Source organism: Tympanuchus pallidicinctus, unplaced genomic scaffold (assembly GCF_026119805.1).
Source record: "Tympanuchus pallidicinctus isolate F22 unplaced genomic scaffold, pur_lepc_1.0 scaffold34, whole genome shotgun sequence".
Taxonomy (NCBI): Eukaryota; Metazoa; Chordata; class Aves; order Galliformes; family Phasianidae; genus Tympanuchus; species Tympanuchus pallidicinctus.
The window spans coordinates 2,389,435-2,461,011 of NW_026294752.1; the positions used below are offsets into that span (position 1 = coordinate 2,389,435).

A 71,577-nucleotide genomic window follows, 5' to 3' on the forward strand; every position below is an offset into this window, starting at 1 on the left:
GCCACCCCTGCAGGCACCACTGCTGACATCTTCAGGTTTCAGGGCCAAAATCCTTCAAGAATTCCCTCCAAAGGAGAAGATAAAGTGATGTCTCTTCTTTTACTATTTAGTAGGTATTTCCTGAGAAATGCATGCCAGGTGGCTTTTTGCTTTCCCAGTGTGTGAAATAACTCAACCATCAGCACTCACAAATACATCACAAAGTAATTTTTACTAGCACATCTGCACTAGCACCTGCTGAAAGACATCCTCTTAAAAAAAAAAAAAAAAAAAAAAAAAACAAAGAGGGGGAAAAAAAGGGAACAGTTCCTCATACAGTTCCTCATTCACCTTGGTAAGATGCTATCACATCTATGACTATCTGACACCTCCTCACCAGCTAACTATAGGGGCAAACCACAAGAACTACACAAAATAAGCGCAGGTTTCTTCACAGGCTTAGAGGGAAGATTTGGGACCTGGCTTACCCTGTCCTGAGCTAAGAAAGCAGTATCCAGCTGGTAAAAAGTGCCTGAACCAAGGAGATGTGGACAGGCTCGGGCCATCAGTGCCACCTGCTGGATACATGTGCAATAATTTTAGACAGGAAGGTGTCTAATTCGACTACCCCTGTCCCTCTTTTTGTGTTTGTGCCTGTCTCCCATCCCATTTAAATCCCTATTTATACAAGACATATCTGGGATTCTGGGGAGCAGTGCGTCAGCAGCAAGGTCAGACTGTGTGCAGGATGGGCAGACTGCTGCCACCTGACTCTGCCTCTACGGGAAAGAATGTCTGACCAACAAAGCAAAATACTCCCTGCTCTTTGCATTTCCTTTTCTCTGAACATCTGTGTAAAACAGCATGAGGAAAGTAAAGAGAGGTTCTGACATTCAGCTTAAGGGGTGTCCGTGGGGTTGAGGAGAGCAGGAGCACAAAAGGGGCTCTCACTAACAGCAGTGGAACCATCCCAGGCACTCACAACTATCCTTTCCAGTAAGTACCAGCCTGCAGAGAGGAGTCTGACCCATCTTTCTGCCAGATTAGATTTAACAGCCACGTACGAATGCACGCATCTTGCAGTCTTGCCATGTGTCAACAGCCGTTGCACACTCAAAGAAAATTGTTCCCTTCAAAATCCAAACCACAAACTATTGAGTGTGGTTATACCACAGGCATTCCTGTGAGCAAGGCTAAGGTTAGGGAGGCCATCTCAATTCTGAAATAATCCAAAATTACATCTCGCGAGCAGCAGCTGCTGCTCTAACCATGCCTTACAGCTGCAGAGAGGGAACTGATGACTGTTTTCTCAGTGGCAAATTTGGAGAAGATGTCTCCAAGGCATGGTTTAAGACCACAGTTAGGAGGAGCAGATCAGGTGAGAGTTCTGACATTGAAAAGTCTGAATTGGAAGAAAGCAAGGAATCAAAAGGAAGATATATGGGGATGATATGGAAGGCAGGAAGCAATGGAAAGTTATGCTGTGGTGAAGCTCCTTGCTGAAGACTCATCCTTTTGCCCTGAACTAAAACAGAGTGTAAGGAACATGGATTAGGTGGAGCTTGAAGCTGGCAAATGTTTGCAGCAGCGACAAATGTGCAGCATCTAAAGCAAAGGATCTCAACCCAGTGGCAGCTTTTTTTTAGGGATTATTATAATGTGGGGTTGTGGCATTATGGGCAAAGTGTCTGACAAAGCGAGCAGGTAATGAAATATGGTCTTAATGATGTGCTGTATGGAAGCTGTTGCTCCTCTATACTGCAAATGGTACTTGTTTCCATTTCAGAGATTAAGGTACAGCAGTGATGTGGAGCCAGGGTTATGGTCCCAAAAGGGTACAGCAGTGGTGGAGCAACATATTTATTTCAGCAGCTGGAGGAAACAGGAGCAACTTGAAATATTTTTTAATTCCATTTATTATGAATATTCAAAGCCTTCCTTTAATATGCACATCATGTAATGATAAATACCAACTGTGCAGTGATTAAAGACACACTGTAGCTCTGAAATCTCTGTGTTAAGATAACATAAGTTGATTTTAGCTGGCGACCAGCTAGGCTGCCAGTTCTTACAGTGGGACTCTGGTTCTGTTCCTCCATGTCAGCTTAGTTGCTGAGCAGCTAGCCCAAATTTAAGTACTAGTATGCTTTTTTACAAAATAGCTTCACCAGATTTATTTTAATGTAGATTTATTGAAAATAGCAACAGGCTACTTTGCAGACCTGTGTCCCCTGAGCAACTGATGAACACAGCAGTTCACTCTCATCGAAATCTAATTCCTAAATCCTAAGCCAGGGCTTAGCTCCCACACCTTTCTGGGAAGAAAACTGATAGCTCCTACCTGGTGTCAACTTCAGCAGGATCTGGCACTCCGAGCCCTAAAGAAAGGGATTAACAGACCAGTGCTCTGCTCTCTGGCACTGGTTCTTAGTACTTGACAATACAGGAGATGTTAAAAGGGGATGTCAGTGGCATCTGTTTGCTCTCTTACGCTACAACACTAGTGTATCTACACATAAACATTTTATAAGTTCATTTCTGTATCGATTTTAAAAGCATCTTTAGCATGCAACCAGCTGTTTAATGTATTTTGACCCCAAAACGGGGCATTTGCATTAGTATTCCCACTAGAACATTTGTTCTTTCATGTCCATGCATTAAGGCCCTGTTTATAATCTGTCCATGTCCCTAATCTCCCTGGAGAGCTTTTCCTGAATATTCAATGCCAGTCTACAGTCTGTGACAAAAAGAGGAGGGAACAGAGGCAGAAAGCAGTGTTTATGCATAAAGTTTAACAGCCTTTTCACAAAAAAAAAAAAAAAAAAAAGCATATACACACAGAAAAGTACCACAGAGCCTGGTATGTCTGCTGCAAAGATCTGACAGCGTGTGCAGTTTTTCAAGTTAACTAGTTTACAATAAGGGCATGGGGTGTCTGAGCTCCAGATGCACACATTCGGGCAGCCAGTCATAAATAAAGTAGAAGAGTATGCTCTGACTCCAATATGGGTATCATAGAAATGTGCTGAAAGCCCAGCAGCTGGGTTTTGCTGTCTCATCTTTTACCTGTGTAACAAAGTAAATGCATGCAGCTGCTTACTGGCTCCTTCAGTTCAAAACCTGTGTTTGCTCCCATTTGCTCCTGTGAAGATGTGTCTAAGCAGTGAGAAAATCCTGCCTCCAAGGGAAGGTGATGGCAACACTCCCACTGGCTCCAACAGGCTCTGGATGTTGCTCAAAGTAAATGTGACTGTCCAAACCTCGACTAACAGTACAATAAATACTATAATCAAATTTGTATTCTTTCATCTGCAGATCTGCCACTGATGCTGCCTCTGGCGCTGTTATTGCTCTGCAGTTCTCATGGAAGAGGAAATCAGCAGCATAGTGGCTACCATTCACTCTGCAGCCTTTCACCATGCACACAAATAGCTCTCTTCTGTGAAGGGGCAGGAAATCCTCATCTGAATTTGGAATAAACATCAAGGAATACCATCAACATCACCTTTGTTTTGCTCAATCTATGTGCTGTTCTAATAAACTTCTTAAGAAGCAGAAAACTGGAATCTTGAATTTAAAAGAGATCATAGCAGAAAATTCTGACTTTCAAATTAGTTTGCCAGTTGAGAAATTAATTTTCCCTCACAGAAGCTTCACCATCATCATCCAGACTATCTTTCATAAATATGAGGATTCCTTTTGAAGCCAGGTTGATGTTTGTGCAGATTACAAGGAAATTTTACAGTCCATTTTATCTCTGATGCCTGTAGTCAATATTTGCTGTTAACTGACTACACACACACATACATAGAGAAACAGACATGCATATACAGACATGCTAAGAACGTATTTCTGACTTGTTCTGATAAGGAATTAAATTGGTGAAGGCAGATTCCTGGTCCCAGCAGACCCTAGAAACCCAAAGCTGTGTATTTGGCTGACTTCAGGAAAAGCCAAACCAAGACACACATCTCTAGATTAGTGCTTCTGGCAAATCAATTCCTCTGTGTCTTTCTTAATGTTTGACAAAGTACACCTGCTCACAGTAGTTTAGTTTAGTTTGAAACACAACCATTTGGGTTGCCATGTACAGCTTGGGTACTGTGCATGCCCACTATTTACCATGCAAACTCAATACCTCATTGCAAAATGATCTGTCCTTTCAGGCCTCAGGTCCAGATCCAGGAAATATTTTTTTTCTCTCAAGGCTGGATTTTAAACAGGATTTTCCAGCACTAAGATAAGGGGAGGAGACAGGGAGAGGAACATACAGCTGAGACCCCCTTCCTTGTAACACATCCCCAGCTTCCAGTTGCAGCACTGCTTTGTAATACAGCACAGAGGAAGAGGGAAGGAGGAAGAAAGGAATAAATGAACTTGAGCACTGATGGCTCAGACTGTCTAAAGAGTAAGCTTAAAGAAAGTTTGTTTTGTCATTGGCGGGGCTCTGTTTGTTTACCCCTTTTAGATGGGGTCATCCTGATTCTTTTTTTCCATTTAATATTACATAACCAAGCAGCCACGAGGAAGCTGTCTCATCTATCATAAAAGCGCTGTGCCAGAGTCATAGGAGGCTACTGTTCAAGACAAAGCCAAGAAGTCTGCTTTTAAGAATGTGCTGGGCTGTAATTCTGAATAACGCATTTGTTAGCAAACTCCTGTTTTCATAAGCTGCAAATCAAGACGCAGCTCCCTTCAGTTCTCGACTGGCTTTATGAATCATGAGCCTTGTAGTGCACAGCCATGATACATTGTTTTAGAAATAAAGTTGTTTGTCCAATAGTAGAACAGCCCAGCTCAGCCTTCTCTTTCTGCAGCTGCTGGTTAATCTCAAACTGGAAAGAAATAACCCTGGAATGACACACGCATTTAATGTCCTCTCAGTATCCATCAGACTCATATAAAAGCATCATGGTGAGTTTCTGTGTCTGACAGCCACTTAATTAAGCAACATTTTCCTCTCCATATCTGTCTGCTTTGCAAAATGAGGCAGCTAAGCAGAACAGGCCCAGGACAGTCAATCAAGTAACATTTGTAAATGGGGGAAGTGGATAGAGGCTTCCCAGATATCCCTTATTTCAAAGCAGGAAGAAAAAAAAAGCAACAATGGCTAGCTCTGTAACAAACCACGGGTCAATCGATTTCAGTGGGCTAAAACTGGCCTCCAGCTAGCTACACGCCTGTCCTACAGGTATTAAACAGGAAACTTCTAAAGCTTAAAAATAGTTACAGTTATGTGACTTACTCTTGTAAAAGGTTTTTTATCATACACATGAAGACCAGAAGCTTTCCTCCTTTGAAATGTTGTCTCCGTTTGACACTTCCTCTATAGCACAGCAAGTCTGTTTTTCTCTCCTGCACAGGCTGTGGGTTGAGTTTTGTTTTGCTGTTTCGTTCTTTCACAAATCAAGCTGTCAGCAGCTTGGGAAGTACCTCTGTAAATGAGACACATAAGAACTCTGTTCTGAGACTCTATTGCTGCCCCCACTAAAAAACCCTTGGAAACAAGAGCACTTGAGAATATCTTAGCACACAGCGAAAAGCTGCTTGCCTTCTGCAGTTTATTTAGCTGAAAAGAAAAAAAAACATAATCAAGTTAAAAGCGCCAGAGATTTGAGATGGTCCAAGTATGCACGGTCTCTGCTGATCTTCCTCCTACTGCTGCCCCGACCTCTAAACAACACTTTGTGTGAAAATCTGCTTTGGCGAGGACATCTCTTTTGGCCAGGGAGATAAATCTAGTTTTCTTGGTCTGATATGAAAGCCAAACTATAATCTGTGCCTCTTCTTCTCTTCTCTTCACAACCACACTGGAAGCTCAGAGCCCTGCCCAGCACTGAGAGCCAAGTGAAACAAAGCCAGCAGCTGCATGAGCTGCTCCAGCCAGCTGGTACCTGCCTGGGGTATCCAGCCTCAAGTTCTGTCTCTCCAACCCCAGATGCCACGCTTGGCCACCAGCTCCCAAGTGGTGCAGACTCCCCAGTATCACTGATCCTGGAGCTGAGTCCCAGCACCACATGCACTGTGCTCAGCAGCCTGGCCACGCAGTGACCTGTGCAACTGCAGAAGCTGCACTTCTTGGCAGCTCTGAGTCATATATTGCACGAGGAGCAGCTCCTGAACACACACTGGTCTTTCCACTCTGTCCCATGGAAAGGACATGAAAGCCTTTGGTGTGCAGAACAAGGACCAAAGCGAGCTGTAATTAACTCCCATGACTACAAAGGTTAACAGCTTCTGCAGTTGCAAAAAGAATCAAATGCAGCTGCTACAGCAGAACAAGCATTGCCTGGGAGCAAACACTGCCAGAGTGCTTGTTATAGAGTGAAAGGCTACATTTGCAGGCTAGAGCTGTCTGCTGAACAAACAGATCACCCTGCAGTTGGGCCGAGGTACACTGCGTGACCCTTCGATCTACTGACCTACAGACCTACCAGAGTGGGTTTTTTTTTCAGAAACTGAAAAAACAAAAACCCCAGAGAATTTTTCTTACATAATCTGTTCTGACTTTTTCAGTACCATTCTTTCCACAAGGTAATAGGAATGAGTCTTGTATGGAAAAGGAACCTAAAAAGGCCTTACTCACTTCAGCATGAGATGCTTACGTTCAGGATGATTATGTGGTTTGCAAAGCAAAAATGAATGAAAACATTAAAAGTTTTATGGTAAATTAACATGTGACTGTTAGCCCTTACTCATATCTCAGTCGGGACATTCAAGCTGTAGTGCACATTGTGCCCCTACAGCTTCTGACACCCTAAGAGCACCGCAGCCTTTCAGCCCCAGCATCTGGCCTGCTGCCGGCAGCGTCCTCTGTCTCCTGCCACACTCCATGTGCCACTGACTTAAAATACCAGCGGGGACAGTGAACATATGCTGCCCATGTTTTGTAAGAAACAGAGGAAAAGAGCTGGGATTTGGAAAATGTTTTTTTTTTTAAGGCAGCCAACATTCACTCTGAAAATTAGAAGTAAAATGAATTTTGATAATCACCAGAAAAAAAAAAAAATTATATCTGACCTGGAAACACACATGAAATGATGAGTAAAAATTTCTTTTCTACATGAACTGCTTTACACTGATTATAAACTTAAGGGATTTACCAGGGATTAAAGATTCATTTGTCAGCTGCTGTGTCCTTTAATAAGCTTCTTAACATCTATACTGGCAGAAGCAGCGTGTCCCCAATTTAGCAGATGGGGTTGTCTCTGTCCAGGCTTCACTGCAGCTCCAGGAAACTGGAAAAAGCATTAAATGCAGTGATTCTTTTGCCTTCTTCCAGGAAATAATCTACTAAATAGATCTGCTTCAAATTTAGCTTTTGTGGAGTGGACAATAAAAGTATTAACTAGATTTCCAGCAGCTGCACAAAGTCTGTGGCTCTTCATGCTCTACCGAGGAGAAATTTGAAAAATAAAAGCCCCTGTTGCTGGGGTTGGGCTGTCGCATGGTCTCATACCTCCTGCCTTAGATCAAGTGCACAGAAAGCTGCTTCTTGAAGACTTAGTCAGCCCTGTAAGCATGCCCTTGTTTTTTAAAGTATCTGACAGCAACAGTATCTGCCACAGCTGGCACAGCAGCTTCCTAGCCCTGTCGAGTCATCTTAAGCTCTGTTTTGCACCCTCACCTGTAACGTGCAAAAATTCTTTCACCTTTCCAGGTAAGTATTTTTCTCCTCTTTAAATGGTACAGTTCTTAGGACAGAGACCTGTCCATATACTTAGCCACAATAAAGCATAAAGCACCCTTTGCTTTAATTCTTCGCAATCTTTGGGTAACAGCCACTAAGAGGCTGAACACTTTTTGCTTAATAGCATTTATAGTTCAAACAAATGCAAGACAAACCAGGCAGATTCTGACACTGGACCCTCAGCTTCACCTGGTTTCCATCTCCCATCTTTCTATGTTCTGGGCAATTCCAGGCAAGTTCCTTGCTGGTCTTACATGTTTTGTACAATCTTACACTGCAGAACCATGCAAATAAGGAACCGTAATAACAATACTAACCGTTTAGTTTTGACAGGATATAGCTATTTTTACTGGATTACATTTCTGGCATAGCGCTTAAAACACCAAATGATTTGACACCTGTAATTTTATACTTGGAATAACACTAGGTATTCATACTTCTTTTGTAAAATAAGATAAAAGCAATCACTGCATGTATTCTCATTCCAGTGCTGCTGTCTGGCAACAATTTGCCTTGGGGGAAAAAAAAAAAAAGAAAAAAAAAAAAGAAAAAAAATACTGTTACATTACAGAATATGAGGAAAAATAAAAGCTATGGAAAAGAAATTATTAAGTATTTGACTTATTCCCCTGCTAGCACTAGACTGCTTTCTGCAGCATGTTTCAGTGTTACGTCCAGTCTTGTTTTACAAGTTTCATGTTACTTTCATTTATTCCTTTACTACAGCACTGAGTCCAATGCAGTTTGATACTGCTGACTTTCTTCTCCTTTCAACCGTAAGTCTCAGAAGTAGACCAACTGTTCACATTGCCTGCTCTAAAACTACTGAAAAAAATCTGGACTTCTTCCACTGACTTCAACAGGCTTTGGATCAGGCTCACAAAATGGAGAATACATTTCATGTAAGACTAAATAGGTTACAGAGAGCAAAGCAGAAAGAGGATTAGCTGTGTGCAATCCAAAGGCGCATTACCTTGCATGCTTCAGAAGGAATGGCCAGATTCATTTCTGGTGCCCTGCCCCAAAGTCAGCACACCATGCCAGCAGCAAATTTGATCTAGACGCTACCCACTAGCCTCATTAAAACAGGGATTTGCCCAAACTGGATGTGCATAAATGTGTTTTGTATGAATACAAAAACAAAACAAAACAAAACAAAACAAAAAACCAAATGATTTCTGCTTTCCAATTGAAGTTTAGGGTTTTTTTTTGAGAGACTCCTGTGGAATAAGGATCAGGACAATGTATTCTGTCTCTTTCTTCTGTTAGGAAAAGATGGACTCTCTTCCCTCTTCAGAACCTGAAATGCATCATATTTGGTTTAAAAGACATATCCTTAAGCCTTCACCAGACTGGCAGCCCTAACTTCTAATTCAAGCATATTTACGGAACGCTGATACTTCAACTTGTTCAACACTCTCTGTGTGTGCTTTGATTGTTTGATTTCTGAAAGCTGGAAGGTTTCATCAAGTATTACTTTACCAGAAGAGTATCCATTCTGACCAATACACCCAAAGATGGCATGTGTAGTTGTTCTTCCCACTCTTTCGAGGTTCATAGCAAATCATATCAATGGTGTTTTCAGCTGAGAATACTTTATTCAATCAGACTTTTCTGCTCTCCCTCTTCCCTGTGGACAGGGGACTTCGTGGCACTGCTTTGTTGCACATGTACAGTTATAACCTATGATGTTAAAAGTACACAATCAGTGAATGAACACTGGGGGTGGGTGTCAAGCAGGTGAGGATGTTCTTCTGACTCTGACTCTGACTCTGTGCTCCACCACTGGTGGCAGACAAATGGCTAAACTGCTTTGTTAACGCACTCAAGTCTTCTATCATATCTCAGACATTTTATTTTTAGTACGTTTTATTTTCTGCCCAAATCTAGCTAAATGTTATGTAGTTGGGAAAAAAAAAAAAAAAAAAAAGATTTTTTTTCTCTAGTTATTCATTTTCCAGAGGGTTAGAAAGAAGATATCATGGACTAGACATTCTCCGTAACAGTCATCATAAGCTTCTGAAAATTTTGTTTAATTTCAAAACAGTTTTCACAAGACATGATTTCCTGCAAAAGTATGACATAGAATGTTCCTGATAACCCTTCCAAAAAGTATTGGAAGATTTTTAAACAGTGTTGTATTGAAAACTGAATCCACTTCCTCACATTTCCACAGATTGAATGACAAAGCTATAAACATTAAGGGTAAGAGAAAAAGGGGCAAAGTAGCGCCTCTGTTCTGCAAACGAAGGAAGTCAAACGACCATTTCTCAGACAGTTAAGCTGAACTAATAAGCCACTGTTGCCAAAATCTGAGGACAAGTCTCTCAGTCTTTTTCCCAGACTCCCGGCTATATTTGCAGCCGATTGGGTGCTCCTCTGGTCCTTTACCTTGTATTTGTGATTTAGATTTGTGACCTCAATATTCCAGAGAAAAATGTCCACCTTTCTGCTGTTAGGTCCAGAGGAGGCACTAAGATGATCAGAGGGCTACAGCAACTCTCCTATGAGGAAAGGTTGAGGGAACTGGGCTTGTTCAGCTTGGAGAAGAAAAGGCTGCGGGGAGACCTCATGGTGGCCTTCAGTGCTTGGAGGGAGCGGATAAACAGGAAGGGGAACGGCTGTTTGTGAGGGTGGATGGTGATGGGACAAGGGGAATGGTTTTAAACTGAGACAGGGGAGGTTTAGGTTGGATATGAGGAGGAAGTTTTTCATCAGAGGGTGGTGAGGCACTGGAACAGGTTGCCCAAGGAGGCTGTGGATGCCCCATCCCTGCAGGCATTCAAGGCCAGGCTGGATGTGGCTCTGGGCAGCCACTGTGCTCCTTTTCCACCCAGGCCATTCTATGATTCTATTTTTCTTCCAGGCTAGTAGATCAAAGGGGATAATGGAGGATGTCTGCACACACCAGAACCCATTCAATGTCAGCATCTGGATGACTGAGAACAAGAGGGCTGGAAGGGGAAGGAACTGAGGACTGCCACTTCTCCTCTGGCATTGGCACACAATGAAATTGTCTCACGGTGTCTCATAAATGTACTGTCTTAGCTCAAGTACTTGCAAGAAGGAAAATGGAAATCAAATGCAGAACTGGAATACCTCTGTGTCCTCTTTGGTGTTTCTTTGGAAGGTGTAGATATATGGAGGTGAGCTTGAGGGATAGGAATCTCATATGTCTGCAGCGGATTTAATGGGTGAAAGAAGAATGTGCATATGCAGCAACTGCAGCACACCCTGGAGCAAGTGGATGTATAACCTATTTGCAGACAACTGGGTAGTTCTCTCAACAGTGTATGGGGTTGACTGCACACACACAGTAGCTGCAAACTTTGTTTACAGCAAGCGTGCTACTTCTGAAGAGTGCTGTACTTAATGATGCATGGCAAGAGAGCACAGCACACAGCTGCTCCTGCTAGGCTGCTTCATGTTCTGCAGCTGCAGAGCATGCTTGGTCCTGACGTAGAGTTTCCAGACATGCAGCAACAACTTCAGAAAAGCCTGCTTCCTATAGCTATCTGAATTCCAGAAAGCCCAGAAAGCTTTATGAAGTTTTAAAAATCTTCCTAAATGGGATTTCCAGACTGAAAGAGTAAATGTGTCTGGGAAAATGACACCTGCAACTTCCAGAAAATCCTTCTCTACCTGTAGAAACTTGGGACAACAGAAATTTAGGCAAGTCTGTTCTTAAGAAATGAAGGCAGAGCTGTAGCTCCAGTCTCAAACTCTTCACCTGTCTTCTCTACTGACCTGATTTACTGTAACTCCTTATGCTATGAAGTTGCAATGACATGCTTTCTCATAACGGAAATGGGAAAGATGTCATGCATCATAATTTTTCCTGCTGCTGCAGACATTCCAAAACAAATTCTACATTAGTAATTTACTTCAGGTGAAGTAAATTTCACACATCAGTGAAGAAAATAACTGTAAAAGAATAAGAAGCTATGTACTAATGAGAGAATCCACCCTTTCCTTTGTATGGCATTGGCTTCTAAAATTAATTACCTACGTACCTCACCAAGACACAATACTTAGTATTTGCTAAGTGCTTTGAAATTCTGATGGAAGACATCATACTAGTGTGCATCATGACTAACAGAGTAAAAGGGATGCCAGTGGTGTTGCTGAAGCAGAATGCTGGAGGGATATCTACTCAGTTTCTCATTTAAAATAGGGAGCAAAGATGAAGAAGGTTTAAGAATGTGTTTTAAGATTCAGTTTATCTTAATGGAAGAGAAAGAGCTGAGGAAGGGTGCTACAACAGCTTTCAGAGAAACTTAACTATGCAGCGTGCATTAATTCTTAGAAAGTAAGATAAGCACCTACAGTAAAACCCTGGCTCCAGTCTAGCACAGAGAAAATGTTTCATCAATTCCAGTAAAGTGAGGATTGTATTTTAGAATTAGCTTTTCTCATAATTTCCCACAGATTTATCCAGCATTCCATACACAAATTTTCAACTTGCATGGTTGCTTGTTTACAGTTTAGGTTCAGAAAACAGCCTCATTAAGCTTACCATGTAAAAGCAACCTCAGACCATCTTTTTACTATGCCCCACATTTAGAATAAATCTTTCCATTCTGTTAATGAATTGGAACCTGAGCTACCTATATGAGATGGTGGCAGAACTTTAATTAAATGGAAGCAGAGTAGAGATCCTGTAGATCTTGTAAAGAAGGGAGGAAGAAAAGATCCTGTGTTTAACAGTGCTTGTAATACATATACAGCCCAAGATTCCAGTTCATTTATTCTGAAGTCTGCTGAATTTTTGTTTGTCCCTGACAATGGAGAAAACAAAGTAACTTAAGCTCAGACAACATATTCTTTTTCATGCAAGATGGGTAACGTTTGTATTTCAAAATTAGTCTTCTGTGCCTAGCAAGATACAAACTGGAAGAAGTGTGCTCCTCTCCACCCCAGGGTAAGGCAGAGAGAGCTAAGGAGCACAATTTCCAACAGGAAGCCTTGCACCTGGGGAGGTTGGAAGGAGAACGCAGCAGGTGATAGGCAGTAAGAATTTTAAAAAGGTATCTGAGAGCTTTCTGCATCAAGAGGAGTCATTTTAATGCTTGGGTGGAAAAATATATGTCGCAGCCTAAATGGGTGACTGGGAAAGAGCTCATGTTAGCTTGGGAGTGCATGTAAACGGCCTCTAGCTTACGTATGCAGCTGGAAGAAACTTGCATGTGAGAAACTGCCCTGTTGCTGTATCTAAGTCTCCTTGCTTTCTGTGAATGACCTTGCTTATGCATGATGTTTTATTGTCTCCTGCTGATGTATATATGGCCATGGTGTCAAGGGGGGAAGTATCTGCTGGGGGAAGCTGCAGAGCAGACACACTTCTGGCTGGCCACCACTGTACTGAGAACTTGGAGGAGACTGACCGGCCAGCTGCCTCCTGTAACGTGAGGACCTCTAATGAATGAACTAATGAATGTTAACCTGACTCTGTGTATTTTCTTCAGGACTGGCAAACCTTACACAGAAGTGCTGGTGCTTTTGCATTGCAAGTATACAGATACTTCAGGCAGGAGGCTAAATGTGCTACGATACAAAATCTGTTTGCGTTTAAGGGACTGAAGCCTGTCACTCGGCGTATATGGGGCCCTTGGTAAGCTTTTACTTACCACTTTTATATATTGTGTGTTATGGCTTCTGTTGAATATCTCTTAGTGTATTCCTATATTCCTATACCTACACTGCACAGGGGATCTGGAGGTCCTAAGGTATTACTTACTGCAAATCGTCTCTTAAGGTAAACTTTCCAGATATGCCATGTGCAGAAATATAATAATACAAGCCAGCACTTCTAAAGCTGTACTGTGTCTATGCAGTTGCCTAGATCAAATGTAAAGATAAGAAAACACTAATATTATGCATATAAATTTGTAACTGCAGTGCTAATAACTTGTGTGCCGTTCTCTACTTTCTATTCAACAGAGGGTATTCTCAAGCTTCTTGCAGCATCTCATGCTGTAGCTGTGTGTGCTGATAGTTGCTTTCCAGTCCTAGTGGAATAAGCAACATCGTTCTTCCACCTACTAGTCAGAATGGTTTGGCACATGACCTAAATCATGTTGCAGCACCCAGATTCCCAAGGGGAAATGATGGTAAAGGGCCAACGCAGAAATTCAAGTCTAAAGCTTTTATTCGCTGCAAATTAAATGGCTGATATCCAAAATCATGTGAAACAGCGCCACGTCACTTCTTTAGACAGATAAGCAGTCTCCCTCCTCAGAATATTCATTAATAGCACACATGCTGGACAACCAGTCCCATCAAACGTGGCAAATGTTTATTTGCAGTCTGCCTTTTACTACGGCTAGAAATAATGATGGAAAGGAAGGCAGCATAGAGGAAGAACAATTGTCTGCTGTTTGGCAAGGTTTCTTACAGGGAAGGCCTCTGGAAAAATGCTTATGTTGTGCTTTAGAGAGAGCTCATTTTGTGGAGAGGACAAAAGAAAATTATATAAGAGATCAGAGAATACCACATTGTGTGCAAGTCAAAGATTGAATTAGTGATGTCCACATGGAATTAACAAGACATAAAAGATTTTTAACTCAAAGTCCATTCCTCATTTTAAGACTTTTTTTTTTAGTATATAAAAAAAGGTTTTTATGACTTGTTCTCCTCTTTGGAGGTGTCAGACTAGGACTCCATCCACTCTGTTTCTGGCTAACCCTTTCTTCTACTGATTCATACTTATTTTTTTCCTCTGGTAGGTTGAGGAGCAGCCTAGTTGTGATGTCTCTCAAAACCAAGAAAACCAAATAAAAAACTCTTGTTAAATAGTCTATTCATCATGTATTTACAACTGAATCTGAATACTCAAGAATTTTCTCCCAGCTCCTAAGTACCCAACGTAATTTCCTACCCTCGAGTGAATAATTTTCCACGTTGCGTCAAACCAAATGTTGTTCAGATGAGCCTATCTCTTTGAACAGTCCAACTTTTTGTGTACCAGCCCTTGTTTACACCTTCAATTTGTGGTGTTCACCAACACCACGCAAACAGTTGTAGTGACTCCTACAGAAGACTAAGAGAGTTGGAAATACTGACTATTTGAGACTTGGCCAGATTTCTAGTGCATCAAACTTCCCAATGTGCGTATCTGTTCCCTATGTGTCCTCCTTCTGTGGGAGCTGAAATATAAGTTTCTAATTAGCTTAACACCAGGCTGATAATATTACTATTATTGCTGGCTCTACCTACATCAAGAAATAGTGCAGGTCAAAATACCCTATGCTGAGGACTCTTTTTGCACTGTGAAGGCTCTGTGTGTGCGTGTAGTTAGCTGGGACTAGTACCTGCATGCTCTCAGGTACTCTCTCCACCCAAGTGGTGTGAGAGGGTGTGAAGCAAGCTCCTGAGGTGCAGCTTCTGGTGGTCCATCTGAAAACGTCAAGGCCAAGCCAACAATCTGATTCAAAAACACGCTCTTGGCTCATTTAACATCATCAAAGTGAGCATCAGCCCTAGTAGTGAGATACAGACCAACACCTGCCAGACAGACTGGGAGACTGCTGCTGGCATTAATGAGGTTAATCTGCATCTGGAGCATGCACACATGGATGTAGAAGATTTCTATCTCTTTGTTAGTTAATAAAGGGAGAAGCTTACAAAGCTGTTCTTCAAAGCAGATACAGTGACAGATATGGAAAAGGAAAGCATTCCCTGTTCATGTGCCTCCAGCTTGATCTATGAGGAGCCTAATAACATGATGGCAGAATCCATTGTTAGCTAAAGGATAATAATCCTCACTGTGTTTATTGCAGTTATTTTAAGAAGTTGTTATGATTGATTTAGGTGAAAAAGTGAGAAAGGCGAAGGAGCAAAAAAACCCACACCAAATTATCTGCACATGCAGAGTATTCTGAGGTATCTTCAGAAACAGGGACTAGGCAGTCTTAGCTTGTGTTATGCTGTACAATTATTTAATGAAAATATGTCAAGACAAAGAAAAGCAAATTACAGTATCCTGGGGGAGAAGGAGTTTTAAATGTGACTGTTATTACTGCCGTGCAGTTCTGAAAGAAGAAAACAGCCCTGTCCTGCCAATGGATCTTTACACGTTCTATCATGTCTTCTATCATCTAACTGTACACACTCTCATATCAGACCAGGAAGTATCCCTGGAACAAACTTAACAGCAAATATTAGCGAATGTAATTGGTGAGACTAAGATGTAACACTGAACTGACAAGTGTTAAAAAAATTCAAGTTCTGCTGTGTAAAAGATACACTCTCACATCATTTTTATTCCTTACAATATACTCAGCAGACAAAAATAAGACGGCATCTTCAAACTCCCACATTAACTTTATAGTCATGAAACTACTGCTTACATATAGAAACTCAGAAACAATGCGGGCATTTTCTATAGCCTGTTGTGCAAAATCACAGCTCTAAATACTAGACTGAGTCAATACAGACAAACTGAAAAATCCAGCTGAGTTCCTTCTTCCTCTCCTGCTTGGGTATGTAAGCATATCAAATACGCACATCAGCTGTTGACTTCTGCTTTGTGGCACTTGTACAGTTGAGAGCCACACAAGCGGTGTGTTGTCTCAGCAAAAAGTAGGTGAGGACTGATGTGTCCTTCAGATCTGTATCTCAAGATCAGTTACAGTTCTCAGAACAACCTCAAGGAGGGCTGCTATCATGTGTCATGGTTTTATGATTTTGATTATTGGTATCCCACATCAAAACATCATGCAGTGCACTGGGAATTTAAGAGTTAATGTTCTGGTTCCGGGCACCTGTCTGGAAGAGAAGAACTGCATTCCTCAAACACTTTGCATTCAGATTGGAGATACAACCCCTGACAAGGTCACCTGATGCCCCCTTTTTCCTTCGGCTTTCCTCTATGCTGCTCAACTGACTCAGCATTTTGGTGAGGCCTATCCACCTTTTGGACGCTCTCATTATATTTGATTTATTAGCTTCAATTCTAATTATATGGTATTACAATGTGTTACCTTACATTCTGATACCATACTTAGTAAATAAGTTTGTTTCTCCTCAGATCGTTACTGCTGTTTTTAATTATTTGGGGTCTCCGTTTCCCCTTTCTGGAGGTGTGGATCTGTGGGTTGCTCTGCCCTGTCAGTGGAACTGGGCCAGTCCAGCCCGTAAGCCGCAGACACACACGAATCCTCAGAGCTGCTCTAAGAGTGCCCTGCAAACTTTCATAGGTAAGCCAGTGAGAGCAAATCACAGAATCACAGAATCACAGAATCGTAGGGGTTGGAAGGGACCTCCAGAGATCATCGAGTCCAACCCCCCTGCCAAAGCAGGTTCCCTACAGCAGGTCGCACAGGTCGGCATCCAGGCAGGTCTTGAACATCTCCAGAGAAGGAGACTCCACCACCTCCCTGGGCAGCCTGTTCCAGTGCTCCGTCACCTCACTGTAAAGAAGTTCTTGTGCACATTTGTGCAGAACTTCCTATGCTGCAGTTTCCAGCTGTTTCCCCTTGTCCTGTCTCCACTCACCACTGAAAACAGTCTGGCCTCGCCATTCTGCCCCCCACACCTTAGATATTTATAGATCTGGATCAGGTCCCCTCTCAGTCTCCTTTTCTCAAGGCTGAACAGACCCAGTTCACTCAGCCTTTCCTCATAGGAGAGATACTCCAGGCCCTTCACCATCTTCGTGGCCCTCCGCTGGACTCTTTCCAAGAGATCCTTGCCTTTTTTGTACTGGGGAGCCCAGAACTGGATGCAGTACTCCAGATGAGGTCTTACCAGGGCAGAGTAGAGGGGGAGGATCACCTCCTTTGACCTGCTGGACACGCTCTTTTTAATGCACCCCAGGATGCCATTGGCCTTTTTGGCCACAAGGGCACACTGCTGGCTCATGGCCAACCTGTCATCCACCAGGACACCCAGGTCCCTTTCCGCAGGGCTCCCCTCCAGCAGCTCATCCCCCAAATGAGAGAATGTTACAAAATACTGCTCGAGCGGACCTCTGATGTTGAATTCATCAGTCACATTCACCTGTGCTGGTCAGACTGTGCAAGGTACAAGCCAAGTGCTGGACCAGCCACATTGCTGGGCAGGGCATGAGCATGAGCATGCCTCTCCCTCTGTGTAAGCGGCAACAGTAAAGCTACCTTAGTTATAGTGAAAACAACCACCAGCATCAAATCTTCCTCCTGCTTGACCTTATGCTGAGGTCAGATCTGTGTAGGTATTTTGCTCCTTTGCTCCTCTGGCATTGAGTCAAAACTCAGAAGTTCGTGTAAGTGCTTTCTCAGCCATGTTTCTCCACCAGCAGACACGCAAAGCCTGACTTCTAGGGAATAGCCAGCTTTCAGTTAAAATATGCAGCAGTAATCCTTGAACACCTCATTAACTTCACATCTGCTGCAGCAAAGGAGTACTTAGAAAAAGTTGTAACACAGTAATGAAGCATTTGGGTTTTATTTTTCTAATCCTGAAAGCACCTTATCTCCATTCTATGTTTGTGGGTTGGTTTTTTTTGTTTGTTTGTTTTGTTTTGTTTTTAAATTCAATTTACAGTAGTCTAAATCAAAGGTCATAAAACAAACAGAAAAAGACACTATTTTTTAACTACTTTCTTTATACTATGGCTGTCCCTCCTTCATGAGAATTCTTTCTTCCTGAGGGGAATAAATGCAACAACTGCAACTGCTACGTTCCTTAAGGTAACAGTAACTTAAAGTGCTGTAATATTCAGAAAAAGACAAACAGCGCACACCAAGTACATGCAAAGAAAAGTTAAAATAGAGCTAGCAATTATTTTGAAGTCTAAACTGTGACAAAGCAATCACTAAGCATACACTGCCAAAAGGGCAGTATATCACACTGAAGAACTTTTAACACGGGCTACTGCGTTAAATGAAGCCGGTTTACCGCTCTAATTTCAGTCGAAACGAATGGCAAAACGGTGCGGTATAACGCTGCACGTGAGTGCAGCTCTGAGTTTCTGCTGAAAGGGGCACTGTCGGCCCATCTGCTGGACGGGGCAGTAGCAGGGTACAACCGAGCCCGGAACACTGGGACACACCGGAGCAACAGAGGATGCCGCTGGGGCAGGGGAACAGGGCCATCTTGCTGTTGCTGCCTGCTACTGCTCCAGCATGTAAGGCGACCCAAGGGAGGCTCGCTCCTGTGTCAGTGCTTCAGCTCATCAAAAATTGGCGTTAAAAGAAGCTATGCAGTCCACGCTTTTGCACCCTGAGCTACGCTGCTTCGCGAGTTCATGCAATTAAGCAGAACGTAACTGACTTGGTTCAACCAGCGTGGGAGGCAGGAGGAGTTCGCTTCAGCAGTGAAAAGGGAGGGGGGAAGAACCTTGTCTTCAGCAATAACCGATCTCAGACTGGGAGGCTCTGATTTTTAGAGAAGGATAGCAATTCCTTTTCTTCAAAGTGTCACAAAAAGCCCGGCCCTTTGACCCGCCGCCATTTTGTGCACTTTTTTTTTGGGGGGGGGGGGGGGGGGGAGCAAGGGAAAGATTGAGAGAGGGAGAAAGAGAGAGCCAGTCCTACTGCCCTCCTCGAGGATAGGGCTGGGGTTTCCTCGGTCTCTGCTTTGCCCTTTCCATCTGCCCCACAAGCTTGGTGTCTGCTGTGGGGATAAACTGGTAATGGGAACGACTCTGAGCAGGATGACAGAATGTACCTGTGCTTATGTGGCTAAAATACTCCTTCCTTCCTTCCTTCCTTCCTTCCTTCCTTCCTTCCTTCCTTCCTTCCTTCCTCTTCCTTCCTTCCTTCCTTCCTTCCTTCCTTCCTTCCTTCCTTCCTTCCTTCCTTCCTTCCTTCCTTCCTTCCTTCCTTCCTTCCTTCCTTCCTTCCTTCCTTCCTCCCTCCTTCCCTCCCTTTCTTTTCTTCTTCTTTCTTTCTTTCTTTCTTTCTTTCTTCTTTCTTTCTTTTCTTTCTTTCTTTCTTTCTTTCTTTCTTTCTTTCTTTCTTTCTTTCTTTCTTTCTTTCTTTTCTTTCTTTCTTTCTTTCTTTCTTTCTTTCTTTCTTTCTTTCTTTCTTTCTTTCTTTCTTTCTTTCTTTCTTTCTTTCTTTCTTTCTTTCTTTCTTTCTTTCTTTCTTTCTTTCTTTCTTTCTTTCTTTCTTTCTTTCTTTCTTTCTTTTTTTTTCCCCCTTTTCTTTGGCTGCTTCATGCCTTTCCTAGGATAGCAGGGTATACAGTTAACGGAGATGCATCCTGCAAATCTATGTAGGGACAGCTGCAGCACTCAGACTGCTGTCATGGCAAAGCACTGGCCTGGGCAGAACCCAAACCCTGCTAGCTTTGAAAATAATAACCCCCCCAGAAAAAAACATCAGGCATTTCTGTCTTGCTTTGGAATTTACTTTTTTTGTGTGTGTGTGTGTGGTACTTAATTTTATTTTATTTTTCCAGGACAAGACCCAAACCAAAGGATATCATAAAACATACACCTATACATTAAAATAAATTGGAAAAAAAACACCAAAAACACCAAGCCCACTTTCAACTTTTTCTGTCTGTTTTCAGTAATCTAGAAAGCTTAATTCCAAAATTCATTGCATCTCTTGATTTGAGTCCATAAATGATATGCATGCTTAATTGCTACTCTCCAAATTTATCCCTCATCACTGCACCACATAGTTGATGTCCCTCTGAGAGTTTATTTAGCTTTCTAGGGCTGCAAGAGATCAGCACTTACGCTTTTGTAGCTCTTGTAAAGGGCATGTGTTCTTAGAGTAGAGGATCCTGAGTGTCAGCTCACAATAGCCTTGATTCATCTGAAATTAAATGGTGACTGTACCACTAATTTCAGAGTTTGCTCTCCTGTTATTTCTCAGTGCATCATACATACTTTGATGTATGCTGAGTACTGTATGCTCCTGACTGAGGAGCTGAACTGAACATCCTTCTTGGTACTGCTGCCATGACTGTTTTGTTATCCAAGTCATTTCCAATTTCTTATTTACACTTTTTTGCTTGCCATTGTGATTTAGTGGAATACTATCTGCTATTGAATTCACCCAAATACAACTATTATTTTTTCCCTTCAAGGGCTTCTAGTTGCTGCCAGTAAGTCTTATCACCAGAATGATGATTATTTTTTGCATTGTTTATGTGATCCTGGCAAAGTTGAAAAGTGAGAGGTTGCTAGATTGTAGCTGAGGTTAGTTAATACATCTGCTATATGCTTGTAATGATCCTGGGACTCCGGCCCTGTCAGAGTGGAGAAAAGATAGGCATGAAAAGACAACCAACAAAATAAAACATTGTGCAGGTAAAACAAAAAATGCTGTGAGAAATATGGCACAACTAGGAAGGAGGATGGCAGCCCACACTAGTGGGAACTCATCCTATGCTCATGCCAATAAAGCTTGTTTGGAGGCTGTTTTGTGTGCAAAGCTGTAGGTTTTTTAACCTTTCCTCCTGCCTCTGTGCTAACATTCATTCTTCATTGAGAATTCTTTTTAGTTTATTCTGTTTGCGTGATGAAAGCTCTTCATTATTTACAGACACTTTATTTCTCTGCTTTCCTGTGGAAAGAGGAACAGTCTGTTGAAGACATTTGTATACCAGTAGACCTACAACTATGCTGGGTGCTATTTGCTGTGAGACAAAGAAAGACATAATGAACAGAAGACCTGCAAATGAATAAACAAGCTTGGTAGCTACCTGCACCAGATGTAAACACGTACGAGGTACCTGGTTGGTACATGTGACCAAGGGGTTGTTACGGGGGTATAAAAGGTTGTAAGCATGTACATGTATTAAGGTCTTCCTTCTGCACTAGCAATGGAGTCTGGGACTCTCCTGCCACAAATGGCAGCCAAACAGGGTCAGCCTCGGGAGATAATCGGCTATCAAAATGACCAGTGGCAAGGAATTATGGCTGCTGAAAGGAAGCATAACCCAAAAAATTGCTGAAAGGAAGCAGAAATCAGGGCTGCTGAGAGGAAGTACAACCCAAGGGCCACTGAAAGGAAGTTGTACCCAAAGTTTCTGAAAGGAAGCAGGATCAGCTGCACAGCCACAAACACTTCTGCAGGACACAGATGAGCAACAGGCAACTATGGGAACAAGCGTAACAAAGGAGCAGAAGGCGGTCTGCAAAATAAGGGAAACAATTTTGCAGAAGCACCAGGCTGAAGTGGAAAGCTTTGATCTAAGTGACTTTTAGTGTGGGTCTCCAGTAACATAGAAGGAGGAGATGGGGCTACGATCTGTGACACAGAAACGTGGGACAGAGCCGGAGTGAGGCTGTGGGACGCAGCTACACGCTCTGACCTGTGGCTAAAGACCTTCTGGGGCCCTGGAGATCGGTTTTTGAATCACTAAAAGAACACGTGGAATCCACTGTCCCAATAGAGCCCACCGCTCCGTCTATATTGGAAGCCGTTGAAAACGACCGCAACCATAAGGACATAATTGTCCCTTTAGACCTCAGTCTAGTGAGCCCGAGGAAGGAACCAGACTTGCACCTGCCAGATCCACATGATGTTTGGTGTCTGATCCTCAAAGAAGCGGAGCGGGAGGGGGATTTTGACATGGTCCAGACAGCTTTGTAATTTATGAACCTAATAGGCACCTGAGATGGGAGGGTATAAGCTTTCAAATTATACAAGAGCTCGGGAAAGCAGTTCTTGAATTCGGGCTGGGCTCCGCCTGTACTGGTAATCTATTGCGTTCTGTTATGAAAAATTACAGTCTTTGTCCTTGGCACAAGACCTTGGCATAACTGATTTTAACAAGTACTCAATACATGATGCAAATGGACTTTTGGAGAGAGTCTGCACAACAAAAGGCAATATAGAATCTGGATAGACTGAATGAGGACCCTTTATAAGTCATTGGTATGGAAGCCTTGCTCGGGGAAGGTAATTATGCTGCCACAAGGGCTCAAGTGCAACTGAATGTTGTGGCTTTAGACAATCCAAAGACTTAGCCCTAGGTGCCTTTCTAAAGGTTCCTGATGTGGGTAAGCTCCAGCATTCATTTATCATCAAAAAGCAGGGGTTGGGTGAACCTTTCATGCAGGTTATTGATAAATTGAAAGATAGTCCGGACAAACAGGTGGAAAATGAGAAGACACAGCAATATTGCTATAAAAGATGGCTATAGAAAATAATAATGAGGATTGTCAGAAAGTTCTCCGCCCTCTGAATAAACCTACCCTCTAACAAGGTCTCTTTTGGGGGTCATAGATGCAGATTTCTTAGGGGAGATGAAAATTATGGTATGGATGCCAGTGCCTCCTTGTCATGTGCCATCAGGTGCCCATATTGCTGTACAGGAGTTTGGCTATACAGATTCCCCACATATACTGTGGGCTCAAAAGGTATCACACATTTGGCTAACCCTGAGTTGCATGCTAGAATCAGGGAGTCCATCGCTGAAATTTGTGGTGTCTGACATCAAGGACACTGGGGCAGATGTAACAGTAATTGCCTAAAGTTCCTGGCCATCCCAGGTTCATACCACTTTGACAGGTATAGGAGGACAGACTCTCCCTGTACAGAGTGCACATGTGATTCAAGTAGTGCGTCCTGAAGGCAGAAGAGCCTGTGTTCGTCCTTACATCCTCCACCACCTCCACCACCACTGACTCTTTGGGGATGGGACTGCCTCTCTCAGTGGGGATTGATTTTGAGGACAAATCAAAAAAGCGGTGCATTATCACTCATATGGAAGACATCTACACCACCTGCATGAGCTGGTTCAGGAACAGTTAACAGCTGGCCACATAATTCCTACTACCAGCCCATGTAACTCTCCAGTGTATGTGATTAGGAAGAAGAATGGGAAATGACATCTATTACAAGACTTGCAACAAATTAATGTTGTCATGGAAGAAGTGGGACCATTGCAGTCTGGACTACCATCCCCTACAGTGATATCAAAACACTGCTGTTTGACTGTTATTGATTTAAGGGACTGCTTCCTTACCATTCTGCTGGATCCTCATGATGTGCCTAAATTTGCATTTTCAGTTCCCTCCATTAATGCATCTGAACCAGCTAAACAATACCGTTGGACAGTGCTACCCCAGGGAATGAAAAATAGTCCCACTGCATGTCAACGGTTTGTATCAAGGGCTCTATCCCCTGCGAGGGAAAAGTTGCCCCACACAACTATTTATCACTATATGGACGACATTCTTGTGGCAACCCAGTCAGGGGAAGAGATACAACATGCAGTGACCACAGTTCTTGAAGGTGTCAAAGGGATTAGAAGTGGCTCCTGAGAAAGTTCGGGAGAGCTCACCCTGGTGATATTGGGTTGGCAAATTATGAATCAGAACATAGCCCCACAATGCTTAAAGATAAGCACAGAGGTTCGCATCCTGAATGATATGCAAAAACTATTAGGAGCCATAAATTGGGTCAGACCCATACTGTGCATAACCAACAAAATGTTGCATCCATTATTCCAATTATTAAAAGGGGACACAAGATTAAATTCAGGGCAAAGTGCAAATCACCATTCAGGAGATACGATCCAGCTCTCCCCTTTCAGCCATTAATTATGAATCCGGACTTCCAGCCATACACACTCCTATTTCAATGGGATGCAAAATTAAAAGACCCACTCCTGATGTTGGAATGGATCTTCTTGCCTCATCAGTTTTCAAAAACTGTCACTACAAGGGTTGAAATGATCACCATCCTCATCATCAGGGGATAGCAAAGACTATTATCACTGAGTGGGTTGGAGCCTTCAGTGCTTATTGTGCCAGTATCTGTAATATGTTACAATGGTTGTTGCTGCTTTTGCTGCTTTTGCTGCTTTTTCAGGTGGCTGTGGCAGGCTTCCCTGGAACAGTATCAGTGCATCTGCCAAGGCACAGATTATTACAATCCCATTTTTGGTTACAGGATCTTCCTAAATGCTCTCCTATTCCGTTAGATGCATTGACTGTCTTTACAGATGGATCAGAGGGGACAGGACATTTGGTTATTGTTTGGCAGGACTCTCAAGGATGGTGGATGTCTGACATTCATATTGTAGGACAATCTCCACAGATAGTAGAGGTAGGTGTGGTGGTGTGGGTATTTCAAAAATGGTCTGACCCTATTAATATTGTTACAGACTCGGTGTATGTCACTGGAATAGTCACAAGGATAGAAGCAGCATATTTAAAAGTGGTGTCTAATGAGCGGCTATTTGCGTTACTGTATTCCCTGTGATTTTGATTAATATGCAAAAGGAATGTTACTTCATCGTGCCTGTTTGATCCCATGCCACTTTGCCTGGACCATTAACAGAAGGTAATAGACTCACAGATCAACTGGCAGGTGTTGTGGTTGTACCTGGTATGTTTGAACAGGAGCGGTTATCGCATACCTTTTCCCACCAAAATGCAACAGCACTACAGAAATCGTTTGGACCTACACTGAACCAGGTGCCAAATAGCCACTGTGCCCTGTGTGCAGCTCACACCATCGCTGTCTTACAGAGTCAACTCAAGGGGGTTGAAACCACCAGAACTGTGGCAGATGGATGTCACTCATATTCCTGAGTTTGGCCACCTGAAGTAATGTTCATGTTATAGTGGACACCTTCTCTGGTGCGATCATAGCCTCTCCCCATACTGGAGAAAAGGCATGGGACGTTTGTAAGCATCTCTTGCTCGATTTGCAACTCTAGGAGTCACACGAACCATAAAAACAGATAATGGCCCCAGTTACGTCTCAATATGTGTCAGAGATTTTGTACAGGCCTGGGGCATTAAACATGTTACAGGTATTCCACACCCACACACAGGCCAAGCAATTATTGAATGCACCCACGGCATGCTGAAGGCCATGCTGCTAAAACAAAAAGGGGGAAGGGGTGGTGTATTCCCAACCGAGAAACTGGCCAAAGCAACAGATGTATTAAATTTTTGTACTAGTGGCAGGATGAGAGTGGACCACCAATAAATCAACATTTTACTTCAGTGAATGGTGAATGAGCGAGCACTCCAAGGAGGGACCTGTGATGGTTAAAAACTTGGGTTCTGGTCAATGGTAGGGTCCATTTCCATCAGTAACTTGGGGAAGAGGTGATGGTTGTGTTTCCACAGGTGCTGGACCGCAATGGGTTCCAGCCAGAGTCATAAAGTCCTGCTTGTACTGTACCATCAACACCTCCTGCTGCTTCTTCAGATCCGTGACAACCTTCTGGGTATTCTCCCAGCTGAAGCCTAATGAAGCAACTGGGTAGTGGATACTACAACCAATATCTCAGCGTCAACAATGTGCCAACTACCTCACAAAATTTTTGATCTGCGGGGCAAAAGCTACAGGTTGAAAACTCATGGGTTTAGTATGATGGGTGGTATCAAGGTTTGGGACCGTGGGTCTGAAAGACCAGGCAGATTAATGTGTTTTTTGGTTTTTGCATGTTTGTTAGTACATACATTTTATATTAACACCAAATGCTTGCTGTTCAAACTAATAAAGAAGGGGGAGATGTGGGACAAAGAAAGACATTATGAACAAAAGACCTTGCAAATGAGTAAGCAAGCTTGGTAGCTACGTGCACCAGATGTAAACAAGCACGAGGCACCTGGTTGGTACATGTGACTAAGAGGTTATTGTGTGGGTGTAAAAGGTTGTACACATGTACATTTATAAAGGTCTTCGTTCTGCACCAGCAACGGAGTCTGTGACTCCTGCCACAATTTGCTGCTGCTCCAAAGTCAGTGTTTTCCTCAGTCACCATCCCAAAGACTCCAGCTTCTCTTGCCACATTTCCTGCTCATCTCACAGTCACAAATGGTCACTCTGGAGTCCAGGTTCCATTCTACCCCTTCAAAGAAGCAGCTCCCTAACCTTGCTCAGGTCTGGCCTCAAGTGTTGCATTTGTTATCTAGCCACCTGAATTAAACAAACAAACCTATGGCAGAGCATGGAGGCAAACAGCAAGCAGTGGAGCCAGAAAGTGTAGTTACCCAGCAAGTTTAAACCAACCTAGATGCTGGAATTTCCAGCATGCTGTGAAGAAGTAGCTCCGTATTCCTGTTTTGCTTTCTGTTGCCACTCCCACTCATGGTTTGGGAACTGATCCATCAGAAAAGTAAAGATTTTTCTCTTTTATAAGGTTAATTATGAGATCAAAGAGGTCCTGGATACTACCGAACATGTGGCTGCACAAATGCTAGCATTATTACTGAAGCCAAACACTGAACTACATTGCCTCTCATCAGCCCACATGCATTATTTCATATATTCTGCTATTCATTATGGTTTCTTATCATGTGCTACTTGATTCGTTACTTTATGCTAAGCATACAGTCACATGCTAGTTATTAGCTACACCATATGTTGAACTTGCTTTGTGTGTCTTTAAATGCCATACATCCTGGTCTGCCAATGCTTCTATATGCAATACAACACATATGTTGCCAACCTTCATTCATGCTTTGATGTTCTTCAAACTTCCTGCTCATCAATCTTGTAAGTAATTCTTTAGCCACACTCTGGAGCTCCTCCTTATTGCAGTTGTGTAATTACTATAAATTAGAATTTCTGATGGGTAGATCTGTGCCTTGGCCACCTTGAACTGTAATGCTTCAAAGTGCCTGAGGGAGAGGCAAGTATTTTGAAACATTCTGTGACACATTTGAAACATTTAGCATAACCATGTCAGTATAAACTTCATGTTCAGATAATGTTCTGTTAGACCATGGAGGCTGTGCCTGTGTTAGGACTCTGTAAGTGGCTCAGATAACACGGATAACATGACTGTAGGAAAGCACAAGGAGCTACAAGGAGGCTAAGTGTGTTCCTGACTCTTGCTGGTGAGGAAGTTAGCTGCGAGAAGGAATGAGTGAGAAAATCTCAAAAGAATAGTATATTGCATATCATCACAATCCCATCCTGCAGAATTTCAGAATAAAGAATGTAAGGGATATATAACTGAATTTTTAAGCCTAGCAGAAAAAGACAAACTATGCTGTTACTCCTTACTTAAATACAGCCTGACCTAAGATTTCCTTCAAATAAGTTGACTAGAATTACAGAATCACAGAATCACAGAATTGTAGGGGTTGGAAGGGACCTCCAGAGATCATCGAGTCCAACCCCCCTGCCAAAGCAGGTTCCCTACAGCAGGTCGCACAGGTCGGCATCCAGGCAGGTCTTGAACATCTCCAGAGAAGGAGACTCCACCACCTCCCTGGGCAGCCTGTTCCAGTGCTCCGTCACCTCACTGTAAAGAAGTTCTTGCACATGTTTGTGCGGAACTTCCTATGCTGCAGTTTTCAGCCGTTTCCCCTTGTCCTGTCTCCACTCACCACTGAAAACAGTCTGGCCTCGCCATTCTGCCCCCCACACCTTAGATATTTATAGACCTGGATCAGGTCCCCTCTCAGTCTCCTTTTCTCAAGGCTGAACAGACCCAGATCTCTCAGCCTTTCCTCATAGGAGAGATGCTCCAGGCCCTTCACCATCTTCGTGGCCCTCCGCTGGACTCTTTCCAAGAGATCCCTGTCTTTTTTGTACTGGGGTGCCCAGAACTGGATGCAGTACTCCAGATGAGGTCTTACCAGGGCAGAGTAGAGGGGGAGGATCACCTCCCTCGACCTGCTGGACACGCTCTTTTTAATGCACCCCAGTAAGCCATTGGCCTTTTTGGCCACAAGGGCACACTGCTGGCTCATGGCCAACCTGTCATCCACCAGGACACCCAGGTCCCTTTCCGCAGGGCTCCCCTCCAGCAGGTCATCCCCCAACCTGTACCACTGCATGGAATTATTCCTCCCCAGATGCAAGACTCTACACTTGCTTTTGTTAAACCTCATCTGGTTTTTTTCTGCCCAGCTCTCCAGCCTGTCCAGGTCTTGCTGAATGGCAGCACAGCCTTCAGGCGTATCAGCCAATCCTCCCAACTTCGTATCATCAGCAAACTTGCTGAGGGTGGCCATTATCCCCTCATCAAGGTCATTGATGAAGATGTTGAACAAGACTGGACCCAGCACAGACCCGTGAGGAACACCGCTGCTTACAGGCCTCCAACCGGACTCTGCACCACCAGCAACAACCCTCTGTGCTCTGCCAGTCAGCCAGTTCTTAACCCACCTCACTGTCCACTCATCTATCCCACACTTCCTCAGCTTTGTTATAAGGATGTCGTGGGGGACAGTATCAAATGCCTTGCTGAAATCAAGGTAGACTGCATCCACTGCTCTCCCCCTATCCACCCAGCCAGAGACAATATCATAGAAGGCTACCAGGTTGGTCAAGCACGACCTCCCCCTTGTGAACCCGTGCTGACTACTCCTGATAACCTCCTCTTCTTCCAGTTGTCTGGAGATGACATACAATACAAGCTGTTCCATCACCTTTCCAGGGACAGAGGTGAGGCTGACTGGCCTATAATTGCCTGGGTCTTCCTTCTTGCCTATTTTGAAGACTGGGGTGACATTGGCTATCTTCCAGTCTTCAGGCACCTCCCCCGTCCTCCAAGACTTGTCAAAGATGACAGAAAGCAGTTCAGCAATCATCTCTGCCAGCTCCCTCAGCACCCGTGGATGAATCCCATCGGGTCCCATGGATTTGTGAACATTGGTGTTGCCTAGGCGCTCTCGGACCACCTCTTCCCTGACAGAAGGGAGGTCTTCCATTCCCCAGATCCTCTCACTAACCTCCAGGGTCTCAGATTCCCGAGGGGGAGCTTTTTCACTGAAAACAGAAGCAAAGAAGGCATTCAGTATCTCCGCCTTCTCAGCATCCCCCGTTACCAGAACACCTCCGTCACTTAGCAGGGGAGCCACATTCTCCCTAGTCTTCCTTTTACTGTTAATGTACTTGAAAAAACCTTTTTTATTATCCTTTATCCCCTTTGCCAGATTTAATTCTAGGCAGGCTTTAGCGTTCCTTGTCGCATCCCTGCAGACCCTGACAACATTCCTGTATTCTTCCCAAGTAGTCAGACCCTTTTTCCACATTTCATGGGCCTTCTTCTTTCCTTTGAGTTTGTGCACGAGCTCCTTGCTCATCCACACAGGTCTCCTGCCACTCTTTCCCGATTTCTTCCTCACAGGGATGCACCGATCCTGAGCTTGGAAGAAGAGCTGCTTAAATGCCAACCAGTTCTCACAGGCCCCCTTGCCTTCGAACACCCTAGCCCATGAGACAGACTAGAACATGCTCAAGTGGAAAAGTGTTTTGCTACTGATTTCAGCAGAGTTGTTTCTACTTTACATCTGAGGCAAATTAATTCACAAGTTGTTTTTTGCTGTTGTTGCTTGTTGGTTTTTTAATTTTTGTAGTTCTAGTCAGACTTCGACAATTTTAGGTGTCAGCACGGTCTGTAAATGCCCCACATCAGCGTGACATAACATGAGCTATGGAATTCACATTTTCATCCTTTCATATCCTGTTTATTGCAGGAACTACTGGCCTCTGGGAAGACAGCTGCACCTTCTCAGGCTTTTATCTTTCAAGCCTTGAGCACAAGCCCTTTGCATATAGATAAGAAGCCCAAGTTGCAAGGTTAGTAAAGAGGGTAGAAGAAAGAGCTGGGCAGGGTGTTTCTCTAAGGAAAAGCTAGTGCTGAAGCCTGGCATTTTGTGTGCCAAGAAGCAGTCTATGTTGGACGGGGGGAAATAGCCCTGAGTAAGAGCTTGTGTAACGCCTGCTTTGTCCCAACAGCTACTATCCATATGCAGCTTGCTAGGGCAAAGCCAGGCGCAGACGTCATTGCTTTTCTTCTGGGAGGCTTGGCACTGCTGAAACTCCCATCTCCCTGAGTAACGACAGCCTACAGCACGAAGCCAGCGGATGCAAGCGCTAATAGGTACCAGCCTCAACAAGCCTCGGCACGTTGGGGTCTGGGTTGCTTTGGCTGAACTGGGGTATTCCCCAGGTCCCCGGGGGAATCCCTCCCTTTATACCCTGCTCAGCGTTTTCTGGGTGAGGTGAATGGCTCGATGCCCGCGCCAGCCTTTCTGCGGCTGCGGCTGCTTCTGGCTACAGCCCGCCCCTACGATGTCCTTATTGGACTCTCAGCCAAGGGGTGTTGCTGCGATGATAGCAGCAGGGCGAGCTGTGCACCGATGTGCCGGATCTGCAGGGCGTTGTGTAAGAAGAAGCTGCAGGGAGCGGAGGAGAATTAAACAGGATCACATTTCTCCTCTGTGAATTTAAGAGGTTAGTGACTATTACTTGATCCCTGCTAACAGTAACTAGAGTTTAGGAAGCACCGTTTTTGCTCTGTGAAACCATTCTACCTTTCTGAAGATTTCTTGCCACCAGCGTTTCCCCCCTCCGCTGGGAAGCAGTATGGGAGTCTTGCCGCTCTTGCGCTTCCTTGCTGCTGCAGGGGCATCCACCGTAACGAGGGGACAGCCCGGTGTAGGGACCGGGAGGAACAGAGAGAACGGGGAACCCCTTTAGAAAAATGACTGAACTGCATCGAAGCAGAGAATTATCTCATAAAAGCAGGAAGGCATCTAGTTAGCAGCGTGGGGTGGCCGGCAAAAGTTCATTCAAAGCCTTTTCCTGGATTGTCTTCTGAGCTTGCACAAAGGAGTGCTGAGCTTCCTGCAAGCCCTGTTAAAATCTGTGGTGCTGCACGAATTTGACATCTGCTCCTGAAGTAGCAGCCCGTTTCCTTTGTATTTCACTGTACCCGTGTGTGGTGTGGGGATGATGATATTTACGTTTTTGAAGGGAATGGTGGGGTCGTATTCCAAACTACTTCCAGTGGGAAAACCATGGTTCTAATTTTCTCCCATACAGTGTGGAATCTGTGTCTAAAGCTGACTCTTCATTAGTATTATTTAATCCTTCAGTCACACCTACCATTTATCTTTGTTTTTTTTAAAAGAAAGTGCATCATGGCTCTGTCTGTGCACAGAAAGGGAGGCTCAGCCTTTATATAACTCTCCTGGTGTCATTCTGAACTTCTTTGTTGGAGGTTGTTCAAAAAATCAAGCTAGCGTTAATTAGGGCAGCAGTTTACTAAACTGATTTTCTGTGAAATCATCTTTACCGAGCTCCTTAAAATGGTTTGCCAAATTAATTTTCCTGAGCTGAAGGTAGTCATTCAGCTGTTACTTCTCTGGCTAATGCAATGCAAATTGATACCATGCCAAAAATCTAAAACAGTGTTTGAGCATCTGTCATCTATATGAGTCATGGGAAAATAAAGACAAATCTGTGTCAATAATACAAATCCACCTTGAAGTTTAATTTTCACAAAATAGTAGTTAAGTGTTCAAAATTCAGCTAAGTAAAAGAAGACCAGCCTGGCTAATCAGGTTTCCAGCTTGGAAGAAGATATCCTTTACAGATTTTGTAACTAAAAGATAACAATATTTTCTAAGGGAACATCAGCTTTGTTTCACTAATGTATGTAGTTATGTAGTGAGGTAGTACTGCTGTGTCACTGCCTCACTACAAAGGGGATCATATTGTTCCCACTGGAAACTAATAGTGTGAAACTTCCTTCCAGGTGCCAGAAGGCTTCAGTCGAAGTTTAACTGAACAGATATTTAGCAAGTACTTGTTCACTAAAGTTATAAATGAACTTACACGTTCCATGATTGATAGGAAAATAGCAATGATTAATATGGTTTCTGCTGTAGGATCAGGGAATTCGAGAGCTGATGTATTTTGGACTTCTGGTAAATTCACATGAATCCTGTCAAATGCCTTTATTCTAATACTAACCTCAGTTTCTTTAGCATGCAAACTGAGTTTCTGGAAAGAAACTGGAGTTTAAATCAATTCAGTATGGTTTGTGTCTACCTTGAGGAAAGGTCAATGCATGTTTTGTATAGCTAAAAAAGGAGGATCAATTAATATTAGTATTAGTATCAAGTATCCACTTACTTCAGAAACTTAAGAGATAGAACAGGATGGCAGGAGGGCTGCTTCTATGTACTGAAAAGGAATCTTTCTTGTTGAAACAAGTGAAGGTGAGTCTATACAGGAACTGACAAGAGCTTGAATTACAACTAAAATCACTTCCTGTCTTGCACTTGGGTATCAGGATTTCAGTAAGATAAGAGAATTAAATGCACATTGGCATTTTTGTTTTGCAATGGTAAGCCTTAAGTCATCTGTTTTCTATGGCTTATAGGAAAAATATTATGCTGCATGCAGTTCTGTGCAGATTTTTTATAAGAAGCTCTAGTGAATACATGTTTTCCATCCTTGCTGATGTGGTCCACTGTAGTTTTGTCTGTGCTTCTATTGCTATTCAGGTAAGGAGCAGTCAGGCACAGGGCATAAGTGTAAACCAGAGCCAGTAAGAAGCAGAGAAACCAAGATAATGGACTTGAATATTTGTCAGGAGGATTTGCAGTAGGAGAATAACTCCCCAGGGGAAGAAGTTGATTTGTTTGACATGTAGCCATAACAACATACATAGGACCAGCAATAACCTTTTAATTTTTAGGCAACTATATATCTTTCTGAAGCCTGCCATTACTGCTTATTGTAGCAAGAGAACTTGCTTAATAAAGGACAACATAAGCAATACTGTAAGGCATCAAAATCTTTACTTCATGGAGAGAGGAGGGAATGGGGCTCGCAGAAGAAAACTTGCCAGAAAAACAAGGTGCTTAGCACCTCAACCCTAGGTTAGGAAACATGGAATGTGTACGTGTCCTGTTGTTACTTGTTAGAACAGAGGTTGCTGAGGGGCTGCCCCTTCCTCGGGAGCCAGCCTTGAGCAATGTTCTTATCACGTAGGGCAAATTCGTTGGGCTTACACCTGGAAGCTCAATAGTAACACAAACATAAAAATACTTTTGACCTGTTTCTTCTCCAGTAAGCAAAAATTGGATTTTTGTTTGTTTTGCTTTTTTTTGTTTTGTTTTTCAATTTAAATTTAACCGAACTTAAGCATTCTTTACACTAATATTTGCAACAGCTTTACTGTTCTACCTGGAAAAAGATTGCAGAAAACTCACCTGACTGGGAAAGATAATGACACAAATTTGCTAATCCAGTTATTCCAGATGTGTGAAATTCAGCATGTTAAATAGAACTGAGCTTTGACAACAGAAGTTCAACTGAATAAAAGAAGTCTGTGGGTGGTTTTTTTTCCTCTTTCTTGTTAGTATAGAGTTATAAACTTTTTAAGACCCTGGCTCGGGCAACTGGTGTTCCTGCTATGTTATAGTAACTATCCTGAATGCTAAATTAGAGGCTGTCCTGTGCTTGCTTATAAAGAAAGCCATTCTCATGGCTCAAGTAATGTTGCTGTGTTTATTACTTTTCCTTCTTAGTGAAATGTGGAGACAGCATCTTTATTGTCTTACTGCTTCCTTTGTTCCATGAGGAACAAAGCAAATGAAAGCTTCCAGAGAGAATATAGAATTATTAAATCATCCCAAAATCCCTAAATAAGAAAGAGAGAAGTAGTACAGTTTGTGGGGGGAAGAGCCAAGAGCACAGTCGTTCCAGCTGAAACACTGTGGAAGGATTTAGCTATGATAAAAGCTGTAAAGTCTTGTGAACCTTTTGTTTCTAGGCAGCATTTAGTTTTTATTAAGTGCATGCTCTGCCACAGATTAGCAACAGAAGATGGGTTAGTCTGACATTTAGTTAGGCATTTAGAGACCACAGAGGCTTGTTCAAACTTATTCTCAGAGTTATTAGTTAATTTTTCTCAGGCAGAATTGTGTGTGGTTGGGAGAGTGATTAACATATCTGTATAAATCCCTATCTGTATTTAGACCTAATGACAGGAAGAGATTTGTATAGGACTGAGATTTTTGTCCCCATCAGATCAGATTCATAAGATATGGATGGAGAAGGCAAATTAACTCTTGACCTGTGTTCTCTTCTAAAGCAATGACTCTATAGAGGCAAAAATCTGTGAGGAATTAGCAGAAAAGGATAAAAATCTACACCAGTGACACTTCACAGTTAAGTGACAAGGCTGTGAACTGAAATGGTACCGTTCAGTCATTGGCAGTAACTATGGACTTTGTCTTCTTTCAGTCTTGGTTTCCAGTGTAAAACAGAATGGTGTTGTTGTTTTGTGTTGTTTGTTGGGGGTTTTTTTTGTTTGTTTTTGGGGTTTTTTTTCCCCTAAATTCTCAGTGCCTGCATTTGCCATTTGAGTGCAGCATCTTAAAAACAGCGAGATGTCTTAGGTTCATTGATATCAGAAACTGCTAGAAATATTTGCTTTGGAAAATATGTTTTTTGTCTGGAATTTGTAACATTCTCTAATGGCAGCAGCTGAGCAAAACTTTGATTTTTGAAGTCTAGCTTACTTGCACTGTGAAATGGAATCGTTTTGTGGCTTAACCTGTCAGCCATATAGCCTTTCTCCTACCCATCATCCCAGTGGGATGGGGAAAAGAATAGGTAAAAAGATTTTTACTAACACAGGAAAAGAAGTGAGGAATAACAGTCAATTACTTTTATTACTGCTAACAGTTAATTACTGTTATGTTAATTACTCTTGTCATATGCATATATTTTACAAAATGTGATGCACAACACAGTTGCTCACCACCTGACAACCCATGCCCAGCCAATCCTTGAGCAGTGTCTGCCCCCTGGCCAACTCTCCTCAGTTCTATAGCTTTTACATTACACAACATGGTATAGAACTTTGGCCAGTTTAGATCAGCTGTCCCGGTTCTGTCCCTTTCCTAATCCTCATGCTCCTCCAGCCCCCTCACTGGCAGTACAAGAAGCTTAGAAGTCTTTGGCTCTGTACAGCACTGTTCATCAACAACTATAACATTGTGTGGTATCAACGTTGTTCTCCTGAAGCCAAAACATTGCATCATAGCAAACAATGTGAAGAAAATAAACTCTGTCCTAGCCAAAGCCAGAGTGAACAGCCATCCTTGCATTTAGCCCAGTATTTACAAAAATAAGACACATTATCTACTTTTATTATGTCTGGCATTTGAAAAGAGGCCTTAAGACTGAGGGTTGTTCAGTAAGTCTTTCCAAAATAAACAGCCGTTTGCCTGACTCTGATTACTGCTTAAAAATAACAATATTCTCACAATCTGTGTTTCCAACCCAGTCCTTCCTGGGTTGGGCCTGGTGACAGCCTGCCTGCTGTAATGATATTTACAGTATTGATGCAAGGAAAACATAGAAGAACCATAAAAATGTCAAGCTGATCTTTTAAAATAGACTTAGATTGACTGGATGTCATGGCCTTTTGTCACAGGGAGAGAAGAACTATGGATCTCTTGCACTCTGAGCAGGGAATGTGAGAACATATTTCTTTGGCTGCTCTGAACCTGCTTTTTCTAATAGACTCCACCGGAAAAGATGCTGCCTTGCCAAGGAGGCAGAAATGGAGAACTGTCTTTATTCCCTGCTGGCTACACAAAGGAGGCTCAATTTTGAAGGCTCACTTTATTTTTCCTAAATGCCAGATGGCAGTTTTCTTCCACTCATGGACTCAGTTGAGAGAACGCTTTTCAGAGAAAGTGCTGGTCCAGTTTACTGCCATCCACATCAGTTGACCAGTAGCTTCCCGGCTTTAAGGGCCCATAATACCAGAAACAAAGTATTCCTGTTTTTAAAATATGAGAGGTGAAGTCCACCTGTGCAGGATGCTGCTGAACTGCTGAACTCCTAAAGAAGCACAAAGGTGCTGATAACCCAGGAGAAGTAACCATTAAGGTTTGTTTGGTTAAGCAATTACTGAAGGAGTCTTCAACTCTTACTGCAACTGGTCACTGCAAAACTAGGCAAATGCACCAATCCTGCCATCAACAAGGTATTATCCAGCTATTGAACCACAGTGGTTAGAATAAATTACTGGTGCACATCTAATAGATATTTTTGGATTAGGTTTTTGGGTAGGCTGTGTTTCTAAAATATTCTTCTGAGAAGGCCATTAGCTTCGCTAACACCACTGAACACCTTTGAAGGCAGATTGGGAAAAGTAAAGCATTCTTTTAAGCCAACTCACCAATTTTAGATGCAGACGTACTGAGATTTTGGATAAGGTCACGAGTTTTGTAGATGCCGCCAGCAGCCTCAGCAATTGCTGTCCAGCAAGATTTAACAGAGTATGTTGAACCTGAAATGCCCCTAGAACACTGGCACAATCCATCCTACATCCTTCTTCATCAAATGTTGCTGCGTGGACCCAAAACATCAAGTCAGGTTATCAGTTTTAGTGGGTTTTGTATTCATCACGCATATTCCTGCTCAGTGAACGGAGGTACCTGACCTGTGTGTTAAGGTATGTCCTCATTTCCCTTTTGATGTTTTTTGAATATTAGTGTAGCTGGAGGGGATCGAGTTGGAATCTTCTCTTTTGCTGACGGCTGTTTTTAGGTCCCTTTGAGACTGTGATTCTGGTGATGGTAAATCTGTGAGTACACAGCTGTAAGTTGAGACCTTTTTGTGCATTGTTTTTTTTTTGTAGCTTCAAGCTTTGGGTTAACACGTGTTCAGGTTTAGAGATGCTCAAAGCTATCTGACTGTACATGAAAACTAAAACTTCTGAGTAATTCAGCTACTCGTTATATAAAACTGCCTCTCTCATTTTAGAAACCTCAGGATTTGAAGGGGTAGACTTAGAAGTTGGATGAGATGAACAATTCACTTTTGAAATGTGTGCAGTTAAACACAAGGCATTGTCTTTCTGAAACTACATAAGATTTTCTGGAAAGTTGAAGTACTTTGGAAAAGTACTTTATAGGGTTCCTATAGTCTTTATATAAAACGTTTTAATTAACTTTTTTTTTTTTTTTTTTTAATTGGTATGATACCAGGCACTCCCTCTAGTGGCTGATAAAGATTTTTTTCAGTTTCTTAGGATATTCGTAAGAGGAGTAGCAAGTGAGGACTGCTTGACTGCTAAAAGACAAAATTGCAGACTGACTGTTCATGTGAGAAGAGCTTAGTGGCTGGCTAGTGGCAGTTCTTGAGTTCTATGATGGTCAATAGCATGAAATATATTGGGCTGTAAAAGTATCAGGAATTTGAGTAACCTTGGTTCTTGCTTCTAATTCAGGAGCTGTTTTTTCCCTGCAGTGAAGCAATTGCTGTTGTTGATAGCTTTCCAAAATTTAATGGGAATTGAGAGCTTTGATTGCATTTTTCAGGCCCTGTTGAAAAGGGGTAGACTGATACAATGGTGGAGCTACTAGCCACTGTATAAATTATTTTTTATTATTACTATATTGCATTGTCTACTTTAGAAGTTAATCTAGTAATAAATTTTCAATCAATGTCAACTTATTTTAGAGAATTTAAACACTTTTCCGGGTTAGGAGAAGAGGAAGTTAGCAAAAAAATTAATTTGTCTGACCAACTACAGTTTTCTGGCCAGCTTCAGACAACGTTCAGACAGTGTTGTGTACTCTGCAGAGAGCACAGGGCAGGCCCCTGTCTTATGAGCTGGAATGCTCATAAAACAGGTTTCGTCAGCCATGGCAAGCAGTATCTTTGTGGTGACTGCAGGTAGCTTCTAGCAGGAGTGCTATATTTTATTTATCTCTATCTGTCTTTTTAATCTATTTATTTATTTTTGGGTGGGGGCGATTCCCAAAATAAGCCAGCCTTTCACAGAGCTGGAATGCAGTGACCTTCTGTGGACCGGAAGATAGGTATCATATTTTGGGTTGAGTTCATAAAGATATTAAAAGAACATACTTGTGGCTGCGTACGTGCTTTGTTCTTGTGCCCGCTAATGTTACTGTGAAATCTCTTATTTCCTCATGTAATTCTATAAGTATTCTCATTTATCAATGGGATTAGTCATGATTAAAGCTAAGCATGCATATAGTTAATTACTTGTAGGGCTAGGGCTTCAGTTGAATTTAACAGCAAGAAAAAAGAAATGTGAAATGTTTGTTGTACTTTATATTGTATTGTTTGGAATGGATATTTGAACACAAAATGTGGTTATACCCACCTTTTCTAGATGCCTAATCTGTGTGGGGTTTCCTACTGCAAAGAGGAAGAACACAGGTTGTAGTAACACCTGTTTAGTGTATTGCATTTATCATCAGAAGGCCCAAAGATGCTTTGCAGTAGAGAGAGATTTCCCTTGCTTTGGAACTGGGCGGACTGACAGGGAAAAGGATCTGGTTTGCTTGCTTTAGGTCACCAGGAGAACTTCTGGGAAAAAGTGAGAACGGCCTGGAAATTGAGCTTTCCTGTGCCTCCGCAGCTGCGTGGCTGTGCAGAGATCTTGGTGGCCTTATTCTGTTCTGCTTGGAAACCAGGGAAAGCATCTGAATTTAGTGCCTGCACAGGTGTTAAGCAGACAAGGATTGGAGAATGCATTTTGAGGAAAAGGAGATCATTCACTAGAGTCACATATTTTATTTGAGTTAGAATTTACTGGGACCTGTTTTCTCCAGGCTGTGTTCTGTCACAGCCTTGAATTGTAGCAATAATATTGTTTGATCCCATGGAAAAAACAGGATCTGTGAATTGCTGATAGCTCCATTCTGCATCTCATTCTTCTGAATCCTCATCTAAACTTGGGCTTTAAAGAAATTGACACTTGTCTATTAAAACATTCTTTTCTCTTTCGATAACCATTCACTTAATGGTTATAAATTCACTTTCAAATATTGTTATAGCATGCTAAAGCCCAAAATAACTTCTTTGGGATTGTTTGTGGCTCTTTCCTTTACTCATGTACTAATTAACCACAGCCCTTTGGTTAACTAATAGCTCTTATGTGGGATTGCTTATTCACCCACACAGAAGTTTCACAATACTCTAATTCTCTCCAGAGTATTTCCTGGAAATTTCAAGAGCTTTTTTGAATAGTATATTTTTTATTAAATCAAAACTGGATCCCTTCATTTCTTCCTCTTAGCTTTTTTTTTGGAGTGCTGAAAGGTGAGCTCAGTTCTTTCCTGGCCAGTTTCCGTGCTGGCAGTGCAGATATATTCAAAAGGAGCTTGGCCATCTGCTGTCACCTGTAGAAATCAGTTGTCTCTTGCAAAGCATGTACGCTAGGCAAGGACCACCACTGAAACTGGACCCACAAATCACCATTATTCCCCCCACCTCCTCACTGAAATAGTACAGTATCCCAGTATCCCAGGGCGGATTTTCAAACAAAACAAGCCAGGCCAAGAAGGACTTGGTTTCTTTGTATGTTTTTCTCTGGGACTGTGCCTCAGAAGTGTTATTTTGCTTTGTTTTGTTTCTCTTCTGACTCTTCTGACCAAATCTGAACCGCAAAGGCTCACTAGGGATGGAGAAAAGCAACAGGACAAGATGATTATTCATGCTCACACATGGCATTTCACAGCACTTCTGATTTCAGTCTTCCACAGGGTGGAAGACGTGATGTATTAAAAACGGATCTTCAGCTTCTCACAGTTCCTCTCACAGTTTTATGAGTTTTATGAAAAGTTCTTACTGCCTGTATGGAATTGCAGGATGTAGAGTGCAGCCTTTCCGGGATGTGAGCGAGGGCAGCCGTGGACTCTGGAGTTGGTGGAGTTAGGCTGCAACAAGTATGTTTTAGTAAAATTTTTCCACTCAGTTATGCTGGAGACATTGGTCTGTATTGATATATTGGTTATAAGTGGTCATTTATTGTTAAGTTTCATTTTTCAGTGAAGGTGTTTGTTGGGCATCTGTAACACAATGAATGGCTGGCTAGATCTCAATCTAATCATATCAACTTCAGCTTTGGAAGCCAGCTGGAAAAACAGAATTTCATCGGAAAGCCTGGACAAGTGCCTGTAATTGTAAAAGCATGCAGATGTTTGTATTTGAAAGCCAGGAATAGAAGCTTACTCAGGCTATTCCAAGGTGTAGTAGGGCCAGTCAGGGTGAGAGACTGTTGTCTGATGGTAAACCTCTGTGAGAGCTGGTGCTCAAAGTTTTAACTCACCTACCAGGCTCTGTGTACCTGCCAGGAAGTTGTGGACTGAGATGTGCTAGCCAAAAAAAGGGGTGCTAGCAAAGGACAAATGCTTGGGGAGGGTTGGTAAGACTGTTATAAGCAGCTCGAGGACAGCTCTGAAGCTACTGGGAGATGCTGTTGTTTTCTTCTGAAACATGTGGATGGATGGTAAAGGATGGTAAATGGGTCTGACAGGTTTCTGCGGTTACTTATCTTTGGCTCTCATTTTCTGTGTTCTAGAAGAGAAGTAACAGTGATAGAGTGCTAGGCGTTGCCTTTTTGATAATCTTTTTCTTGCAGAAGGGTATTATCTCAAGGTTGCAGCAAAGGCAGAGCAAAACCACAAACTGCTGCTCTAGCATGGTATTCAAACAACTATTTTCTTCATCTCCATTCTGTTTCATTCTTTTTTGTTTCAAGTTCTGTCTTTAGTTAGGACTGATGGAAGAGACCCATGCCAGGTTTACTTCTAATTTGTATATACTCTTTGTATGTATTTTGTATTTACGAAGCTAGGCTTTAGGACATACAAAGACTGAAGTGTTTAAGTAGTTCCCTCTACAACAAAGGGTATTTATGCTTTTAAAAAATGTGCTAAATGGGAGTATTTGTGTTGTTCTTCTCTTTTCTAAACTACATCAACAAAAGCCATACTGTTCAACTTCTGCTTTTTCTGCTCCAGGCAGATGTGTCTTGCAGTATGGGAGTAAAATGTGTTGGTGCCAGCAATAAAATGTAACCAACATCTCAACTACAGCACCTTCAGGACTCTGCGTGTTCAAAATTAGAGATGTAGCTCTGGAAGGATCCTCAGTGTCTCAACTTGTCATTTTTACAGTGACTCCCGCTGTCTGGTGTTCCCCTAAAAATCTTTGCTGAGAAAGGTGCCAGAACCCCTTCTCTAGGCTTTACTGCCATAATAGAGAAAACATTATCTGTCTAATCCACAAGTCTGCTGCAAAATAAACTCTGGAGAACTTCCTCAAACAAATCTGGGTTATATTAGGGGAATATATGGGGCTGGATCTGAAAGTCTGGGAGGGATGAGGCTGCTGCAGCTCCATGCTCTGAGGTCCAACCAGTAGTGTGGATGAAAATGTATTCCCAGCCAGCACATTCACACGGAGCACAAACACACACCATATACGGACGTGTGTGTGGCTGGCCCCATAGATCATGGGCGCTCGGGGCACTTGTATGAACGTAGCATCAGCACCCTCCTCCTGCTGACTTCTCTGGTTGAGCAGGATGTGATCTACCAGTGGATCCCTCTGGCGGCTGGGCTCGGGTGTTCAGTCGGTCCGGTAACAGCCCCTGCATCCCAGTCTCCCCAGTTGCTGGCCATCTGAATGGAGGAATTCCTTCTCTTCCTGTTCCTCTTAGCAGTAGCAGAATACAATCACCAGGCCACTGTATGTATGATGGTGTATAATATCTCTATCTACTGCTAGTGGTTGCATTCTGTGTTTTTAAGTGGTAGGGGTAAGTGACAACATGTGAGGACTCTAGCTGTGGAGAGATAGAGATTTAATGTAAGCAAGGATATGACTTCTACAGAAGGGGACATTGGAGAAACTAACAATTACCATTCAATAACTGTGGGAATCGAGTGTTTCAGCTATTGAATGTGCAAAGTTTTGCTAACCTTCTTGGCAGCGTATTCAGATTAAGTGCTGGTATGCAAGGTTTCTGCTTCTCTTGGTATGTGTAGCAGAAGAGTGGCAGTCATTTGAAGTAGTATGCTAAGAAAGATTGGATTGGAATTGCTCCAGGAAGGCTTCTCACATCAGTGTTATTGGTGATAGTGCTGCTGCAGGTGAAATTGATTGCAAAATATTTTGATTTCTAATGTGAGTCACTCATTTGTACTTGTGGGAATGAGACTTTGAAAACTGCAGGAAATGTGTGAAGCTTTATTGAAACACTTGGTATGTGATAAGGGAAGGAACCTGTTACCGGTAGAGTGTATATATGGCATTAAAAATATTTCATGATTAGGGCAATAAATTAAGGTCTGTCTTTTTATCATGCCTGTGCATTAGTTTTGCATGGCCTTAGTGATGTTGCACCAAATGGAGGTAAAGCTTACCTGTGTGAGCACTAGAAAGCTTTTTGAGATGTAAAGGCTGAAGTCCTGCTCTGATTGCACCAGGGAGGAATGCATTTGCTGTGTGACCAATCCTTTCAGACATGCTCCATTGCCAGTTCTGTTGCTGAATATTCCTTTTACTACTGAATTTCCTAAGAATGCATAGAGAACACATTTTGCTGCAGAGCTGTTTACAGCTATCCAGTGGAGGAAACAAGCAGCACAAGCACAGAAAGCTCAACAGAGAGCAGGAGGGTGATGGGGTTATGATACATCTGTGTGGCATAAATGAGCCTCTTCAGCTAGATGCTGTTCTCAGGTTAACTTTTGTGTCATGCTGGTCTCCTGGATGTTGGACCCTTGGGTGCTGGCTAATGTACTGTTGTATCACTACTTTTTATTTCCCACCCCCCACTACTACAAGGTTCAGCAGCCTTGTCAAAGCTTTAACTGAGATCACAGGTTTTAAGAAGAAGGCATGAAAGGCAGACACAGCAGTTCATGGTTTGGGCTTCCTCTTTCATCAGCTCTGTAATTGAAAGATAACTGTAGTTGTTGTCCTAGCATAAAAGTTCGAAATAATGAGTAAATATTCATATAGTCATCTGGGCTCTTAGGTGAATATTCCTTATTCTGCTTTCGTAGGTGAAAACAAAACATCCAATTTACCTTTCTCTCTAAGCAGTTTCCCAATACACTGTGTGAGCAAAATGAGGGTAATAAAAAATGTCAGCAGGGGAGCAGACACCGTGATTTTTCTCTTGGCTGCGCACATAAGCAAAGCTCTGCAGTATGCATGTAGTAGCTGTCTCTGTCTGTGTGAATGCTGTCTTAACCTGGAAAACCTTGGGAGCCTGCTAACTGTGCCTTGCAGCTAGGTGCCATGGCAACAGGTTGCTTAGTAACAGCTTTTGTTCTTTGGTGGAAATCATCTTGACTCTCTCAGATTTCACTTTTTGGGAGGTCAGAAGTTGTTCCCCAGATGAAAGCGGGAGAGCTCTTCAAAGGAGATGCAGAAACACTGGTATTTGGTGAAATGTTCCTTATTCGTGGTGGTGGAAAGAAGACAGCTCCCTCATCTTCTTTACTTAGATGAAACTGGTGTTAGCATCTCACCAACAGATACAGCAGTTCTTGGAAACAGGGTGGCTGTAGGAGTTCAGGGGAATTTGTCTGCCATGCAACCATTAGTCCCACTAAGAGCAGTAGGCAAATAGAAACAGCTTAAAACTCCCACAACCTAGAAAATATCTGAAAATAAGGCCTTGATTTACTGTTCTCCAGCAGGACTACTAAGCCTCCATTGACTTGGTTCTGGTCTATACTGGCATCCTTTATGAATCAGAATTTAAAGAATGACAACCATAAGTTTCAGAAGAGTGGTTTTGGGATATTTATGGATGTACTTGACAAGATCTCATGGGAGGCTGCCTTGGAGGGCAGAGAGCACAAGTACTCTGGTGTAGAGCAAGCCAAATGTGGCAGAATGCTGTGACGTGAAATCAAACACTGTAACACACATAAGGTTGTAAAGCAGGTATGTTTATTACGGCACTGGGTGCAAGGGGGATATCTCCAAACTCACACAGCCAAGAAAAGCAATAGGTACGTATTTAAAGACATCATGTACCCATATTCATTACATTCCAAGAAAATGGGTCAGAATTCCAAGAAATCATTAACATTGTCCCACTCTCTTGAGCATACGTCTTAAAAATGTGGTGGGGGACTCTGGCAGTCAGTGGATGAAGGCTAGTAGTTTACCTTGCTGTGAAGTTCCAACCTTTTAGGGGAGGTAACCCGAAGCAGCTCATATTGGTGTTGTGTTGAGCTAAGTATCTGTTTCACTTCAACAACAGGGCATCTATTCTTTCTTATAATTGTTTAGCAGTGAGTTTCCACAGACTCTGCATTCTCTTGTTGAGCTGACGTATGCAGGCATCTTGTCCTTCAGTTTGTATCCACTGAAGTTACGGGAAAAGGCTGTTCTCACAATATGGGAAAGCTGTTCTCACAATTCAGCTGGTGTGGATCAGCAGGAACCATCTGACTGACCTCAGGTACGCAAAGAAAGTACATGGAGGCAGATATCAGGGAGGACTTCCTAGGAGAGACACAGAGAGCACCAGAATTACAGTGTTGAAGCTGGGAAGGCTGGCGCTTAAACTAGCAACAGGAAGGACTTCTGTGGCATCAAGACTAAACGTGGGCCTGCTGTTCCATTGGGCCAGAGGCAAGTGGAAATTGAAAGTGTTCAGCGCCTTTTATGCCTTGACTTTCATCAGTCTGCTCTCAGGCCTCCCAGGTTTCTGAACCGACGAACAGTCTGTGGTAATACATCAGTGGAGGTTGGTGGCCCTGCATGTGGCAGGGGGTTGGAGATTCATGGTCCTTGAGGTCCCTTCCAACCCTGGCCATTCTGTTATCATTACCCACAGCAGAGATGGACGATGATGAAGCTCTTTTGCTCACTGAATGTACAGCAGCCTCTGACATCTGATGTTACTGTGAGGCAAAAAGGCAAGTGTTTGCCTTGTTTTCAAGGCAGGAAGAGTGAGTATCGTGGGAGCTGTAGGGTGGTTACCCTCACCATGGTCACTGGGAATGCAATGGAGCAAATCCTCCTGGAAGACACGCAAGTATGTAAGGTACAAGAAGATGTTTGTGAACAGCTACTACTGGATTTATTGAAGGCAAATAGTGCCTGACCAACCCAGTCACCTTCTGTGATGAGATGACTGGTGCTGTTGACAAGAAGAAAATGGTGAATAGTTCTTAAGTTTGACTCTAGCATGGCCTTTGATGTGATCTTCTGTAGTATTCTTATGACCAAATTGGTGAGGTGTGGACTGAGCACAAGCTGTATGGTGTGTGGAAAACTGGCTCAAAATGTTCATGATCTGTGACATAAAGTCAGATGGCAATATCCATCAAATTTGCACTGTCAGTTAGTGACATCCCTCAAGGGATATCATGGCAAATAGTATTTAATATCGTTACTAACCCACCTGGATGATGGGATTGAGTGCACCTTCAGCCATTCTATGAGTAAAATCAAACTGGGGAGTGATTGGTAACCAGTAAAAAGAGCTGCTTGTTAGAGGGGTCTGGGCATGCTGAAGAAGCAGCACAGGAACATCATGAATTTCAGTAAAGGCAAGTGTAGAGAGCTGTGCCTAGAATGGAATAACCCTGTGCACCAGTTCCTGGCTGGAACATCAGAGAGGATCTTGCAGAAGGTGGTGAACAAGCTGAACCTCAGTCCATATTGTCCTCTTCTTGCAAAGGTCTGCAGTGTTCTGGACTGCATTAGAAAGGACATAGCTACAGCTGCAGAGCTTTGTTCAGTTTTGTGTTCCATGGTGCAAAGAAATGTACTGAATACAAGGAGTCCAAGGAAGAGCTTTAATGATGGCCATGATAAAGATGGATATTACTGCTGCCTATGGGAGCAGTGATGGCTTTCTGATGGGAGGGTATAGGGGAGCTGAAGCCATGTGTTTTTTGGAGATGAATAGTGAAATAGCAGAGGGCTACACAGGGCAGTGGAGGGAGGGACACCAGAAAAGAAGAAGCAGGGTTTGAAGGGAAGCTGTAGTTGGATGAAATTAACAAAAAAAAAAAGAACCCAATCAAACAAAAAAAGCAGAGAGGCTGACTTGGATTGTTTTAAAGCTGTTTTTTTCCCGTAAATTTTAGAATTACTTTACAAAGCATTACTTGTCCTTGTGGTAGATGAACAGTTATTTGAGGTTTGTACTTGACTTCAGCTTCAACACATCGATGGCAAATCAGAACACAGAGTTCATCACCAGTGGACTGGCCTGTGAAAGTACTGCCCTGCTCACCCTCCCTGTGATGTTGTTGTGGTAGGGAAATGCACTTGGGAGATATAAATCTTTAAGACATGCCTGCTTGTCGTTAAAGAGATCACAGAGCTTTCTTCATGTGTGGAAATGTCAAACGTCTAGACCAAGTTATCAGATGTTTGGTTGCATCTTGGCAGTGTAGGACATGCCATCATTTACATCAGGGAAGACAAGATTAATGTTCTCTGCTTTCTGTCTAAGAATACTTTGGCTGTGCTGCTGTGCAGTTACTGGCCATATGGCAGCCCAGGACAGGCTGTATTGCATACTCTCAGAAAGTCAGCCGGCTTTATGTAGAACTGCTGGATTTGCAGAACCTTTTGGCTTCTTTCCAGAAAGGAAGTTATTATATAAATAGAAAAATGTCTCACTTTTAAAGTCTGCCATCCATTCATGGAAAGGAAGGACTCTGTGATGGAGCTGTGATATGCTAGCTATTAAATACAGGTCTTAAGACTAGTTCTGTGATGTGATGAACCAGTTGAACACATTTCAAAGGGATTTGAGTGAACTCAGTAGCCTATTGCATCACATTTCTGCTAGCTACTTGCTGACATCTGAATAAGGTTTGGCTTTATGAAAGCAGAGTTAAGGAATAATCCATCCTCCCAGTTCCCTCCCTCCGCCCCAGAGCTGCCTCTCTCTCTCTCTCTCTTAAATGAAAAAAATGTTGTGTTTTTCTTTTTTCCTCTAGTCAGATTAACAGAATGTTTGGGACTGTGGTGGTCGGAGTTGGAATTGCTGGCTTAGCACGGATTCGAGATTTGATGAATCCAATGCCTTCTAGCCCTTCAGAGCATCTGAAGCTCCTTGGATTTGTGTCCAGGTTAGACGTTTCTTCTTAATGTGTAATCTGTGTATTGTAATGTTTCTTTCTTCTGGTGTACATGTCTTTTAATTTGGAGGACTATAATTTGGTGGGGACAGGGAGTGAATATCAGAAATTTTATATTTCTCTTAATGCTGTCTGCAAAGGGAAAATTAATGCAAACGTGTCTGTCATTCTGAGTGTCAGCTAGGAAATGAGTACAGAAAGCTTTGCAGGAGAGAACAAACAGGCTAACCTGTTGAGATACCTTGCAGAAGGGACTCTCTTTAAAATAAAAAGTAAGAGACCTTCTTGCCACAGAATTTGCGTGATAAATGCAGTTCTGTCTGGGTTAAATCTTCTGTAGGTGCAGGATGTACAGACATGCAATATTTATACTAATGAGCTCAAGTCTGTCTGTATAAAACTTTCAGAAATGTTTACAAAACACGAGGTTTACAAATTTTAAAAGTGTATTGAAGATAAAGTTTTATGAAAATATTTGTTGTAAAGCTCTTCACACTGCAATTTCATCATTTACTTCTTATTTTTTTAAACCAGATACTGTAACTTTAAATAAACTCCCATGATTTAGTACCTACAGTAAGGCTGCCTTTCAGAGAGCAATGTTATTTTTTTTCTTGCCAGTCTGGAGCAACAGAAATTTAATGGAAATGCTATACATATACTTCCATCTTAGTATTCCTGCTGGACTCTGCTGCATAACCTCCATGCATAAAGCATGGAGGTTTTAAACAGTCACAAGGTACATGTGTGGGTCTCAGACTGTGAGTGTTTTTTTCCAGCTATATTTAAGTCATGTAGTCAGGTTGTTTGAGACTGAAAGGACCCAGTAGGTCATCCAATTTATCTCCCTGCCAAATGCAGTCCTGGTTCTCTGATGCCTTTGTTAGGGCTACAGCTACTCTGGAACCACACTAAAGATCGGATTTCCACTACTTCTATTGAGAAACAATTCTGTTGAAATGCACAGTTCACAGGCCGCTTGCTTGTACATATGTACTGCCTTTCTCTTTGCATTCCAAATACAGAAGCATTGCCTGTCTTTCTTTTCAAGACCTGACTATGGCCTATCCTCATCCTCAGTGTCATCTACCATAACTCAGCCAAGCTGTATGCTCTGTTTACTCATGTGAGGGGCATTTGCTGTTGGCGCACGTTTTGTTTTGAGGTGGAGACATGCTCAGTGTGTTGACCAGGAGAGCCTTTGCCTTAGTACTGGCATGGTGCATGTGTTGCAGGTCACGTGCCATCACAGCCAACTGTTTGTTTTGTCCATTGCATTGCGTGTTGTCCTGCCAACTCAGGTGCTTTGGACCATGTGGCCAACACTGGGAGTAGTTCTCCAGCAGGAACACTGTCCTCCCTCAAATTACTCTTATAAATAAAACTGCTCCTTTGGTATGATGCTTCTAAAAATATGTTTCAACAGATGGATGGTGTCTACTGATATCCCCACCTGCGCACTGACCCATCTGTTTTGTTCTTTTTTGTGTTCCACTTCTTTCTGTAAGTGCTTTGCCCTTCCTGGATCACAAACTTCCTTTGCTCTGCCTTTGTTTATCTCAGTGGTTATCTCAGCAACAGTTTCTAAGTGCTGCTGCAGAACATGCAATTGGGAAGAAAGGACTGAAATAATTATGCTCTGGTTGTATTTATGCAAAATACACAGGAGAAGTTTTGGCAATATTAATGAAGCCAAGCAGATTAGCCTGGAAGATGCTCTAAGAAGCAAAGAGATTCATGCAGCCTTTATCAGCACAGAGAACAAAAGCCACGAAGAAACCATCAGGTATTTTGTATTGCTTTTTCTGTTGTTTTCCCTTGCCTCCACCTTCCATATAAATTTAGGAGCATAAAGAGTCAATGTACAGCTGTTGCAGGAGAACATGTGGACACCTGAGGAGAGACAGAAACCTGAAGTAATGACTGTGACTTCCCTGAAGTACCACATGAGCCATGTAATGGGTTCATAGAACCATAGAATAACTGGAGTTGAAAAGGACCTCAAAGATCATCTAGTTTCAACCCCCCTGCTGAGGGCAGTGTTGCCACCAGACCAGGCTGCCCAGAGCCACATCCACTGAATGCCTGCAGGGATGGGGCAGCCTCCTTGGCCAGTCTGTTCCAGTGCCTCGCCACCCTCTGGCTGAAAAACTTCCTCCTAATATGCCAAGCAGAGGGGGACGATCACCTCCCTCTCCCTGCTGGCTGCCCCTTTTTCATGCAGCCCAGAACACAGCTGGCCTTCCGGGCTGCAGGCGCGCACTGCTGCCTCATGTCGATGAGGATCAGCTAGCATGGTGAGAAATGATTATGACAGTATACTTTTTAAAGACTGATCTTGTATCCCTTTCAGAATGTTTTTAGAAGCTGGAAAACATGTCCTTGTTGAGTACCCAATGGCTTTGTCTGCTAAGGCAGCCCATGAGCTCTGGGAGATGGCTGAGCAAAAAGGTAATGGAGTTTCTTCTCAGTGCTGCAAACAGCACTACCTACTGAATAGCACTAAAGGCATCAAATCCAAAGGCAGGACCCTCCATTAATTACAGAATGCAAGGCAGTACGCCTGTCTCAGAGATGTCAGCCTAGGATTTAAGATGTGTGCCAATGGGAAAATAAATAAACAGATGTCAAAGCTAAGGGTAAGGTGCTGTTAAAGAGAAGTTCCGTCACAGTGATAGTAGGACATTTAATAAATGTAGCCTTAGGGCTACACCTCCCTGTCTTTTCCCTGAAAATAAAGCTGGAAACAACTCCTCTAGCTTCTAATATTTGTGACTTGCTGGTCACACACAGCTGCTTATGCTTTTGCAGTCCAGCAAGACATCCCTGTTTGAAAGAAAGTTTGTCCCCAGGCAAGATGTTTTTAACTGCAGAAAGCCTGTGGCCCCATCCCTGCAGTACCATGGATGAGAAGGTGGCAGTTCAGCTGAGGCCAGTAAATGGACTCAAGAAAAAGAACAGTGCTGGCAGAATTAGAGTCCAAATAATTTGGATAGGCTGCACTGTTTATATTTCCACTTCTTAAAAACATCCCTTGTGACTTTTGTCCTAAAATACTGAAGGTACAGGATTTCTGCTTTGTGCTTTCCTTATTCTGACACCAACTTGCTGCCTTGTTGCTAGCAAAATGGGTTCCTGTTGAGCAAAATTTATACCTCTGCTCTTGAAGCAGCAGCAACTAATTTCAGCAGCTTAAATCAACTCCCTTGAAAACCTACCAAAAAAAAAAAAAAAAGATATTTAATGAGAGCCAGATTTAATTTTTATTAGATGGCATTTTTTTCCAGAATAGTCCAATTAATTACAGTGGAAGAGGTAGTTTTTATCATATTGTTACAAACTGGGTCTAAGTATTGCACTATGTTTTTTTGCTTTGTCTTCTTTCCTATTACTCTGGGAAGAACAATGCAGATCGGGAAGCATGAGGGGAAGGAGGACAAGAATTCACCCATCTTTTACTTGAAGTCTGATTTTTCAGCTGTAGTTGGGTTTTGGGTTTCATTGCAGAGTTTCTGTTGAGCACAGTGGATACTGTTACTGTAGTCACTGCATTTGTTATCTCCTGAAAATCACAAACCCAAGCAGATGCCTCAACATAGGGCCTGCATTTTCTTTTCCTCCTAACAAAATTTTGCAAGCCATTTGTGAGAGCATTTTTAAGTGAGCTCCCACTGGTGGCTGGTGAAGCCTTTACTGTTCAGATGTGTTTCATACAGAAAGTTCTTATTTAATCTGGCCTGATTTGTTTATTTATTTATTAATGACAGGTAAAGTCCTCCACGTGGAGCATATTGAACTTCTGACTGAAGAATACAAGCAGCTGAAAAAGGAAGTGGCTGGGAAAGACTTAGTGAAGGGAACGTTACATTTCACAGGTCAGTAGTTGTGTGGAAGTTCAGCCAGATTTGTTGGCTTGCACCACAGGAATCCAGCCCTTCCAGACCAGACTTTTTATATGACAGTCTGCCTATAAATTGACGTGACGCACAAATATCACCTCTTGATATTTCCTTGAAATTACAGAAAGGTCTGGAAAACACTTGCCTTACTAGTTGTCACTTGTGACCTATTTTCTATTCTCTTTCTGCTACCACTTGCGAAGAAGGCAAGCCTGTACCTTTCAAGGGGTGGACCGTTTCTTCACCTCTCGTGTGCTTTGGTGGTATCAACTAGCTCCCTCATCCTAGTATCAATTTGAGCTCTGAGGACATGTCCATATTTCCAATGGAGACTTTAAGCATTCCACACTAGTGATGGAAGTGATGGGAGAGATTTTTGTGCATTTCTTTCTCTGTGTGAATCCACATATACCCTTCTTTCCTCAGCACATCCTTAAGGCTTATTGCACGTGTGCTTCGTGCAGTGTTCTCTGTCACAGCACTCCAACAAATCCATTTCAAGGTCAGTCATATTTGTTGACTTGCTACTCAGTTCATCCACTGCTGGCCCTTCTACACTCTGCTCTCCAAGCCTGCAATACTTCAATTCTTCAGCCTTTACTGTGCAGCACGCATTATTATTTTCCATTTCACAAGTTTCTCTGTTGCTATTGCACCAGGCAGTGTCCTCGATGAAACAAAAGCAGGGTTCCCAGCTTTCAGTGGAATTGCCCGACTGACTTGGCTGATTGACCTCTTTGGAGACCTCACTGTTACCTCTGCCACCAGAGAAGAGCAGAAGGATAAGAATTATTCTAGAATGACTGTCCATTTTCAGACTGCAAACAAGAAGTGAGTAATGGTTATAGCAGCCAGATGAGACAGCCTGTTTGGGTATCATCTGTAGGATGTCTACATCCTTTCTCTTGTGGAAATAGAATATGTTAATACTGGTTTTAGAGCGTTACAAGCAAAAGAGACCTGAGAGTATTTCCTGTAGCAATCATGGTAAAGAAGAGCCATAACCAAGCAATGTCTGTGGGAGGGCACAAGAATGTTTTAAAAGTTATTTCCTGATGTCTGAATGTGGGAATGGGTTCGTAATGCATTTATGCATTTCCTGTGCCTTAGATTGAAAAGCCTTTTTTTTGCATCCAGAAAAGGTTTTCAGAGGTAGGATTTTTTTTGTTTAACAGTACACATTGTAGATGTATGTTGAACAGTAACCCTTGTTTAAAGGTTGGAAATATATTACTATTTGAAAACCCAGTGGAGTAGTCATAATATGTAGCTTGTAGCACTGTAATGCTGTAGTTACGTGCTACTAGCTGAAGGTTAAGAGAAAATGACACATTTTAAGCATTCTGATGCTACAGAGAGGTCTGCTCTTGATTAATGTCTATCTTGGAGTACTGACATTGATTTTTTCTGAATGGGTCATCAGTCTGTTTTCCGTATCTTGTTTTGTGTTTGTTTGTTCGTTTTCCTTTATGTTTCAGCAGTCTGTCAGACTGTGAGAGTGAGAATCCAGCAGCCAGGATTACTTATTATTTTGTCCAGCCACTGCTGTATGATTTCCTTGCAGAAAACTCTTCCGATACTGCAATTTATAATACTGAATTAGATCTCTGTTTTATTACACGTTAACAATAACCTTGCTATAAAGTAGCATTTTATTGGTGACCTTGCTAAAGAATATGTTTCTAAATATTTTATGAGAGTGCCATAGCGAGAATTAAGTACCCACTCAGTGCACAGAATGTTGTTGAATTTTGCTGGAAACTCTTCATTTTGATTACTGTGGACTTCATGCAGATGGTCATTTCCTTTTCAAGCAAGCTGAAGTTGAAAAGTGCCAAAGCATGCTAGAGCTGCAGTGTAAGAATTGTCTGACTTGTCTGATATAGAGAAGTTACCAGTCTCTGTATGTTTCCTAGTGGGTGGGGATGGCGATAGAACACTTTGTTCCTTTCTTTTCACTCACATTTTCCTGTTTTTTCCATGAAGTCTGTTCTGCCTTTATAGGCAAATGAGAAGACTAGGGAGAACCAGGGAAAAGATGACCACATAGAGAAATATCCTGACCTACCTTTGTTCATAATGAATTACCTTTTTTGTTGTTGCACGTATATAGAATAATGATCTGTAGAACTATATATCTGGGCAGTTAAGAATCAAGGCTCACTTGGACCACTGGTTTCACTGCAGATTTTGCTGAGCTCCTACAAAGCCTGTTTCAGTTTATGATGGGATAAGCGTCTTGTCTGAATGATCTTTCTTCCTCTCTAAATAAAAAAAAAAATGCTATAGTTAAGAGAGGACAGAACTCCATACACCATCCATGTTTACCCTCTTAGCAATTTGCAAGTAATGAGAGTGTCTGTAAAGCTCAGTGTAGAGTGAGATTTTGAACTAATTCCAGCAGGTGGAACTAGTGGATGGCTTAAGCATTTCCCTGGCTGGCCTGTCTCTAAGTAGTCCTTGTAAATACAACTGCCATGTATTTATGAGGTACAGAACTGTTTCTTCTTTCAGGATTATTTTTCTTGCAACACAGCTGACAGATATCTGCTTTTCTTAGCTCATGGCTAACTCTGCATGTGGGTCAGTCAGTAAGTATTTTGTCACCATGAGCGTTTTCATGACCCTCGTGACAGTTGCTTTATGCTTCGGGATAACTTAACACTGGCTGGAAAGTTGCATAGCGTGCCAGTATGCCTGTCGGCCTCTGCACTGCATTTCCTGCTGACCTTCCCCCACTGACGTCAGTGAACGTACAACAGTAGGGAATTTGGCCCACTCTCCAAGTGAAGTTATGAACCTACAGCTCTATGAACTCACAGCTCTCACATGCTCAAGTTCTGTCTTGCTTACGGGATGGGAAAGCTTTGCAGCTTTCCTGAAAGCTAGCACACCCTTCTTTGAAAGACATAAATGCACTAATCTTGAGAAATCAGGTTAATTCAGCCCCTTTCTGCCTTAGAAAAAGCAGCAGGTGCAGAGTACAGCAGCCAGTGTTCTGCTTGTTTGAGCAGGGATTTGTGCAAAGGCTATGGCGTGTCCCTGCTGCATAGTCTGCACTGGCTGCTAATCTATCTCAGGTGGATTTTGGAGATGTGCATTAACATCCCAAGCTCAGTTATCTGAGAGATGACCTCTGCCTCTTTCGTGTTTCCAAGGCAGTTGAGCTGACAGCCTTTCTGTGCTAAAATGTTAAACAATCCAGGAAAAGGCAGACCTCAGCTGACAGTACGGCTGGTTTGGGACTGCAGTTCCTGTCCTATTATACAGCCTGGATTCAATAAATGTCAGTGTTTAAGTGCAAGCTGGAAAGCTAATGATCTGTGCAACATCTGTTCTGATGTTAGCTAGAAATAAGGTCTAGTTCTCATCTGAGGTAAGGCAGCCCTCGTTGATTGCTTAGTAAATAAAGATTACTGGTGTTTTCAACACATGAAACAGGATGTTTAAAAGAAACAGAAGACATTTTCTGAACACGTGCTGCTTGAATAATTGTATTTATTGCAATTGTATGGCAATAACTGCTTGAAATTGTATTGAGAATGAAGCTTATGAAGTCTAAAAAATAACTTTAGCCTGAATATCCAAAAAAAACATGTAAAACATGCTTTCTGTATCAAGAGTTGCTTGAAATATTGAGTAGATCCAGCATGCTTTCAAGCATGAAACCAGGTTAATTCTTCTGCAGGTGGGTACAAAGGTTATTTTCTTCATTTTGGTTTTTCAGCTAGCACTGTTCAAGCAGCATGGTTACTTATCACTGAGGCAACAGAGAGTCAGAAAAGATTAAGTATCTTCTAATCTGAATAAAATGTAGCTGTGTAAGCTGTGATGGCCTAAAATCTGGAAAGACAAAACGACTGTAAAATCAGTGTGGGTTTGTTGTTGTTGGTTTTTTTTCATAGTAGTGCTTCCTTTTGAAATCAGTGTAAAAGTGGTTTCTCAGTGTTCAGTTTAACTCTCCTTTTCTTTCTTAACTGTCCAACCAAATCAGTTATGGCTTTCTCTAGCTACCAAAAATACTGGGTTTGTTGTTTTCAAATAAAACTACTAATACTGCTAAATAACTAATTACTTGCATTACCAGATAGAGCTTTGATGAAGATCTTAAATGAAAGTGGATAAATTACCTAATCAAAAACATCAACACTATTAAAAATTAAGTTTCCAATATGAAATGCAAACCTGGTTCTTAAGCAACATAATTGCTTAAACAGTATGCAGTGTTGCAGCATATGTGTCTTTGTAGTGATAAAAAAGGACAAATTTCAATGTAGAAGTTGTTAATTAAAAAGTAATGTTTAGTTAGCAACCAAGTGGAACAGCTCTTTGGGAAAATAACTAAAAACCCAATCACAAAAGACGATGAATCTAGTAGTAGAACCAACATTTCCTGCTCACAGGTCTGAATCAGCCATTTCTATCTTTTTCTTTTTTCTTTTTTTTTTTATTTTTTTTTTTAATTTTGCCTAACTTATGTGATTGTGCTTCTGGTTCAGTGGCTCCCTCAAGCCAGAGTGGAAGACAGCATAAGTTTGAATCTGGTCTTTGATGTGCATCTGCTCTAGATCACCCCAGGGATGCGACCCCATGCTGATACTGCCTGTTTTGGATCATCCTATGTACTCCCCACTGTTAGGGTCTTTGCCTGTATCTGCCCAGTGGTTTCTTCACACCAGACTGCCTGAGATAAAGCAGCTTCACACAACAGTGGTCTCAACCCTCCATGGATATTTGCTGTCATAAGAAAAAATGCAGCAAAACCAGCCAGGCTGTGGTCAGCAGGAGATGTCTCAGGGAAGGAGAATGTGAACATAAAAACCACAGAGTGATGCACTCCTCAGGCACCCTTGTGGCCTTAGGACATCCTGAAACACAAGAGATTTGCATTTATTAGTCCTGTGGGGATCTTCCTTTATGCATTATTTGCAGATTGTGGTTTGGATCCTTTGTTTTTTTTTCTTTCCCTACAGTAGTTTAAATGTGTGGGTCATGATTACTTATCCTACTGACAGTTTATTCTTGCTGGAGGAATGACTGAACACTGAGGCCTTGATTAAATCACTCACAAAGTTTAGGTGTTTAACTGCACTTTTCATCCAAATCCACAATTGAATGAATGGATTAAACTTCTCAATTCCTCTCAAGGTGGCTGAACACGTCTGGCTTCATTGTGCGTAGAGAAGAAGCTGGAGAGAGTTTAGGCAGTGTGCTGAAAGCAGTGCATGCAGCAATGGCAGAGTTTAGGCTGTAACGTGGTGTTCAGCTCTGTAACCAGCAACAAGGCTTGTTGATCAGAGCATCCTGAATGAACGTGCAGTGACTGAAATTGTAAAAAGGTGCATTAATTAGAGCATTTTCTGTATGTACTGCACAACATGTTTTAAGTAGGATTGTTGATTCAATTTCTTCATAAATACTCTTTTGTTCCACTGTTTCTCCATCTTTAGGCCTCTGACTTGGATTGAAGAAAGAGGACCAGGAATGAGACGTGAAAAGAAAATCAATTTCTGTTTCACCAGTGGTTGCCTGGAGAACTTCCCTCAAGCCCCAAGGTCTGCTGTGGGCCTTTTCATGCAGGATCAGAACCTCTTTGCCAAAAAACTGCTGGGACAGGTATCCAAGGAAGAGCTGGCTGCTGAGAAATGGCGAATTTTGCGGTGCCTTGACCTTGCTGGGATGATTCAACAGCAGTGTGAACAGCCTGAGAAAATCTGTTCTTGAGGTGGCTCTTCCAAGAGGAACATGGCAGATAGGAAAGCTGTAGGTCTAGAGCTAAGTGTTGCCATTAGGCAATTGCTGTTTCTGCTTTATTACATTCTCTTTGACTGAGTGTCACTCCTGGGTTCTCTATGTGGACTGGAGATCCTGGGCTATGCCCCATGCCTTCTGGTGTTTGCTAGAACAAAGCAACATGTTACCCTGCTCTGATGCATTGCTGTCCTTTCAGGCAGACAGGAACCCAGCAGCAACAAGGTTTCTCGTGTTTGCTTCCAGGCAGTTCAGTTGGTAATGTCCCTGAAGTCAGATCACGGAGGATTGCAAATAGGTAACATGATTTTCCTTCTTGAGTATTCTTTCTCTTCTATTTAGATGTATCTGAAAATAAGACATACAGGATTATCTAGAACAGAGCTCTAAATGAGTTCTTGACCTCTCTGCTTGATCTGCAAAAGTTGTGCCTCCTCAGTCCCAACCTTTTTCTTCTGGGTACTCTGAATTGGTTTGTGTGTTTGCTCTAGTTAGAAGCTATGCCTCTTTTGTTTTGCATTTCACACTGGAAATCATCTACCTTCAAACAGAACCTATAATGGTACCAAACCAGAATAGAAATATCTTGTTTCTGACAGATGCAAGTTGAGTCCATTCTATTTCTCTGATGCCCTGTGCCAACACAGAAATGTTTTTCCAGAAGAGATTAAAACAGTACGTTAAACTGATACATCACCTGCTTACTTTTTTTTTTTTTTTTTTTTTTTTTTCTCCATTGGAAGCATTGTGTTATTGTCTTTCATTGGTGTTCTGTATTCTGATTCAGCATGTGAATGATTCTCACCTAAAAATAATATATGTCCTGATATTAAGAAAAAACTAACTGGTGTTCTCCTGGAAACAGTAAAAGTCGTTAGAAATAGTGATAAAATTAGAGTAGGACTGTAGGAAATAGAGCAATTTGCAAATATAGCCATGCAATTACCAAGTATCACAGCTGTGGGGATAGATGTGTGGCATTTTACAGTAGTCCCAGGGTCACATATGAAGACGTTATCACTTCCCTAAAGAATCACTTTATTGGAGAAGAAGCCTGAATAGTGCACAAAACTATTAACAATTTCTCTGCCTTTATTTTCTAATTACAACATTTGCCTGTGCTGTGTTAATATAGCAGCAAACTTCAGCCTACACAGTTCTCTCAAATGCAGACCCATCATCTCCTTAATACGTTACCATGTTGGCAATTTTGAGTAAGGACTTTATATGTTATGGATGTGTATATAACCACAACTACACAGTACTGATGGAAAAGGGTTTTCCATTAAGTCAATCATATTTATTCTCAAATTAGATACAGTTCAGTTAGAGTTTGAATCAGAGAAGGAAGGAAAGGCTGTATTTTGTTTCCCAAATAATTCAGGAGCAGCTAGGGCTTGATATGTGAATGAGTTCACAAAATACGTTTGAATCTATTACATCTATTAAAGTCAGTGAAAAGCATTTCAAGTGTTTGAAATCTGTGTGTGTCACTAGCAGATCTGTGCAGGCAGATCATGTGCTTGTCCACCCAAACAGATCCCTTACTGAGAATTCTCAGGGACTTATTTATGAATGTAACGGACTTTGCTTGGGTGGACCTGATGCTAAGTGAGTGGGAAGGATTTTACCCCAATGGATTCATGGCAAAACACAAGAAGTCCATCCTGGATCAAAATGAAATTAAAATCTGCTGTGTATGTGTATCCGCTATGTATGACAGCACGCACAGTTTCCTGTTTGTTGTCAGACTCCTCATCTGTGAGCCTGGGGTGAATACCACTTGCTAACTGACAGCAGGTAGTCAGGGAGGGACAGCAAAGGGAAGGGAGATTTCACGCTCCCCAGAAGCATCTAAATTAACCAGTAAGTCTCCCTGGGGCTGCTCTGTAGTTCCTCACGAGAGCTGTAGTTAGCAGTATTCCTCTAAGGAGTGAACAAAAGCTCGTGGGAGCACTGTAAAGCAGCACTGCAGCCATTCAGTGAATTGCCCTGGAGAAGCCTGTTTCTGTAGCCTGGGAAAATTAGCTGGTTATTTTGAGCTGGTGGAGGCAGATTCTGGGTGTCCTGCACTGTCCTCCATCCCCACTGTTCCTCCCAGCAAATCTACTGCACTGGAAAGCCTGGAGCATTCAAACTGTGTTATCTTTGAAACTGTGAATTTGCTGATGTACTGCCATGGTTTGTATACAAGAGCTACTGGGTATCAAGCTTCAAACATATGTCCTTAATCAGATGTCAAACTCACCAATAAAAAACTGGAGTTCTTAATCATTCCTTTTGGTTCTGTTGTCCTTCATTAGCAATTGTCTGTGCTGAAAATCTCTCTGTCCCAGTGGGTTCTATTCCCCTTCTCGCTCCTTATGCCCTGTGAAGTCCTGCCAGCAACTGCGTGCTGTGATCCATTTCTAAAGCCCACAGCTGTCTCCTTCTCCTGTTTCAGAGTTTTGAATACAAGTGTCCTGGAGTCAGAGACCTTATCTCAACTTGTGATCCCTCCCACAAAATTCCTGCTCCTCTGATCCTAGTCTGCCCCCTGCCCACAAGTGCATGAAAATTTAAATCTCAGCTGGACACTTCCAGCTTTCTATTCAAAAACTGGTGATCTCGAGCACCCTTTTTGAACCTGATAAATATAATCTAAAACGCGTTGAAAGAGGTTTCCTTGTGGTTTAATGAGTAGCTTAATTGTAGCAGAAAAACTTTCAGAAGAGTTTCTCAGATAGTACTTGGCACAGTCTGAACTGTCAGTTATGGAAGTATGAACAGCTAAGTATGAGGTATGGCACGGACAAATTAGCAGACATTCTTTGTATCTGGCTTTTTGCTACTTCTGCTGGAACTGCTCCTGTGGCACAGCTGAAGAAGTCCACTGAAGTATGCTTTGTTAACTGCCTAGTGCTATGGAGTTGATGCGGAAAATGCTGTATTGTAACATGTTCCTATGTGAAAGAGGAAGCCTCCTCAAGGCTTGAGCTTTGTCTCATGCCATTGAGCCGCTAAATTCATTCAACTGAACAGCTCAGCTGAGTTGGTTTGTTCCAAACTCATTTTCAGAGAGTTAGAGGTAAGGGAAATGGAAAATTTCCATGGAGCAAAGAAACAATGATATGAGGTCATGCAAAGCTGTGGAGGAAGTTCTCACTCAAGATGTTCGGTCCCTTCAGGCTGGCAGCATGGCCTCACAGTGTACTGGTGAGTGGCCAACAGAGGCAGCCTAGTGGGACAGCTAGCTCCGTGTTTCCAGCAGGCCAGAGATCTGTGCACTGTGTTATGCAGTGTGTTCTGGACAATGTGCATGAGATTTGACACCAGAAAACTAAGCGTATCCAGGAAAATGATTCAAGATTTTTGACAAAGAAAGCAAGTTCTTTGGGAAGCCTTAAGGTCTGGAAGCTGTTACCTGTATAGACTGGGTTAGATGAAATTGCAGGTGTATGTTGACAAACTTCTGCTTTTATTCACAGAAGTTATGCAGCACAGGTATGATCAGAGCAAAATTCATCCCTAACCTAGAAGACAAGAAGTGTCTGTGCACTACACTGTGATTTTGTACAAAATAGCTGAGCCAGCTCTGAATGGCCTCCTCAGGTACTGCACGGGGCTGGCTTCTTCAGCAATTGCATCTGAGCAGGTGTGTTCTGTTTCTCAGTGATGTTTGCCCATGTGGTCATACAGGTCACATTGAAGGACCTGATCAGCTCCTGGTTTTCCACTGAAACTGCCATCATCAATAATATTTTCTTCCTGTTCACACTTATCTGTGGGGCACCAGTAAGAATTGCAGCTTTTGCTTTCCTGCTGACCCACACTGATTGAAACCAACACTTTGGAACAGAGGCATAAGGCTCATGAAGCTTGGGGCTGCCACATAGCAATGCTTGTGAAGCTGTGGGAATGCTGCCTGTGTCACACCTGGCAAAGCTCTGTACTTAAAGCTTCTCTTCCCCATCCTTACAATGCATGCACTTCACTGGGGCCCACCTGTGTGCAGGTGAGAAAAGAAACTTCAAAACCATAACTGAAGTTCAAAATACTGTAAGTAAGAACTTCAAATAATAGCCTGCAAACACACCTAGCTCTTACAACAAGTATCTGTAGCCTGATCTGATGTAAAGAATTTGTTTAGTCTTGGTTACTGCTTCAAAACGTCTCAGGAAATTCATACTCAGAATATTCTAGGTGACATTCAGTGTGAGCTGGCTTTCTGATTTTGTCACTGCTGCTAATTTTGCAGCCTACTAATGTTGCTGTTTGCCATCCCTAGTGTGACGTGTCATCCTGCTGACTACCAGAGAGACACCGCTTTTCCCTGGTAGCAGCACACCAACAGTGTTTGGTTTTGATAATTCCTTGGCATGCTATCTTGATGAGTTCCTTGAGAGAAAGCCTGGGACTGTACTTGTCTTTCATGAGGTTCTGGTAACTGACTGGAGCTGTTTGTGCAAGGAATGCGCCTTGTGCAGTAATTTGTGGCTGATCTCCTAGGCAGGGTAGGCAGCAGTATCCTTCTACTGTGTAGTTCCAAAGGCTACATCTCTCTCTCTATATATATATATATGTGTGTGTGTATACAGGGTCAAATTGCACAGTATTGTTCTTTGTGGTCTAACCTGTCCCAGTGATGATTTATTTTATTTTCAAAAATATACCATTTTATGGTAAGTTGAAGTGCCTCTTTTATTCTGGTTATCATTAGCAGTACTTGTAGGTATGAGTTTGCAAAGTGTTCATGGCATTTCAAATGCATGAGGACACTTTTTAAAACAATTTTTCTTTCTAGTACTGGCACAGAATACATGTTTATATAGGAAAGGCCTAAATTCTGACATTTTCCTATTAATGACTGTACCTACATTTTAACGTAGAATTTTTTGCATGCAAGTAGTGTTTAATTTCACAGTCTCGTTCACACAGTGTTAATGTTTAGTTTTTTCCTTTAACACTGATGAAGTCTGTTTGTGTGCAGAATTTGAATGTTATGGAAATTTCTTTAGGAACTTGTTAAGATTTGGAATTCCAAGTGCATTATCTTTACCTTATTTTGTCCTAGGGTAGAAAGCCAGGAAACCTAAACCATGTATGTTACTGTTTCCACACGATATGTCCTGAGCTTTTCTGTTAGGCTAGATGCAGTGAACTTGAACAGAATAGACTTTTATGTAGTTTTTCATGTACCTCTTCCCTCTTGCTGGACATGCTTTTTTGCTTTACCCAGTGCAATCCACCTCTGCCGCTAACCTGCTGTGTAAATACATTTGCTTCCCTTGTAATGCCATGTCCTGCTGTTTTGCCTTCACCTCCGTGTGCTCGTGAGTCTGTTGCTCATCTCTGTTTTTTTCAGATACCAGCTTAATTATGTGGCTGTGCACAATAGCACTTCCATAAAGTTACAGCATAAGTTTTTCTGTTAAATTGTCAGCTCTTAAAGCTTTCTCTACTTTTGCTTTTGAGCTTGATTTCATTAGGAATTCATCTTTTAGCCTGTCATCCCATCCTGTTAAGGCACAGCCACCTTACTGTCAGTTATAGCCAGGCTGTACACCCAAAAATCATTTTGGAATGTCCTCTATTTCAGTCATCAGAGCAGCTCTTTGCAGGGAGATATCTTTCACAGGAAAACAAATTTTTTTGCTGTTCAGGCAATACACCTATTTTTTTTCTATTCAGCATCATGAGTGATGTGCTCTGCAGCTATCCTTACTTCTTCCCTGGTGCATAGCATTATGGGCACCTCAGTACAGGAAGGACATGGAGGTGCTGGAGCAGGTCCAGAGAAGGGCATCCAGGCTTGTGAAGGGCTTGGAGATTGTGGCCTATGGGGAGCGACTGAAGGAACTGGGGCTGTTTAGTCTGGGAAAAAGGAAGGTGAGAGGAGACCTTATTGCTCTCTTCAAATACCTGAAAGGTGATTGCAGCAGAGTGGGGCTGGTCTCTTCTCACTGGTGACAGGACGAGGGGAAATGGCCTCAAGTTGCACCAGGGTAAGTTTAGGTTGGATATCAGGAAACACTTCTTTACAGAAAGGGTTGTTAAGCACTGGAATAGGCTGCCCAGGGAGGTGGTTGAGTCATCATCCCTGGATGTGTTTAAAAACAGCTTGGATGTGGTGCTCAGGGACATGATTTAGGGGAGGGTTGTTAGAGTTAGGGTGGTATGGTTAGGTTGCAGTTGGACTTGATGATCTTGAAGGTCTTTTCCATCCTGAGCAATTCTATGATTCTACGTGGGCTACATCACCCAACGTCTTTGAGACAATCAGGTTTGTTGAGTGCTTCTCTGCTGCCTGTCTGTCTGCAGTCCTAACAGTGTGAAAAACCATGGCAAGCAATGTGTTTCTTCCATTCATATTAACTTCTAGCAGGATGGATTTTATATCCAGCTAGGGCAGAGTAAAGCAAAGAGTTTTCTATATTCTTGTTGCTTGTAAATCCCCTCAAAGCCATTATGCTCTCAGCTTGGCTCAGCACATAGCAGGGCCTAGCCATGGTGTCTTAGGCTGCAATTTGACATGTCTTCAAGCAGGGCCACCAAGCAGCCACAGCTTGTCCCTGCCCAGCTGCCTCCATGCATCTGCAGTACCTCCATCTGCTACTCTTGCCCTACCTGCTGAAGTTCCTCCAAATGCGCAGTGCTGCTTACTGCTGTGGTCCTGTTCCCAGTACCTCAAGATGCATCGTCCTGATGACCAGTGGGGTGACTGAAACAATGGGCTGAGGAGAGCTGAGAGGAAGGATGCTCAAAATCTGGCCAGCATCTGAAGGGATGGAGTCTAGTATGGACAGAGGAGTCAAGAGACCAAACTGTAACTCTTGGTTGGCACTTCACTGACATTCTCACAAGGAAGAAAGAAGTAGGAAAAGGAAACTTTTTTTTTTGCTTTTTTTTTTTTTTTTTTTTTTTGGATGTGTGTAGACAATAACTCAAAAAACATGGATCACCTTTCTTTTCTAGTGCTTGTTTCCAAATACTCCAGACTATAGTCCAACCTGCGATTTTGTGTTGAAAGCAGATCCACCTCCATCAAGGCAGAACCTTCACAGAACCATTGCTCTCAGGCAATACTGGAGGAGACCCAGAACCCACCCCTACCATCACATGGCTGATATATTTAACAATAGAAGTAATGCCTCCTATCTTATTCTGGTGGCCCACGATATCAGAGGTGGATGTTGGAAGTATGGCTACAGAGGTTGAACCCTCCTGACAATATTCCACTACATGTTGTTGCCGTGTGACAGATGGCAGCAGAGGGGCAGTCTGACAGAATAGCATCTTAAATGGAAGCGTGTATGAAGCAAAGGTTTGGGACTGAATACCTCCATGCTGAAAAAAATGGCACCCACTCACATTCTTTGACACTTGCTGAATATTTATGGAGATCAAATAGTGGATGTGAGCAGAGTGTAGTGGAGGGTGGTACATTTCAGCAGTGGTGACAGCAAGAATCAGCCACCTCTAGTGATGTAGATTATTATGAGCATTGGCATGCAGGTTCTAGTTCATTGCTGGAGGAAACGCATAGCTAATGGTGTTGAATATGTCAAAAAACAGTGTTTTGCTGCTGAGATTTTGCTCTATCAAGTTGTGTTATTCTGTTCTTTGTATCTGTTGTAGTTCCATGGAAATAAGGGAGGCATTACTTTCAGAGTGACCTTGGTGGCCCAAGACAATTCCTGTTCACTCAATACAGCCCAGGGAAGACAAAAGGTAGAAGACTTGTACTCCAGCCCATCACAGCAGGCATCATTAGGGCTGTGCCCTCTGCCCTGGATGACACGGACAATGCCAGAAAAATGCTTTTCCTCCAATGTCCAGTATCCTGGAAAGGGCTCAGATACTGAAGGAAAGACCTATCACCTCTTCACCTCTTCAGTCTGGGCATGGTTGTTTTTTTCTTAATCTTCACTTGTTGAGGAGCATTTTGTGTGCTGAGGTGACGGGCAGCTGGGCAAACTCTGTCCTCTCCCTTACTCCAACTATGTCCTCTGCCATTTCTCCAAACCCTGAAGAATCCAGAGCCATTTGGATCTTGTTGAGGACATGCGGGGATTTTTGTTTGTTTGTTTTTTTCCTTTTTCATTTTTTGTCTTTTCTTTTTTCCTAATTTTTTTTTTTTTTACTTTTATTATAATTTTTTTTTTTAACTTGTAGAAAAAGATTGTAACAGATTGTAACTGGTGCAGGCTAAGATTGAGCAAGACAAAGTCCTCTGGGATCTGTGAGAAAAAAAACTTCCCTTTATAGGATCAAGAAGACTGGATCTGCTTAATACCTTCCAGATGTTTGGTAAGGAGATACACGAGATGTAGGAGTGATGCTGAAATATCCGTATTTCCTCATTCTTGTGAGTTTGAGCTAAGTAAAAAAAAGAAGTCTCAGCTGTGGCAAGAGAAGCTTGGACTCCATTGCAAGTCTAGAATGAAGACATTTATTGTAGATGCATACAAGCTCTTATACCCCCTTAACAACCCCTTGATCACAGGTACTAGCCAGGCACCTTGTACTGTACTTGTCTGGCACAAGTAGCTGCAGAGCTGGCTTACTCATTTGCAGGGCCATTTGTTCATAATGTCTTTCTTTGTCCAGCATATCCCTCTTCTTTACTAGTTTGAACAACAAGCACTCAGTTGATCGCCTTATTAATATAAAGAATATATATCAACAACAACAACAACAACAAAATGGCAGGCACTGACATGGGTCAAAAGCTGAAAAACACATTAATCCACCCATCAAATCAACCCCATGAGTTTTCAACATGTAGCTTTTGCCCTACAGATAGAAAATCTTGTGAGGTAGTTGTCACATTGTTGACGCTGAGATATTGGCTGTAGTATCCACTACCCAGTTGCTTCAGTAGGCTTCAGTTGGGAGGATACCCAGAAGGTTGTCACGGATCTGAAGAAGCAGCAGGAGGTGTTGATGGTACAGTACAGTCAAACAGGGCTTTGTGACTCTGGCTGGAACCCATTGCGGTCCAGCACCTGTGGAAACACAACCATCATCTCTTCGCCCCCTTCCCCCCCCTATTGTTTTAATAGGGATTTATTTTTATTTTTTTTTTAATCACTGAAATTACATATTCCAAACCAGAATTAGGAAAGCCAGGCAGGTGCAGGTAAGATATCAGTTGTGAATATGTTTGTACACATTACATTAAATAAGAGAATCTTTGTTTGGATTCCTACAAGTATCCCATCTTAAATAAGATTCTTTGTGATTAAAGGGGTAGTTAAAATGTAAGAGTAGTTGAGCATAAACAGTGGGAATGATATGGAGTCATTAGTTAGGGGTGGATGCAGAATAGGCATGGAATATTGTAATGAATTTCTAGAATTAATTGTAATAACCACTTCTTGTACCATGAATATGCATGTATTCCCGCTATAAATATAGATGTTTACCTGCTTTCGGAGCACAGGCTAGGAAGGAGTTGTCCCCCCTGCACCCGGCTGGCCAAATAAAACATACCTACTTTACAACTACTTCGTGGTTATAGAGTTTGTTCCACAAGTCTCCGGGGCCCCAGAAGGTCTTTAGCCACAGGTCAGAGCGCGTAGCTGCGTCCCACAGCCTCACTCCGGCTCTGTCCCACGTTTCTGTGTCACAGGTCATAGCCCCATCTACTCCCTCTATGTTACTGGAGACCCACACAAAATGTCACTTAGATCAAAGCTTTCCACTTCATCCTGGTGCTTCTGCAAAATTGTTTCCCTTATTTTGCAGACTGCTTTCTGCTCCTTTGTTACGCTTGTTCCCACAGTTGCCTGTTGCTCACCTCTGTCCTGCAAAAGTGTTTGTGGCTGTGCAGCTGATCCTGCTTCCTCTCAGCAGCCCTGATTCGTGCTTCCTTTCAGCAATTTTTTGGGTTCTGCTTCCTTTCAGCAGCCCTAATTCCTTGCCACCCATCATTTTTATAGCCGATTATCTCCCAAGGCTGACCCTGGTACAGGGTCCCTGTTTGGCTGCCATTTGTGGCCATTTGTGGCAAGTGATGCACTGTTGCTGATGCAGGACTGACTTTTATTGTAGGTGCTTACAACCTCTTGTACCCCCATAGCAGCCCACTGGTCACATGTACCAACCAGGCACCTTGTACAAGATTACATCTGGCACAAGTAGCTGTCAAGCTAACTTCTGAATTTTAGCAATTTTCTAACTGCAGCTCTGGTACTGAGGTGATGTCTGTGGAAAAAAATATCGGGAAAAAAGGTACGAAATGATGTATTTCTTCCTAAGTCTCAAGGATGTGTGGTTCATTTTATGAACAACAAAAACAACAAAGCTTCAACAAATAAATGGAAAACAAACCATAGCAGGATTAGCATGTAGAGTATTACTTGAAACACAAGTTATCAGAGATTTCACTCCCTGAGAGGCACCTCTTTGTTATGTTTTGTGAGAAGATTCTGCCAGGCCAAGGATTGAGTTGATTATATTTATTTACTAATGCTTATTTTCTGACACGGAAAAAACCAATATTCTCAGAGGAAGGAAGAAGGGGCAGAAAGGATTTACTTTTGTCCTGTGGGAAAAGCAGGACATCTGAAAATTATCTCTATATCCAAACTGGAAGCTGGCTTTTTCCCCAGGGAAATGTTTCCCCATCTGCATTGCTGTTCCAAATCAGAGCTTCAGAGGAGCTGCAAGAGCTCATGGCTGGGGAGAGATTAGTGGAGCCAAGGGTCATCATGTCCAATGGGGACTCAGAGAAGACACAGAAACTAGATGAGAATAAAGTTTCCCTTGAAACAGTCCCTGGGAATGATATCATTGGTTTTGATCAGGAATCATTAACAGTGTGAGTGCTCTCCACAACTAGGTAAACCCAGCTGATGCTAAGTTATTTCTCTTAGGAAATTAGATGTGTCCAAAGTTACTGAACAGTCCTCACCTCATGAATTGTACTATGCTGGCTTTAGACAATGTCAGAATTGAGGTCTGGTAGCCCTTTTTCCTGCCCATTGTCTTGATTTGAGTTTATTGACGTGGAAAATGCAGCCCTCAGTCAGATCTTCTGAATTCAGAGGCATAGTGACAGTCTGTCTTGCATAGTGACAGTCTGTCTTGATCACAACTGGCTGCAAAAATGGCACCTCAAAGCTCTACACAAAACAAGTACCTCCTGGCTTGGCAAATTGAGTCTTCTGCACCTGTTACACAAAAGGACATTTTTTCTGCAGCCCAGCATGCTTCCCCCACAGTATGCGATTCTGAAATTATTGACCCTTTTCTCTTGTATGCAAATCTAGTGCTCATCCTGCTTTTGACTAGTACTTGATAGAGGTAAGTGCTGTGGGCACCTGTGGATTTTCTCTGCCACGATAAACAGGTAATGCCTCTATTTGTGCATACACGGAGTACAATTGGATTAAACACCTAGGCTGAATGAAGACAACTTAAGAATACTATTAGATCAGTATAAATCAACTGGGCTAGGATTATTTTAATCAGCTTCTTTGTTTTTTTTTATAGATGTGGATCCATTTTTTTTTGAATACAGAGAAATCCTCTGAATATAATTATAGTTAATACAAGCTTACTGCCTCCTATTGCTGGTTGTATTTGCTTGTTATCTTTGTCCCACTGTAAAATTTGGAGTACGTTGCCTAATTTGTGCAAGATCCCTTATAAATGCTGTGACACTGAGTAAATTTAAGCAGAACCAGATTTTATTAGTCTATTTAATGTGGTTTGTTAAGCACAATGTGTACAGTTTGCCTAGAAGGGCTGAGAGTCAATTCAAGACAATGAAAACCCATGAAATATTCAGTGTTATTAAAATGTATGGAGCTTCTAAAAAAAAAAAAAAAAAAATAGAGTCTGCAAAATGCTGGATGGAATTGATGTTACTACTGGAGTATCTCCTTTACTGTTGGTCATGTGTTAAAGCTGTTGGTGTCAGTGGAACAAATCCTCTCCATGGTTTCTTACATTTGCTAAATAAGCCAATCCAGCTGTTCCAGAACAGCTGGAGATAAAGTAGTTTTGGAGAAACGGTGACTCACTTATCGTTTGAGAAGCCTTTGTTGACATCATTTGGAGATTTATGAAGTGGAAGCTTCTTTATATGAGCTACTAAATGGCCTGGCTGGCTTCACACCAGCAAAAGCCTTGAAGAGAGCTGGGTGCAGGTGAGGAAGGCCAAGCGACCTCAAGCAAGATGAGATTTGCAGGTCAAATTAGGGTTTAGGCAAAGACAAAAAAACATCTGGCAGAAAATCTGTTGAGAGTAGGCCTTGGAGCAAGTCTCAGAGAGAAGAAAAAGGGACCTGTAAGAAGGAGAATCAGGGGCTGAAATCAGTAGGTAAGAGATATGGCATATGAGGTATTCTGGAAAGATGTGCTGGTAATTATTCAGCAGCATGTGGTATTGAAACCCTCAGAAACGTTGTTATACAAATAAGTCAGAATGTGTCTGAAACAGGTGGTGAAAATCTCTAAATCTCTCCTTTTTTCTTTTTTTTTTTTTTTTTTTAAACAAACAGAATATTGACAAGAATAGGACATGGCTTCAGACATTCAGGGTTTTACAGATACCAACTACTGTTATAGTAGAGCAAAATGGGGCCTTGAAAGAGGATGTGAAAAATTCAATGCATTAATCAAGAAATAGATGAAGGTGAAAACCACAAACTTGAGCAGAAGGTCACAGAGTTGGAAGCTGATGAGCACTGTCGCATCTGATGCCCTAGTAGAAAAAGCCAAGAAATGCTGTGACATATCAAAGAAGCAGATTGGTAGTTTGGTAGTTACTGGAATGAATGTGGAAGATGGAAAAAGGATACTACAAGAGAGAAGTGGTAGGATATAAAGGCATTCACCTCGAAAATGGATGTTTCACAAGAGATCCCTCCCTAGGTAGCAAGCCAGAATTCCCACTGTTATTCCCCTTCTTCCTCTAGCAAAATCAGAGAGGGAGGAAATTCTTATGCAGAGGAGGAAAAGTACTGGGACTGGCACAAGGCAACAGAGCATGTCTTTGAGTGTTTGAGAAAGCATAGAAAGCAACAGTGTTCCTAACTTGATTAAAGGGATAGATTACAGATAATCCTGACTTTAAATTAAACTATCAATAGCCTCTCTTGTATCCATTAACATGGGAATGAATTTGTAGCACTTCACAGTGGACATCTGCATATAGCATGTGATAACAGCAGCTCCTGAGAAATGCTGGCGGAAACTGTAAGAGTGTTCTCCTCAGAGATGCTGGAGAATAACACTGGGATGCTGCTGTGCAAAACACAGAGTGAGGGTCTGTGGGAAGGCAATGTGTGCAGTTCTGCCTGATGTATCTCCAGAAGCAGTGACAACAGATATTATTAACATCCTAGCATGTTCTTAGTGGTTAAAACATTAAAAAAAAAAAAAAAAATGTTTTTCAGAGGATACAGGGAAAATGTAATTTGTCATCAAAGAATAACACAGAGGTCACTCTGCATATAGAGAGAAAAAAAAAAGGAAGTTCATGTATTACTTTATTACTTATTAAGCAATTCATTATTTTAATTCTTGGTAACGAGTTCAGTAATTATTGATTTATTAAGACAGTTTTGGAAAGTACAAAAAGTTTATTGGGAATTGAAAAATGGGATTTTTACAAATTAGAAATCAGACAAGACGTTTCTCCTGATTAAATCCTGATTTCCACAGGGAGAAGCAGTCTTCGTAAGCGAGGATTTTTTACAAGGTGAATTAGTTCCAGTAATTTCAGTCTGTTTCCTATTAAGAAGAAAATCAGGTAACAGATGGAAAAATACTTGCATGCAACTACATTTAATGTTAAATGAAAGGAAATAAAGTGGTCTCCACACACTGACCCTTAATAAAAAATAAATAGTTATCAATTTGCCACAAACTGCAGGCTAAGCCAGGCCCAGAATAAGTAAAATAAAATAGGAAATGAAATTAGTGAATTAAATGTAGTGTAGATTTTTACGAAATGTCCAGCTTTGTCAGCCAAAGACAAGCAGGAAAGTCAGGGCTGTTAAGTACCTCTTAGGGTTTCAGCATAATGTAGTGGATTATGCAGTTTGCACCTATTAGCATAGATACTTTACTCTAGTTGACAAAAGTGTGAGTATCAATGCAGATTGTGCTTGGAAGCAGATGACATCAGCTGTTGTTTCACATTCTTAAGGCTCAGTGGTGTGTGCAGAGGTAATCGCATTCCCTAGAAGCCCACCCTCCTGAAGCTCTTAAGTCCATCCAACAGTAGAGACAGAAATGTGTTAGAGATTTTGATCTAGTCTATTTCTGCTCCAAGCACGATGAAAAAGCACCCTCCCTCCTTGATGCCCTGCAGCAATGATAAATTAATCTGGAAGTCTTCTTCAGGATGACAGATGTTGACTGAATATAGCAGTGGGAACTGGTAATGGAATAATTTGCAAGTAATTGGGAGCATCAGAACATGTTTAATAAATGTGCAGTTTTGCAGATTATGCATAATGCAAAAATATGACAAACTTTAAGTTACCATGGCAGCTTTGTTACAAAAACTGTGTGTACTTTTATATGGAAATGGTGACAGAAGTGATGCCTGATTTTTAAGTAACCAGTAGATGAGCTAGTATTGAGGCAGGGAGGAAATTCACAGCATTCCAGCAGGGAAAACATTACCATGTGGGGAGAAATGCGAACTTAGGGATTTCAGCCCCTGTGGACAATCGAGACTGGTGGGA

General features: G+C 42.2%; 2 protein-coding genes across 3 annotated transcripts; one reads left to right on the top strand and one right to left on the bottom strand.

Moving 5' to 3' along the window:
• Positions 1 to 17,071: 17,071 nt before the first annotated feature.
• On the bottom strand, positions 17,072 to 28,595 carry LOC128088450 (uncharacterized). Its single transcript, XM_052699021.1, has 2 exons — positions 28,204 to 28,595; positions 17,072 to 17,453 (listed from the first exon to the last, which is right to left on the bottom strand). Exons 1-2 carry the CDS (start codon positions 28,542 to 28,544, stop codon positions 17,072 to 17,074), a joined length of 723 nt encoding a protein of 240 aa, XP_052554981.1. The 5' UTR covers positions 28,545 to 28,595.
• A 2,041-nt stretch (positions 28,596 to 30,636) lies between these two features.
• Positions 30,637 to 59,166, top strand: BLVRA (biliverdin reductase A). Of its 2 annotated transcripts, none has more exons than XM_052699016.1 (7): positions 30,637 to 30,771; positions 47,100 to 47,231; positions 48,907 to 49,026; positions 49,594 to 49,691; positions 51,008 to 51,115; positions 51,799 to 51,970; positions 56,590 to 59,166. In XM_052699016.1, the coding sequence occupies exons 2-7, from the start codon at positions 47,113 to 47,115 to the stop codon at positions 56,861 to 56,863; spliced, it is 891 nt and encodes a 296-aa protein (XP_052554976.1). In that variant the 5' UTR covers positions 30,637 to 30,771; positions 47,100 to 47,112; the 3' UTR covers positions 56,864 to 59,166. The 2 variants fall into 2 exon arrangements, with proteins under 2 accessions (XP_052554976.1, XP_052554977.1); XM_052699017.1 differs by lacking the exon at positions 30,637 to 30,771 and adding an exon at positions 46,825 to 46,971.
• The last annotated feature ends 12,411 nt before the right edge of the window (positions 59,167 to 71,577 follow it).

Coding starts and splice junctions, on each gene's coding strand:
- LOC128088450 (XM_052699021.1), bottom strand. CDS start 28,544: ATGGCCACCCTCAGCAAGTTTGCTGATGATACGAAGTTGGGAGGATTG. Junction 17,454..28,203: donor AAAAAGAGCGTGTCCAGCAG/GTCGAGGGAGGT, acceptor CGTGTCCAGCAG/GTCAAAGGAGGTGATCCTCC.
- BLVRA (XM_052699016.1), top strand. CDS start 47,113: ATGTTTGGGACTGTGGTGGTCGGAGTTGGAATTGCTGGCTTAGCACGG. Junction 51,116..51,798: donor GGGAACGTTACATTTCACAG/GTCAGTAGTTGT, acceptor CTATTGCACCAG/GCAGTGTCCTCGATGAAACA. Junction 51,971..56,589: donor TTTCAGACTGCAAACAAGAA/GTGAGTAATGGT, acceptor CTCCATCTTTAG/GCCTCTGACTTGGATTGAAG.